The sequence below is a fragment of the Phoca vitulina genome, unplaced genomic scaffold, assembly GCF_004348235.1.
Source record: "Phoca vitulina isolate PV1807 unplaced genomic scaffold, GSC_HSeal_1.0 scaffold27, whole genome shotgun sequence".
Lineage (NCBI taxonomy): Eukaryota > Metazoa > Chordata > Mammalia > Carnivora > Phocidae > Phoca > Phoca vitulina.
The window spans coordinates 12,983,547-13,044,809 of NW_022589730.1; the positions used below are offsets into that span (position 1 = coordinate 12,983,547).

Consider the following 61,263-nt stretch of genomic DNA (forward strand, 5'->3'; position numbering starts at 1 on the left):
GTCTGACAAAAGATGCCGAATTTTCCATTTGCATTGGCATGTTCTTCAGGAAAACCAAAGATGAGACTGTCATAAAGAGTTTGTATGGGTAATTCTTGGCAAATAAGCAAACACCATCTATAGTTACATTCTTCCACTGTCTTAAAGAATACAATCTCCTAACCAATTTACTGTTTTGAGAATGGATGCAAAAGGGAAAGAACCCAACATTTATTTTGCCTTTTCTATGCAAATCTCAGATAACCAGGCAGTTGATAAAGAGTTTTTGTTTTATAGATGTATTCCAGCTAATGAATAAAGAAGTTATAGGATTACAGCACCATTTTACAACCACAAGTGAACTAGTACATGTAGGCCATGATCATCAATGGTTGATACCATCACAAAAGAAGACACAATTGGACATTGTGTACTTCTTTCTTTTTTAAAGATTTTATTTATTCATTTGAGAGAGAGAGAGCACAAGTTGGGGGAGGGAAGAGGGAGCAGGGCAAGCAGACTCCCTGCTGACATTATTGAAACATTGGGACAACTGGAAAAATTTGGATGGGATCTGTGCATTACATAACAGTATTATGTGGATAAAGAAGATATGGTGTGCACACACACACACACACACACACACAATGGAATATTACTCAGCCATCAAAAAGAACGAAATCTTATCATTTGCAACAACGTGGATGGAGCCAGGGTGTATTATGTTAACTGAAATAAATCAGTCAGAGAAAGACAAAAACTATATGATTTCACTCACATGTGAAATTTAAGTAAGAAAACAGAGGAACATATGGGAAGGGAACAAAAAAAAAAAGAGACACAGAAAGAGAGGGAAGCAAACCATAAAAGACTCTAAACAATAGAGAAACTGAGGGTTGATGGAGGGAGATGAGTGGGGAATGGGCTAAACAGGTGGTGGGTATTAAGGAGGGTGCCTGATATGATAATCACTGGGTGCTTTATGTAAGTAATGAATCACTAAATTCTACTCCTGAAACTAGTATCATATTATATGTTAACTAACTAGAATTTAAATAAAATTGGGGGGGGGAAGATAACAGTATTATGCCAATGGTTATTCCCTAATTATGATACTTGTACTATGATATGGAAGAAAATGTCCTTATTTTGAGGAAACACACGTTGAAATATTTAGAGGTAATAGGGCTACATGTCTGCAATTATTCTCAAGTGGTAGAGGCAGAGAGGGAATAATAAAGCAATCAGGTAAAATAATAATATTTGGAGAACTTAAGTGAAGAATATAAGGGAATTCCTTGTATTATTATTATAAATTTTCCATAAGTCTGAAAAGTTTAAAAAAAATCAATCTGAGCAACCTTAGAGTAAGTGGAATTTTATAACTAAAACTTGTGACTTTATTTCACTTTATACAGTAATACAAATGAATTGGGAACATCAAATCAAATGTTTTGAACCTGAGATAGAATATTCAAATAAGCAGAACCCCAGAGCAAAGAATTAGGGAGTCCCACCTAAGCAGGAAGAAACCAGGGTGGTCCACTGGTCAGGGTCTGAAGAACCAAAATAAAAGCAAGAGTAGGGTGTGGCAAACTCAAGGGGCAGTCATTTCCACCCAAAGTCTAGTTCTGAGGAAATCAAGCTGCCTTCTCCAACTTCCCATCCTCCATCCCTGTTCTCCTTACCCCATAGAAGCATCAGGACAAAGTTCTGGAACCTGGCTGGAATGGACGAGAGTAACCAAAGCAATGTAATTTGGGGTAGGTCAAAAGTACCCACTCTTTATAGAATGTTTCTGTGTTTCATTTCATTTTCTTATATTTTCAGATGTATTTCAATTAACACACATAGCTTTTATTTTAAGACTCCACAGCACTACTGACAAGAACAGAAACCAATACTTTTGCTTTTCAAGAAGATATTCTAGATAAAAACTTACATATACTAATCATGACATTGATCAAAATAATACCTAGATGTGTTATAAAAATTAAAAAATTATGTAAAACCAGAACACAAACTTATAGGAATCCTTTATCCATATGAAAATGAGTTTTCTCAGAATTCTTTGAGAAAAATACAAATTATTATATATTGGGTTGAACACATAAGAGAAACAAAATCTAGGTCTCATCTTTTATAATGCTATAATTAGAATGTTGAACAGTTATGAAAGAGCTATGGATATCATAGATCAATGGAATTGTAAGCATTGTGTAAGGAAAGGAGTAGGGAGCCACTGTGATTACTCATGGATTCTCGGTATCTCTTTTGATCTAGAACATGTTTGTTAACACCTAAAATCCCATTTGCATAAGCTGTGGTTTTTTCACCTAAGGTGTGTGGTGCTTTTGGATAAACTTACCTATAGCCAAAATATATAGCAATTCATAGTATTAGAAAAACATTCAAGTGTGAAAGAAAATTCTAGAATGATGAAGAAAAAAAATATATAAGAAATATATATATATTAGAACTTTTTGTCAAACAAAGAAGCACTTGAGTTATCCAGTTGCTATGGGCTGAATATTATGCTCCTCCCCCCAAATTCATATGTTGAAACCTAAGGCCCAATATGATGGTATTAGGAGGTGCAGCCTTTGGGAGGTGCTTATGTCATGAGTGTGGAGATTAGTATTCTTATGAGATTAGTATTCTTATAAATGGGTTTAGTATTTATAAATGGGATTAGTATTCTTATAAAAAAAAAAAAACGCACAGCGCTCCCTAGCCCCCTGACCGTGGGAGGACACAGTGAAATAACAGCTGTCTGTGAACCAGAAAGCGGGCCCTCTCATCAGACACTGAATTTGCAGGCACCTTGACCTTGGACTTCTAGCCTTTAGAACCGTGAGAAGGACGTTTCTATTGTTTATAAGCCTTAAAGTCTGATGGAATTCCCCTTGCCAGGTTTTGGACTTGCTTGAGACCCATCACCCTTTCTTGTTTCCCGTTTCTCCCTTCTGGAATGGGAATATCTATCCTATGCCTGTCCCACCATTATATATAATTTGTCTTGTTTCACAGATACACAGCTGAGAGGAGTTTTGCCTCAGGATGAGTCATACCTCAAATCTCACCCATATCTGATTTAGATGATACTTAGATGAAACTTTAGGCATTATACTTTAGAGTTGATGCTAGAATGAGTTAAGATTCTTGGAGCTATGGATGGAATGAATGCATTTGGTACACAAAAACATGAATTTGAGGGAGCCAGGGGAATAATGTTATAGACTAAATGTTTGTGATGCCCCAAAATTCATATGTTGAAGCCCTAACCTGAATATGATGGCATTTGGAGATGGGAGGAAATTAGGGTTAGATTGGTTCATGCAGATGGGTTCCTTACAAGGACATTAGTGGCCTTATAAGGGGAGGAAGAAACAGAGATCGATCTTTCTCTCTCTCCATCATATGAGGACACAGCAAGAAGGTGTCTGTCTGCAAGCCAGAAAGAGCACTCTCATCAGACACCGAATCAACCAGCACCTTGATCTTGGACTTCCCAGACTCTACAACTGTGAAATATACATTTCTGTTGTTTATATCACTCATTCTAGGGTATTTTGTTATGGCAGCCCAAGCTGACAAATGCAGGTGCTAAGACAATTAAATGGGGGAAAGAATAGTCCTTTCAAATAATGGTGCTGGGAGAGCTGGAAATCCACATGCAAAAGAATAAAGTTGGGCCCCTACCTCATACCATATACAAAAGTTAACTCAAGATGGCTCATTGACCTAAATATTAGGTCAAATGCTATAAAACTTTTAGAAGAAATCATAGGAGGAAATCTTTGTGACCTTGGGATTAAGCAGTGGTTTCTTAGATATAACATCAAAGGCACAAGTAACAAAAGAAAAAAATAAATTGGACTTCATCACAATTAAAACTTCTGTGCTACAAAGGACACCACCAAGAAAATGAAAAGACAAAAAAAAAAAAAATTACTCCACAGAATGGGAGTAAACATTTGCAAATCAGGTAAGGGATTTGAATCCAGAATATATAAAGAATTCCCATCTCTCAATAAAAAGGCAAACAGCCAAAATTTTTAAAAGTGGGCTAAGGATTTGAATAGATATTTCTCCAAAAAAAGTTATACTATTGGTCAATAAGTACAGGAAAAGATGCTCAATCTCATTAATGATTTGGAAAATGCAAATAAAATTCAAGAGACTACTTCACACCCGCTACAATAACTATAATTAAAAAGACAGAAAATAAATATTAAAATTAAAGATGTAGAGAAATTGGAACACTCAGACATTTCTGGTTAGAATGTAAATGGTATAGCTGCTTTGGAAAGCAATCTGGCACATGATCCAGCAATGTCACCCTTTGGTATATACCCCCCCGAAATGAAAACATATGTGCACAAAAACTTGAACATAAATGTCCACAGCAGCATTATTCATAACCAAAATAAAAACCCAAATATACACCAGCTAATGAGTGCATGAATAAAATATGGTCTAGTCATACAATGGAATATCATTCAGCCATAAAAAAGGAAGTATTGATTCATGCTACCGCATGGGCAAAGCTTGAAAACATGATGCTAAGTGAAATAAGTCAATCACAAAGGACCATATATTGTATGATTTTGTCCAGATGAAATGCCTACAATAAGCACATCTATAGAAGCAGAAAGTAGAGGGGATGCCTGGGTGGCTCAGTTGGTTGAATGTCTGACTCGTGATTTCAGCTCAGGTCATGATCTCAGGGTCGTGGGATGCAGCCCCATATCAGGCTCTGCGCTGAGCAGGGAGTCTGCTTGAGATTCCCTCCCTCTGCTCCTCCCCTGCTCTCTCACTCTCTCTAAAATAAATAAATAAATCTTTAAGAAGAAGAAGCAGCAGTGGCAGCAGAAAGTAGATTAGTGGTTGGCTAGGACTAGGAGAGTGGAAGTTGGAGTGAACTGGGGAGTAACCATGAATGGGTGCCGGGTGTTTTTAGGGCTAATAAAAATGTCTAAAATCAGGTAGTGGTGATGGGTGCACAACTCTGTGAATATGCTAATAAAAAAAAAACATTGTGCACTTTAAGAGAGTGAATTTTAATGTGAATTATCTCAGTAAAGCAGTTATTTAAAAAAGAATTCCATAAAGTCAGAGTAACCCATAAAGGCTAGTAGCGAACCAGCTACCCCTTGAAAGAATCAGGGGCTGTTTTAGAGGCTCTGGAAAGATAAGAAACCAGGCAAGATGAACCAGAGATTGTCAGTGGAAGGCAGAGTGGGCAGAGGGAGCGTGTGGGGGGCAGCCCTCCAGCCCTTGCTTTGAAGGTGTCCCTGCGGACCACCCAGAGGAGGAACGAGAAAGCCACATCCTGTATGATGTAAAACAAGCCACTTACCCGCATGCTCACAGACATGCGGGTAAGTGGCTTGTTTTACATCATACAGGAGCAACACTTCTTAGTAGCATTCTAGAGCACTACTGAGCAACACTTCTAAATATCATTCCAGAGCACTACTGACAAACCTACAACCTGGAATATTAGACCCTCTTTCAAACGCAAAGACTGCCTTCAAAATCAAAGTTCTTGTGTTGCGATCCTCTCAGAAAAATGCAATCCTTATGTGAATGCCCAAAATACACAACATTCCTATATTTAATTAAAAGGAGCACTATGGAGAGAGCCCCTCTCTTAAATCAGGAGTTAATGGGGCAATGGGTGGGGCAGTTAATGGCGGTGTCCAAACAGCCCCAGGCCACTGGAAGCTCTCCGTGAGTAAGTATGAATCTGCCCAAAGTCAAGGCCAAGCCCCATTCGTCTGGCAGCCAATGATGTCACAGGCCAGGAGGAAGCCAGATGACTGCTGGGGTCACACCTCTCCATAGAAGTTGTGCCAAGTCAGGTGTGAAACACCGCAAATGAGGACATGAGTGATTGAGTATTTTCTTTTCCTTTATTATACATGAATTCATGTCCACTGAGACTCAAAACAATTATTAAATGGGTAGAAACAAGAGGTAATTGTTCTGGGCAGCCCTTGCTTCGTAGGAGCTGACTGACTCATCCGGAGGGGATCTCTGGCCACAGGGAGTGCAAGTCACTGGTATGTGGTGGGGGGGTGGGGAGACTAGACCTCACCCTCCTTTCCAACACTCCTGATAAATCAGCAACACTGTCTTTATCAGTTAACAAACTTGTGTCCAACTGGTTGGTTGATCGTTCATCACAGTACATGCATGAGACCTACCTAGGTTATAAAACAATGTTTAAAAATAGGTTTTAAGGGGGGCAATTTTCCATTAAGACATTTTGATCATCGGTTCATTTGAATTTCAAAACTGAATCAAATTCTTTTTCATTCTTCCATAGCATCTCTTGGTGGAAGAAGGCAGCAAAAGTTATTAGAAGAGATCTTTGGCCCCAGAATCCAATGCTGGTTTCAATACTCATAAGATACACACCTTCAGATTAATTATACAACTTTTCTGAGCCTCAGATTTTTTTTGTCTATAAAATGGGGATAATTACACCAAACTCAGAGAGTGTTGTGAGATTTAAATAAATGCATTAAATTGTAAGTAAGCACCATTTTTTCCACGTATGCAATCGAATGCCAACTTCACCCTAGGATTCTGTTGTCTAGCTAGGATCCTCCTTGCCCAACCTACATGTTGTAATTAACCAGAGGGCAATTAACAAAGACAGGTCTCAAGCCCCGCCCCCAGAACCCTTGTGTAATTGACCGAGGGGGAGGGAGCGGGGCCCAGGCATCAATACCCCCAAAAAGCTCCTAAGCCATTCTAAATAGCAGCCAGGGTTGAGAATCACTGGATAGGAAGGAAGGAGTGTTCTCAAACTGTGATCCAACAGAATCACCAGGTTTGGTTGTAAAATGAGGATTCCACCCTATACATACTGAGTCAGAATTTCTGGGAAGAGGCCCCAAATCTCCATTTTTAACAGCTTCTCCAGCTAATTAGAATGTACTAAAATTCAAGACTAGGAAGGAGGTGTGGGGGGCAGGAGGTTGGTGTGGCCAATGTTTCCTGAATCTGGTTGAAAAGACATTTCTCTGAGCCCTACCCCCAGAAAAGATTGTCTTGTTTTTATATCTCTTCATGTGTTTCTTTTTTTTTTTTTTTAAGATTTTATTTTATTTATTTGTCAGAGAGAGAGACAGAACTCAAGCAGGGGGAGAGGCAGGCAGAGCGCCAAGCAAGGAGCCCAGTGTGGGACTCGATCCCAGGACCCTGGGATCATGACCTGAGCCGAAGGCAGCGGCTTAACCGACTGAGCCACCCAGGTGTCCCTCTTCATGTGTTTTTGAGGTTTGGGAATCACTCATCTAGATTTCCACCACTTCTATCACTCAGATACAAAGGACCAACTCTATGATACATGATCCAGAATCTGTATTTAGGATGAGGATACTCTTAAACCAATTTAACTCTCAATTTTAACATGAAAGAAGATGGTGGGAGACCCAGCCGCCTATTCATTTGGGAAGGAATGTAAGTTCATCTGTTGGGATTCCCCACGTTCCCTCTCCTTTTTGAACTTCTTCCACCTCTCCAGCTTCAAGAAGAGAAAAGGCAAAACCATAATATATTTATTCAAGAAGAACAGATTCACCAATATATCCATTAGAACTAAATATTCGTGGATATATACATATATACACATATATACATACACGAATATATATGCACACACATAGAAATGCACACATATACACACACATATATTCACTGAATTTATTTGAGACTATTCCTTCAGTGAATGGATCCTTCAATGATTGAGTTGACTTGACTTTTAGCAAGTCGATCTAGAGCCCCTATTCTGGTCAAGGGGAATGCCCTGTTCCCTGAATAAACATTTGTTTTCCTGCTTTGTGCCATTTCCATCAGTGCATCTGGAACATTCCGTTTCTCCTCCCTCCACTGGTGAGCATGTACTCACCTTTAATGTCTAGCTCAAATGAGAAGTCTTCTTCCCACAACTATCGTCCCAATGGCCTTCTTCCCTTCCGTCTCCCCGCCAGAAACAAAAGTTATTTCTCCCTCGGGTACAACCGAAGCAGGTGTTCAGCCTAGGATGACACAAAAGCAATTGTTCTCAGGATGGTCAACAATCTCTGTGTTATCTCCAGGAGATGCTGGCTCCATCCTATCAGTTACCCTCTGGGGTAAACTAGACATTTACAAGCTGTGCTTTGAGTTAACGAAATACTGTCTGCCATATCTCCCAAAATACTGAGAGTGGACCTAAGGAATTGCTAGAACCACAGAGCCAAGAGCCATAAAGATTTCAAACAATGATCCATGGAATTCATAGATCATTAGGTAATTTTGATCACTCACATCGTTATAAGAATGAAAACAGCGTGCAGATTTTAACCAGGAATTGTGATGTAACTATATTGGGAAGATGTGAGGAGGAAAAAGAGGTGAAGGTGTAAGAGATATAAAATTCTCATCCACCATCAAAGGAAGTCATTAGGTCTTGTGGGTTGAATTGTGCCCCCCAAAAGATATTCTGAAATCCTAACCCCCAATAACTAAATGTGCCCTTATTGGGAAATCGGGTCTTTGCAGATGTGATCGGGTTAAGATGGGTCCTAAGCCAGTAGGACTGGTGTCCTTATAAGACAAGGGAAATTTGGACACAAAAATGCACATGCAGGGAAGAAGACAGAAAGACCTACTTGGACAAGGGCTTTGTGATGACGGAGGCAAAGGTATTGAGCATAGTTGCTTCTGGGTAGTAAAGACTTCCTTTGGTGAGCATGCTGAAACACTGACTTTTTAAACTATGCGTACCTATGATTTCGACAAAAATGAAAATTAAAGTTCAAAAGTAAGCAATAAGATCCGCCGTGACATAGCAGAGGTCACAGCTACGATACCTATAAAACGGATGAAAAACCCTGTGAGGCTTGGGGGCCAGCTGCAATTTCAAAGTGCAATCAGACAGAGCCGGCATTTCAGACAATCCAGATGAAAGCCGTCGTGGGCTCTAGAAAAGTCTGACTCAGGAAGTGGCTCTGGCGGTAAACAAGACATTGATGCAAAGATACACAAAAGAATTTGAATAAAATTCCTTCAGAAATGTGAACGTGAAGAAATGTGATATTTCAAAATGAATGTATTGTTTTGTATAACGTGATTTTAAGTATGTGTATCAGTAATTGAATTAACTGAATATAGATAGAAAGGAAAAAAGAAATGGACTGGACCAGTCACTGCCTTCACAAAGACAAAATCCTATTTTCGTTCTTTTACAGTTGAGGGAACTGAGAGCCAAAGAGATTAAAAACCGCCTCAATTGGCTCAGGCAGGCAGTGGGCAAGGAAGCCTAGAATCTGACCTTGCTGCTTGCTAGTATTTTCAATTTCCCATTCGCATAGCACCTTTCAAGTGGGGACAAGAAAGCACCTATAAGCCCTATTACGCCTCATAACTCTTTGAGGCAAGAGAGAAACAAATTTTAGTCTGTATGTTAAGTCAATGAAAGAACAGAAAACACAATGAGATCGTTACTACTACTGAGAATGAAGCCTTCATGTATATGTGCCTCTGTTGTCAGAAGGCCAGGCTATTAATCCACAATCCTGCTTCTTCATGAAGAAAGCAGGTAGCAAGCAGCCTCCCTGTTTTACAGATGGGTATACTGAGGCCAAGAGATGCTACCCATAAATCTGATAACCTAATGAAACAGACCGATTCCTTGAAAGACATAATCTGCCAAAACTCACACAAGAAGAAATAGACTGAGTCAGTTGATATCTAATAAAGAGATTGAATCAATAATGAATAACCTTCCAAAACAGAATGCACTAAATGGGTTCACTGATTAATTCTACCAAATATTTAAGGAAAAAATTATACCAATTTTCTTTAATCTCTTCTAGAAGATAAAAGCAGAAGGAATACTTTCTGACTAGTTCTATGAGGCCATCATTACCTTAATACCCAAATCAGACAAAGACATTACAAGAAAACCACAGAGCCTTTTCTGACAAAACTGAACATACTCTTGCTGTATAATCCAGCAATCATACTGCTTGATATTTATCCAAAGGAGCTGAAAACGTATGTTCACACAAAAACCCGCACATGGATGTTTATAGCAGCTTTACTCATATTTGCCCAAACTTGGAAGCAACCAAGATGTCTTTGGTAGGTGAATGGATAAATAAATTGTGATCCATCCTGGTCATGGAATACTATCCAGCACTAAAAAGAAAGCTATCCAGCCATGAGAAGACATGGGAGACACGTAAGTGCAGATTACTGAGTGAAAAAAGCCAATCTGAAAAGGCCACATACCATGATTCCAACCATATGGAATTCTGGAAAAAGCAAAATTGTGGGGAGAGTAAGAAGACCAACAGTTGCCAGAGGGTGGGGGAGAGGAGGGATGAAGAAGCAAAGCACAGAAGATACTTAGGTCAGTGAAAATACTCCATATGATACCATAATGATTGATACACATCATTGTACATTTATCCAAACCCATAGAATGGACAACCACAGACTCTGGACTTAGGGTGATTAGGACGTGTCCCTGTAGATTTGCCAGTCGGAACAAAGGTACCACTCCGGTGAGGGATGTTGACAACGGAGGAGGCTGAGCATGTGTGGGGATAAGGGGTATGTGGGAAATCTCTGCACCTTCCTCTCATCATTGCTATGAAACTAACACCGCTCTAAAAAAAATACCTTATTATAACAAGAGGCCTAATCAAGGGGTTAAAGTTAACGTCAGCAGGAGAGGGACAAACTGAAATCACCTGCCGCCTCTCACTTCCATCAGACCCACCCCTCTCCCCCACTGTGATCATAAACCTTCCAGGAGAACTCGCTCCTTTCCTCATAAGACATCTGGCTCTTGGATGCAGATGTGAGTGGGCAGGTTCTCTGCCCAGGAGCTGGGCACAGCTCCCATGGGATCTGCTCCAGCAGAGGAATCGCCCAAACAGGCCCCTGCAAAAAAAAAAAAAAAAAAAAAAAAACCACCAGATCGTACTCAGGGATGAATGAGTGTATCTCTGTTACGCATTTGAAAAGAACGTTCCAGGAGGGCACGGGCAAGCCCTGTTGTTCTCACCCAATCTTGGCTCAACACAGTGAACTCACACTTTGAGGAAGGGCAAGGAGGGAATTTCAGGGGACGATTTTTAAAAGGATCCTATTTTGGATCCTGGTCACCCCAGGAATGAGGCTCTGGAACTGTACCTTTGAGGAATGAATGCTGACCACACTGATCCATCATGACATTCATTCTACCCTAGGGATAAATATTTATGTGGCGAGAAGTAACGCATGTATGGATGCACTTCCAGAGATGATTTACATCTCAAGGAAGGAGAGGCAGAGCAACGGGTTTCCCTGGGGAATCGTTTTTTTCTAACGTCCTGTCAGCCTCAATGATAGCCCTCCTGGGTTCACTGCCAACGAGTGACATCACCTCTGGCCCACTCAGCACATTTTAAGGAGACACTCAGCTTGACCCACTCAGCCATACTGGGCTTGGGAGGGGCGAGTCATATTTTTATAAGCTACCACATGCTTTTAATTTATTGCGCTTTCAAATGTCTCCGCGTTTACTCAAGGATAAAAGAAAGTAAGTGTTCATGCCCAAGAAATAAAGTAAGCAATCCTGTTTCAACACTTAAATCGGAAACAATGAAAAAAAAGTAATAAATAAAATTTTTAGAACCAATGCATAAACTAGAATATAGGTTAAGTTCTGTTTACTTGGAATGCCTCCACGTCTGCTAGCACAACACTGATCTTGACTCAGCTCCCCTGAGTCCCAGTACCCACTGTCGCTGGTTCCTGGTGCAGACCTCTGGCCCTGTTTCCTCCCAGGCTCCCTGCTCTGTCCCAACCAGCGGTAGCTCTCACCAGACCCACATCACCCCCGCCCACCGCCCTCCCCAGGCAAGTCCACTTTGGAATCCCCGTTCCCTTGTGAACAGAGGGGGCGCTCGTGAGCTATGATTGCAGGTGGCTCCACCCTCGATCCGAATCTCGTTTCACCTCCCAAGCTTGCCCCGCAGCCCTGGCTTGGCCAGAATTATAATACGAACAGTGCTGAAAGAAGTAAGGCAGAAAAGATGAGAAAGGAGGAATAATAGAGCTGGGCTCCCCAGGCCCCACTCCCACTCCAATAAAATAGAAGACCCTCTCATTTGGGAAGAAGGAGGAGGAAGGTTTGAAAAGGAAGCAAGAAGGTCATTTTCACTGTGGGAGCCACACAATCCGCCTATCCCTTGGCAAATCGGGTTGGGGGTGGAAGGAGAAGAAAGAGCACACGATTAAGGCCTCATTGAAGTTTCAGAATCCAAGAACAATGGACAAGACCAGGGCTTCAAAATCCTGCCAGAGACAGGACAGCAGGCTGCGCGGAGGGGTTCTGTCTGGGGTTACCAGGTGGGGCGGCCCTCCAGGGGAAATGACATTCCAAGAGTGTGTGTGTAGGCACCTGAGGGCATGTGGGCGGGCCGTGGCCACCCCTCTTCCAGGGGGCTGGGATGCAAACCCATCACATCCTAATATTCACCCTGGGGGAGGGAATAGTGCCCGGAATGGTAAGATTGAATGTGACTGAATTTGTTCGGAGAGTGGCAAAATTTTAAATCAGTGATGCCCCCTACGAATGACTGAATGTAGCTGCATTGACTTAAAAGTAGCCAGACTATTTTCTTTTCTCTATATTAGAATTAAATTCAATTATCCAGAGACTTACATTTTTATGTCTGATTTTTGAAAGTTCATCACATTAATTCACAATTTGCCTTGTATCTTTAAACATTTCCTTGTTATAGCTGCTCTATCTCCATTCCTTAAAGCACCGGAATTTGACTTTTAACCACCACACCACATCCCTACAATCTTCGCCAGTGGAAGGTGAGTTTCATCCAGTTCTCTCAAGGGACACCTTCCATGACTCCCCCCACACACACACCCCCACCATCCTCCTCATAGCATTTATTGTACTTATAATTGCCTGCGATCATCTATTTTGCTACTTATTTATTATTGTGATTACCTCATCAACTGGACTGTAAGATCCATGTCTTTTTGACTGCATCTATCCGCAAGGTCCAGCATGGTGCCTGTCTTATGCTAGGTTTTCAACAGAATCTGGTAGATACTCTACTCACACACTTACAACACACAAACCTCCACAAATATGTACAAGCTCCTCTGGAAGGCAAGAGTGCATCAAATCTAATCAACAAAATTATGGTGGAACATCCAACACAAGTAGAGTTAATTTATAGCAAAAGTAAATGGGTGGCTTTTCCTGGAACACAACCCACGCTGCTCAGTCACAGTTTCTACTTGGGACACATTTCTGCAAGAAAAAAAAAGCCCCATCTCCATCTTTGGGTATTGTCCTGAATCTTTAAACGGTCCTAATGTAGAACCGTCCTAAATTGTTTCTCTTTTTTCAGGAGAAAACACAGTTCCACTTGGGATCGTTCAGTGAGAACACTCAACTTAAATGACCTTAATGATTTACTTTTAGCTCTCCCAGTTGTAGACAAACTTGGAGACAAAGTTGACAACATAAGGATGGGGAAATAAGAGGAACCTCAATGTAAAAGCCAAGGCGGGGGAGGATGGTCAGGGGAGAGGGATGCTGATGAAGATATAGTAACAGGTGTGGAGAGATGGATGTCCCTTGCCTAATGAATTCCTTGTGGGGAAGGCTTTAATTGCCACTGGCGTTCCATACTCTTCTTGCAGCAGCAGCCCACAGACTGCCACCTGCCTTGTTTAATTTCTGTATTCCTCGAACGTTAGCTGGGATGTCTTAAACACCTGAGACACAGAGTAGAAAGGCATAGACCTTATCCTCAGAGATTCCCAGTGGAGCAATGAACCGAGTGAATGGTTGTAATCTAATGTGGGGCAGGAGATAAGAGAGAGAAGCACATGGGGTAAACTGAGAGCAGCAACCCAGCCCGAGCCTGGGGAGGAAACTCAGAGAGGAAGAAGGACTAGGAAATGGGAGAGGTAAGCATGTGTGGTGGGGACGGGAAGGGAAGGGGCTGAATCTTCACCTTCCAGAGTGGAAAGTCGAAAGATCATAACTAAAGCTGAGAAAAGCAGAAGTAGAAATACATGCCCACTCTTTGGAGAACTAGAAGTAAATTCTAAAATGGCTAGTTCAGGGACGCCTGGGGTGCACAATCAGCTAAGCCTCAGACTCATGGTTTCAGCTCAGGTCATGGTCTCGGGGTCATGAGATGAAGCCAGTGTGTGTTCCACGCTGAGCACGGAGTCTGCTAAATTTCTCTCTACCTCTCCCTCTCCCTCTGCCCCTCCACACCTCTCTCTCTCTCTCTCAAATAAATAAATAAATCTTTAAAATGGCCAGTTCAGGGGCGCCTGGGTGGCTCAGTCATTAAGCGTCTGCCTTCGGCTCAGGTCATGATCCCAGGGTCCTGGGATCGAGCCCCGCATCGGGCTCCCTGCTCAGTGGGAAGCCTGCTTCTCCCTCTCCCACTCCCCCTGCTTGTGTTCCCTCTCTCTCTGTGTGTCTCTCTGTCAAATAAATAAAATAAAAGTCTTTAAAATAAATAAATAAAAATAAAATAAAATGGCCAGTTCAGAAGAGGTAAAAGAGGGGGCCTCTAGGAAGAGGAAAGATGGAAGCAGGGGGGCTGACGCTTTCCATAACAAACCATTCAGAACTCTTGGGTATCACTGACAAAACCAAAAACCAAAAATAAAGAGGAAAAACATTCATTGAAGCCTTACTTTGAAAGCTGTGTGATACCTATCATATGGGGATACATCTAAGCAATCACCTAATGTTGAATGTTTAAGCTGCTTCTGTTTTTCCCTCATAAAATAAGGCCGTGTTGAACAGTCTCACCCATAGATCTCTCGGTCTGCATCTTTGATTACCTCCCTGGGGTAGATTCCTATTCAGAGGCATACTCTGTTAGAACAGCCACACCCTTCCACGATAACCTATGGCTCCCTCTAATTAGACCCAACAAAAATGCTCTTGAGGACAAAGACCTTCATGATCAATAGTAAATTTAATCAGTTTAATTATAGACTTATTTTAATTAGTTAAATTACATATGTTGATTCATTAGTTTAATTTTACATATGCAACTTATGTTTAACTAGACCACCCAGCCTCAGAGGCCATGGGAAGGGGAGGGAAAGCAAGTCAAGCGTGTCACCAGCAGTCTCCAGGTTGTCTGGGTTCCTGGGCCCGGACATGGGGCTTGGGTAGAGCTCTACAGCTGAGGATTACAGCCATCCCAAGAGCTGCCAGAGGAGACTCAAAGACCTACCTACCGTCTGCCAGGGGCGTGGCCCCCAAGCCCCACCCTCACGAGTGCAACTGTTGTTGGCCCAGAGGGTCTAAATGTTTGGAAAGCTCTGGATGCATAACATCAAACCACTTTCCAGCACCCCAGTACAATGTGGGCTCTACCGCAGTGGTACGTGGGACAGAAGCATGAACCTCTAGGCTCTAGGCTCCTGCGAGTCAATTTATCTCTGCTTGATGGCCCTTTTCTAAACAGATTTTGGGCAAATTGTGAGATGTGAGCTATGAATTGTAAATTATGAAATTGCTAATGCCATATCCCTCATGTTCCCGATCTTGTTTTGGAGTTTCTCTAGTCCTGTGCTAATTAACCACTAGCCCCATGGGGCTACTGAACATCTGAAATGTGGCTAGTCCAAACTGGGACGTGCTTCAAGTGCAAAGTACACCCCAGATTTCAAAGGCCAAGTGCAAGAAGAGCATAAAAAAAATCTCATTAATTTTTTATATTGATAACATGCTGAAGTGATAATATTTTGGATATATTAGGCTAAATAAAAATACATAATTGAAATTAATTTTCTTGTTTCATTTTATTTTTTTTTAATGTGTAGGAAATTTAAAATTATATATGGGGCTCACATTTATGTCTTGAATTACTTTTTTATTGGACAACATTATTCTATAGAGAGGCATTTTTCATTTCAACCCAGAGAGCTGTGGCCAAGATTTGCCTAACAGCTGGTTTCCTAAACAATGCCTTTTCTTGTTCTTGCCCTGAGGCTGCTACCCCTGCAGATTTTCAAGGAGGGGATGCAAGAAAAGGGAAATTGCTTACTTTTAAATCCGTGTCAGCTGCGTTAGTTAGAGAACTGTAGTTTCCACAAGTAGCCAGTAGAGGGACCCCTTACCACGCTGAGGACAGAAAAACAGTGTGTACTGTTTGAAATAGAAATTCTTTTTAACCAACTCCAGATTATTAACAGATAGACTGATGGAACTAAGGAAATTTATTCATTAATATTGAGTCGAAGCATTTCTTTAAAATTCTCAGATGGATCTGATATTAGGGAACTGTTCCAACAGCCCAACGATAATTAAAAGAAGCAATATTTCAACTCTTTCTCTTTTAGCTTTTCTCCTAAACCCTTTTGAATTACAACTTTTAAAATAATTTTAATTCCATTTTTCAGATCTCCAGACACTGAGGAGGAAAACTCCAAAATTTCCTGATGTAACCACTTTATTTATAAAGGAGCTCTATCCTTTGTCATTTGTATAAAATATTTACAACAAAAGGTGACTTGGTAGTCAATCAATATTTAATGTCCTGTCATAACTAATGTTCTTAATGGCAGTTACTCTTTTGAAGCTAATTGTCTCTGGGTTCTGCTTCTCCTTGGGACCTTCTGGTAACATTTGGATAATAAATTAGTTTGTTGGTACTGCTGTTACTTCGAGTCCTTGCCTGCAAAAAAGAAAAGCTGACTTTGCCTAATTTAAACAAAGGAGAGGGAATTTGTTGAGAGGAGATTAGGACGATTGTAGAACTGAAGGGAAAGCCAGAGAAATCAAGCTCAGGAATTAAGAAGGAACCTAAGGAGACCAGAAACCTCCCCACTCACCCGCCCTTGAGGCCCTGCCCCTGGCCGCTGTGGGGCACCGGGCCACCCATTCACTGCTGGGTTATGGAGTCAGAGCTCACTGCCCCTGTGGCTTGGGGCCACTCGCACGGGATTCAAAAGCTCAAACAAGAGCACCCAAGCTGAGGTGGTGAGTTCACGCCCTACCTAGCGGGGAGGCTGCCCCTGTCCACCCTCTCTACGCCAGCCTCCACATGAGAAGCAGAAGCCATCAAATCAAGGTGAGGTCACACCGAATATGGCGAGCCCTGAATCCAAGATGGCTGGTGTCCTCGTGAGAAAAGAGAAATCCGGGCACAGAGGCTCAGACACAAGGAGAACACGGTGTGACGTCCGAGGCAGAGATTAGAGTGATTTGTCTGCAAACCAAGGAACACCAAGGATTACAGGCTTCCACTAGAATGCAGGAGAGGTGAGCCTTCAGAGGCGGCAAGGCTCTGCCGCACTTGGATTTGGACTTCCTGCCCCCACAACGGTGAGAATAAACATCTGTTGCTTGAAGCCAGCAAGTTGGTGGTCCTTTGTTACAGTGGCCCTAGAAGACTCAAACGCCGGGGGTCCCCTAAACAAGAAAAGGCCATTTGGCAGCTGGGTCACCAAAAACCCCAGACACAGTCTTCTGCTTTTTGTGCTTACACATTTGACAAGATTGCCTTAAAACTATTTTTTAATCTTTTTTCAATCCATCACAGAAATATTCCAGAAATAACCAAGAGCTAGGAAATGAATAGATCTACTACATTTGGGTTTATTCGCCTAAATACGTTCATTAATTTGTGAATCAATTCTAATATAAAATGAATAAGCTATAGAGATAAATACGACCCAGTTCCACCCGTCACAGATATACTTATGTGGAGCAGGGGAAGAGGGGACATCTCACATTTACCAAGGGCCTCCTCCCTCCCAGGAAAATGGGCTCCATCTTAATTGTCACATTAGCCCTCGAGGCTAGCTGTACCTGTTGAAAAAATTGGAATTAGACACATGGTCTAGCCAGGCTCACACACACATTACATGGCACCCACTTTTCTGCGCCGTGTTAGGCTAAAAAGAATATCCACGGCAAAGATGAGCTTATGAACTGATTGGGAAGTAAGAATCTCCTATGAGACATCTCTGGGGAAGATTCTGCACAAACCACATGTTCAGCCATCCTGCCCCCACACCTGCCCGGGCCTCTCCTCTCCCACCCCTGGGAACCAGCTCCAGAGTTCTGATCCCCTTCGTAGCCAGCTTGGTCCAGCCCACAGCAATCTCCTCTCCTTCCTGCAGCTTCCGCTGCTTATAACATTCAGCTTGCGCTTATTTCTCAGGACTGTCGCGTTGCTGATCCCTCCATGCGGGATCGGACCCTAAGCCCTCTGAGGACAGGGATGGAGCCTCCTACAGGGAGTTTCCAGTGAAACCGTCAAAGCTGGAAACACTACCATCAGTGCTCACTCAGAAGCGCCAGCAAGAAGTTCAAGGTCCAAGAATGGTGAGTGACAGGTGCTCAAAAATGGGATAAGTTAATTAATTCGAAGCAGGTTCCAGAATCAGACATGCTTGTGCCAAACCTAAAGGGTTTCTCACTTTGCACCTAGGTGCAAATCAGATGAAGGGAAGGGGTCAGGGTTGGCAGAAACCTGTGTGTTGTTCTGTTTGCCGGAGAGAAGAGGAAGTATCCAACAGTATCCAGATGTGGCCAAGATGCAGAAGCACAGAGCAGTGGGGACCCCACGTGCCAGGGAAGGCGCTGGAAAGAATAATGGAAGAAAATGCCATGCTGAGAAGGAGCTTCATCTGGTCCGTATTATAGCTGCCCGTGAACTTGGGGCCTACCGGGGCTGGCCTTGCTGTGGAAACCATGGGCATTAAGTGTCAGAACTAACAGTAAGATCTGAGTAAAAGACATTACAAAGTTAACATCCAATACCTTTGCAAAGTAATAGACTCCTACTGGAGTCCATTAGTAGGTTTTTCTAAAAGTCCCTACCAGATCACCATCTGCACTACAAAAGATAGCATTATACCGCGTCAGCCCCGGTGATGCCCTAGAAACCGTGGATGGTGATACAGTCCGTTTCATTTTCCCACAGGAATAATGCTACACCTTGGCATCAGGTCATTCATAGAGGGAAAAACTAAAAGCACCACCATTTATTGAATGGTCACTACATGCTAGATATCATAGGTCATTATCTCCCATCTTTGCAGGAACCCTGGAAGGAGGAATTATTAGTCTAGTTTTAAAGATAAGAGAACTAAGTTTCAGAGCAGCTGAGTGCCTGACCTTGGGTCTCGCTTCAGAATCTCTAATAGTTTCTGGTAACCACAGCGCCTCAACAATCTGGCCTGTGAGCCAAGATGCAAGGCTAAGCATCCACTGTAATTTCAAGTAATATAATTATGCTGTGCTTTGAGGGATTGTCTTAAAGCAGCAAGGGATTTTAGAGATGATCTAGCTCAACCTCTTCACAAACAAGCAAACTAAAAACAAGAGAAGCTAATGACCTAAGGTCTAAAACCAAGGATAGAACTAGGATCTTCTGGTTCAAACCACACCACGTCCCAGCAAAACCCCTCTTTATTTGACTCTCTAAGAAAGGCCACAAAGCTGTTGACTGGGAGAGTCAGGATTAACACCCAGGACATCAGGACTCTAAGCCCAGAGAGAGCTCTTTGCACCACACTATAAAATTACAACATCACTGTTGGCACTTCTAAAATATATTTGTCTTGTAATACCCATTAGTTAGACAATCAATGCACAATGCTGGCTTTATTCATTCGAGAAACTTAGAAGGAGCCTGGAGGGTTAGATGCCCTTCACATAATAGTCAACTCGATTTAGATTTGTTGATTGACATATTGTCCCCTTGGATCAATTACATGATACTTTACACTCTGGGGTCTTTGAAGAGAGTCGACTCCTAAATGAGTTAATGTCTCCATCTCTCTCCAAGGTGTATATTTCCCCTGACCTAAATCTGCCCCTTGGAGGCTCTTATAATACCCCCTTTTCTGGAATTTCCCACTGGTACAATAAAACCACTTTATTTGGGGGTATTCCTTGCCTCAATAGGGGTAGTATACTCTCTCTTTTAAGAAAGAACTTGAGCCTTTTGCTTCTACAAAGTCAAACCATTTCAAAAACAGGCCCGAAAACATGAACCATCAAAGCTGAACATTTCCGTCTTTTCACACTTTATTTATCACCTCCCCGGGCATGACATCTCTTACTATAGTATTTTAACAACCTTTGAATACCTGATCATAACAACATATGGAAAGCACCTGTCATTGACGCTGCAATGTGCTGCTTTTCTCCTATGATTTTTATAGATCCAAGTTGCCTCTTTATAAAGTCTATCATAAAATTGCTCTTCAAACTGCTACCAGTTGTCATTGGCACGTACGTGAGTGTCTTTTTACTTAACTGTCTGGCCCAGCGCTCTGTTGTGCTAGGTTAGGTAAGTCGAGGAACTCTCCTAGAGCACCGGGGGTGGAGGATGGAATTTTCCAATGAAAAACAGCCATTTTGCAACTTCACAATATCGCTAGCCAGGAATCGCCCCTGGGAGTAGTTTGCCTGGCATAGAATCGCTTATTTTCCCAGCATGACCTTAGGATATAATTTGGTAATGAGATCATTTGGCAACCTTGAGCTTTAATACAGTGAAATTAAATAATTGAATTGGCTGTGGTTTTTAACCTATCCTTACTCTCCTAGGGTGGACTTTGGCCAAGATGATGAATAAACACTTAAGCTTTCAAGACTCCCACTTTGTAATTATAATTTGAATAATATGAAAGGACAACTCTCCTCAGGAGCACAGAGTGTCTTTATAGGAATAAATGTAAATTCCTTCATTGTATCTAAATTTGTTCTCTACGCACAATTCATGCCCAACTGTTTCTATGATCACTGCAGCCCACATTTCTCCCTACCTGCTTTTAACTCATCAGGCATATTGGTATGTATTTATCATGCATTTTGACATATGAAGACTGCTTTCTGTTTGCAACTGCTTTATTTTTCCATGCTAGTGGTTCTTGGTAGAAGGGGCTAAGTTTGACTTCTCATGTGGATTCATTTACATATCAGATTCGGGTGCTGCATACCTAATTGAAGCTCAATCAGCACCAGTTGGTTGAGTGATTAAAAAATATTGTTGGTTCAAGGCATAGGGAACATAGTCAATGATACTGTAATGGTGTGTGATGACAGGTGGCAGGGACCCTGTGGTGAGCACAGCATAAGGTACTGGAGTTGTTGGATCGCTATGGTGCGCACCTGAAACCAATGTAACATTGTGTGTCGACTAGGCTCAAATAAAAAATTTTTTTAAGGAAAATATTGTTGGTTCAAGCATAGGTATGTTACTAATTCAACTGTCTCTTCTTAGAGTCTCTGGGTTTATATCTATTTACACATTTAATAAGAATTCCATGTCACATGCTTGGATCCAAAGTCCAACACAGTTACATGTCTTATGTGAGATTGGGAGATTAAATGTCTCATGTGGTTTTTTAAAGTATAAACCTTAAGGTGCGTTGAAACAGCGGCTTCCAATAAAACATTTTTTAGGCTTGGCAATTTTTGGTTCATCATCTCGCCATTGACATTTATCAGTTTCAAATTTGTTTTTAAATACTAAACGGGGAAACTGATGAATCGCAAAGAAGAAAGTTGCCAGTTGATTTTCAATCTCGAGGTGGTCAGGCTGATCTTTTACTTAGGGGTCCAGTCCTGCCCCCCACACTCTCCTCTACCCAGAATGTTATCCTCACTTATTACTCAGAAATGTACCATACTGCTATTTACTAAATGTTTAGCTAGTAATTAAATCGTGAGGCTTCTCTATGTGTTCTACACAAAACCACAACCAACTTTTTTTTCTGACACAACGATATCTTTTTGAAAACGTTTGCAGATCTAAGTCTAAAAAGAAAGCAAATGAAGATGGAAGTAAAGCTTAAGGTCTGGACAGATTTGCTTGAAGTCAATACTAATGAGCTTCTGAAAGAGTGAAGGGAGCATTATACTATTTTCAGAAGAAAAAAAAACACTACTAAACAGACATCATGTTCAAGCCCTCTCCGGTACAACACGTAATTGCTACTCTTATGGTGTATTCATTTTATTTTTGCTTAATCTTGTTGTTGAGTTGACTTAATTTAGCAATCAAATGGGACAATGAACAACTGATTTAGACTATAATTCCAGGGAAAATGTTCATTTAGATAACAAAATGCAAATTTTCTTTGCTAATCTGGACTGTCATTAGCTTGATGATGGAATTGTTGCTATCTGGTGCTGGGGGCTGTTCTGAGATTGAACCTAAATTCTCTCAAGTCCTTCTTCTGGAACTAATCCATGAGAAGTAAATGGAGGCTGATTTTTGGACTAAAAACGATTCCACCCAACACTCTTCCCCCAGATCTCCATGTTGATTTAGTGGTAGCATCTTTGGGAAATTTTGCCTGTTCAAAAGACAACAGGAAGGGATTCTGGAGAAGGAGCTGTCAGTGAACAACAAGAGCTTCTAGGTCCAAGTCAATTTTGTTGCTAGAACATGTATTGGTCAGCATATTTCAAAGGTACAGAGAAGTGATTCCTCTTTCTAAACCAAATGCTTCTGCTGCATGCAATTTTCCAAGGCAGTGATTTATCATGAAGATTTTCTTTATAAGCATCTATCTTTAGTCACTCCAATTTTTATTATCTATTTTTATTACCCTAATGGATGTAATAATTACCACAGTGCTGTAAAAGAAATCATATATATATAGAGAGAGAGAGACTACCAATAAAAATTGTATAGTTGCCTGTGAATGTAGTATTTGTAATATGAAATCTTACATATTGCTCTAATGTTAAAAACAGAGTATTAATTTCTCCTATCTCCTTTATAGGGATGTCTTGTAAAGTATTAGTGTGGTAGACATACTCCAAAGGACCCCCAGTGAGTCATGCCCTTGAATAATCCTCTTCCGTAAGTGCAGACAGACCTGTGATTTCCTTCAAACCAATAGAATATGGCAAAAGTGATGGGATTTTACAGATGGAATAAGGTCCCTAATTAGCTAACTTGGAGTTAATCAAAAGGGAGATTATCCTGGGCGGGTATGACCTAATCAAGTAAGTACTATTACAGGAGCGTCTGAGCCTTCTCTGAGGTCAGAGACTTGAAGCAACAGAGACTGTGTGTGCGCAAGCGCATGCCTGCATGCATGCATGGGTGTGCCTGGTTTTGATGAAGCCAGTTATCACGAATTCTACAGACATAAGGAAATTAATTCTGCCAACAACCTCAGAGAGCTCAGAAGCAGATCCTTTCCTAGTTGAGTCTCCAGAACACATAGCCCAGCCTGCACCTTAATTTCAGCCTTGTGAGACCTTGAGCAGAAAACCCAGCAAGGCCAGGCAGGAACTCTGACCCACAGGAACTGGGAGATGCTAAGAGTGTATTGTTTTAAGCTGCTGACTTTGTGGTAATTTTTTATGCAGCAATAAAAAAATGTATATAATAACGTTTAAAATAATTATTTACAACACTACAAGCATTTCCTTTAAATTAGGAAGGAGGCTAGGATGAGTGCTCTTGACACTTTCAACATTATACTGGAAAGAGACAAAGGTATCACTGTCTGCAGATGTTTTCATTGTTCATCTATAAACCCCAAGAGGATATGTTGTTAATCTATTAGAAACAACGTATGTGCCAAATTAACTTACATATACTCATGGTTTCCTGCATACAAACCACAATCAGGAGAAAATGTAAAGAGAATAAATTATACTACATATGATAGCAATAATGACACAATAAAATACCTAGAAATAAGCCTAGAAGAAATGGGCTCAGAAACTATATAAAGAAAAATAATGAAACTTACTGAGAAGCATACAAGAAGACTTGAATAAAAATATGTTTTTGAAATCTGAGGGAAATTCAATATCGTAAAATGTTCACCTGCCCTAATTAATCTACCGATTCAATTCCAAAATAAATAAGCTTTTTAGGTGGAACTTGACAAAGTAATACCAAAGTTGACATGGAAGAATAAATATAAGAAAATCGTAACTATCCTGAAAATTATGGAGAGCTAACATTTGGTGGGTGTTAACCATATTCCAAGCCCAATTCTACTATATGCTAGGCTCATTTAATTCTCACACAGCCCCATTTGACAGGTAGCATTACCATCCTCATTTTACAGAAGCAAAAACAGCATCCTAGAGAAGATAAGTAATTATCTGATATGCATTCAAGCCAAGATTTGAACCAAGCATTCCAACATCAGAGCCTGAACCCTTTGTTTTCCATTCTGCTTAGAATGAATCAGGCCATTCCACAAAATACTGAAGTGTATTACAAAGCTACTGTAATGAAAAACAGTTTTCCTGGCATAAGAAAAGATAGTGAAAAGGGATCATTAAAACATAATCAAGATTTCATGGGGCGCCTAGGTGGCTCAGTCAGTTGAGCATCCAACTCTTGATTTCCGTTTGGGTCATGATCTCTGGGTAGTGGGAATGGGCCCTGCATCTGGCTGCCTGCTCAGCAGGGAGTCTGCTTGGGATTTTCTGTCTCCATCTCCCACTACTCCTTCCCCTGGCACTCTCTCTCTTTCTCTCAAATAAATAAATAAATGTTTAAAAAAACATAATTAAGATTTCAGACAAATCCTTGTGAGAAATCGTTACATGCTAAAGGTAGCCTTTCAGATGAGTGGAGGAAAAAAATGGGTGCTAAATAAATAATATTGGGACAATTAATTATCAATTTGGAATAAATAAAAGTAAAACAACAAAGCTAGATCTTGACCTCAACTGTTACACCAAAATAAATTCCAGAGAGGTCAAAGATTTAATGCAACAATAAAATGTCGAAAGTATTGTACAAAGACACAGGTATATTGTCATTGTTTTAAATAATCTAGTAGTGAGTAAGATCTTTCTAAACATAACCAAAAAAGAAAAAGGAAAAGAATGATAAATGTAACTGTGTTGAAACAAATTTTCATGCCAAAAAAAGTAATAAAAAAGAACAAAGTGGGAAAATATTTGCAACACATATAACAAAAGAACTTCCTTAATGTACAAAGGACTTTAATAAATCAATAAAAGAAAGATGAAAAGGTGAGCACCACACCAGAAAACTGGACAAAGAATTTGAACACAGTTCAGCACAAATATGGAAATACATTTAAAAAAAACCTCTTATTGTGGAGAAATTTAAACATATAGAAAAGCAGAGAGATTGGTGCATTGGACAATCCCCCCACCCTGCACCCATTCCCAGCTATAACAGTCATCAAGGCAGTAAGTCATGGCCACTCTTGTGTGTTAAACACACACACACACACACACACACACACACACACACACACCCCTCTCCCAACCTACCCATCCCTACACTGCATCATTATGAAGCAAGTCATTTTATCTGTAAATGTATCAGAGAGCATATATAAGATTAGAAAATGCTGTTTTTCCTATTATAGTGCCAAAGATCAATTATTTTTTTAAGAAGGATTTTATTTATTTGTCAGAGAGAGCACGTGTGGGCACAAGCAGGGGAAACGGCAGGCAGAGGGAGAAGCGGGCTCCCCGAAGAGCAAGGAGCCAGATGCGGGGCTCCATCCCAGATGCTTAACTGACTGAGCCACCCAGGTATCCCGAAGATCAATTAATTGGGATTAATTGAGCCAAGGGTCTTGAAAGAGGGAGAAAACTGAAAAAATGTAGCTCACGCCTGATACTCTCTGAAAGGGAAAAACGGGAGTTTTGACTGTTTTCAGCTTTCAGCCACAACCGCTTGAATACTGAATCTAGCACAAGAGCACAGGAGGTGGGGCGCCTGGGTGGCTCAGTCGGTTAAGCGTCTGCCTTCGGCTTGGGTCATGATCCCAGGGTCCTGGGACCGAGCCCCACGTCGGGTTCCCTGCTCAGTGAGGAGTCTGCTTCTCCCTCTCCCTCTGCCCCTCCACCCCGCTCATTCTCTGTCTCTCTCTCTCAAAAAAAAAAAAAAAGCACAGGAGGCATTCTTGGACAAAACTGTTCAGGAGAAGACTTGGGTTGAACAGGAGTGGGGAAAGGAGTTAGAAATCAATTCTTTCTAAGGGCATTATCCGTGTTCCAAGTATTCACATTCTGGGGGATGGTGGTGTTATCCCGTAAACTTCTTGAGGAAAGGCACCTCATCTTCTGCTCGAAAGCCTTACAGTGTATCTGCCCATAGGTAATCAACAACCATGAAGAGCTCCTTTGATGGACATACCCTCCCTCACGAGGCTGACGGACATTGACGTCATCAGTCCAAAAACTCTGTGTGACTTCATATGAATAAAACGAATAGCAGCTATTGAGGAAGGGCTGGGTCTGCCGGGTTCCCAGGCACATGCAGAAAGGTATGCAGCCTGATATGGAGAACAGGTTTCTTGCCCAGAAACTGCCTGAGTCACTTCTTTCATGTGATCAGCACTGTTCGTGCTTTGCCTTCCTTATAATTATACTGCAGGTCAGGGAGGGAGCTGGTGACTCAACAAGCTGGGACCAGCCTTCTGGGTGGACTTGAGTGGCTGTGCAGGGCATGCTGTGAGGACTTTCAGATTAGGCATTTCCTTTAAGATGGTTTGAATGAAATGGACTTGGTCCTGAATGGGCTGGACGAGAGACTCGCTGAGCCTGAAACCACAAATGTCACTTAACAGCCAACTAAATTTCTCAATCTCCAAAACCCTGGATCATGAGCAAGGTGACTTCATTTTCTTCAACAAACCTTGGCTATTTAAGCACATACTCTGTAGGTATATGCAGGGAGTAAGGGCACAGGGGGTTACAAAAAGGAATATGGTGAAGTCTTTGTCCTTGTGATTTTACAGTCTAGAAAGGATGGACACTGTGTGAGTGAGGCTAACAATTTTTGAGTCTCTGCAGTGCTACAGGCACTGAATTAGGGACTTAACGTGCATTATGTAAGGACAATTCAAGGTCAAAAGTGCTATGAGAGTTCAGAAATGTTTTGAAGCTATCTTGAGGAACTAACATTGGAACTAGCACTTGAAGAATAGGTATGATTTCAACCAGGTTGAACTGGTGAAAGCAATTGTGGGAGCGAGGATGTATTAATCGAAGTCCAAATAGGTGCTGGGCTTCTGGAATGGGACATATGCTATCTGGCTCAGTACCCTGTGTTTTCTAAAACCTAACACTGTTGCAATAGCCTCCTACTTGATCTTCCCACCTCCTCTCTCTTCCTGGTGCATTCTACAAACAACTGTGAGATCCATTTTCATAAAACCAATATTGGATTAAATCAGGACCCTACTTAATCTACTTTCTTTTAAAAGGAAGAAAGTTAGAGAGGAGGGAGAGGAGAAGGGCAGGATAAAGGGAGGGGGGAACCTTTCAATGAATACTTAATCCCCATAGAACAAAGTCCAAACTCCTTATCATCCAAAGCTTTGAGGACCTGGCAGTGCCCATCGGTGCATTTTTAGCTTCTCCTCCTGCCACTCCTTCCCCCAGAGCTCCTCCTGCTTCCTACATTCTAGCCATCTTTCACACATGCCAGATATTTACTCTCCTGTGCCTTTATTCATGCTTTGTCTTCTGGCTGAAATGGCCTAGATTCTGTCAAAATCAGTTTAAGATTTTAAGATTTAGTTTAACAGACACTTTCCCCATGAAATTCCTAGCCACTCATTCCAAATTAAGGGGTCTCTCCTCTGTGGCCTTGTGGTGCAGTCTGCCTCAGTTCTACCGTTTGTCACTGTTTATCTTCTAATATTCGATCTGGAGTCGGGTGACCTGGGATCAAACTCCAACTTTGCCACTTAAAAGCTGCATGGATTGGGGAACATCTATGTCTCTGAGGCTTAGCTTTCCTCATATGGTATACTTAAGATCGACTTCACAGAATAAGGAAATAATATATGTGAAAGTACTTTATAAATCATCACACATGTAACATTTTTAGATTTACATTTTTAAACATGTAAAAAGTAACAAGTTTCTATCCCACTAGAATGTAAGCTCCCTAAGAGCAGGATTAAAGAAAAAAAAAAACCTTCTAAAATAATAGTTACAAAAGAGTTGCAAAGATAGAGAATTCCCACATACTCTTTACCCGATATTCCCTGCTGTTAACATCTTATCTTGTATATTTATCAAAACTAAGACATTTGTATCAGTATAATACTATTAAAACTCAGTAGTCGACAGTACCTAGTAAGAAGGGGGTGGGAAGCATGTTAATCATTTAGGAGACACCAGATGATTGGAAAGAATTAGGGACTGAGTGGGAAATAGAATGAAAGGAATGATTAAATATCTATTTCACTTTCCTTTGGGAAGTTTTACTATGAAAGGAAGAAGAAGAAGGAGAGGATTTTGGCCGCAAACAATAGAAACGGCTGAGGAAAGGTCTTATTTTAGTTCTGCGACTAATCCCTGACACGTGATCTCACATAAAGCACTTAACCTCTCAAGTCATTAACCTTCTTTAGAAACGGTATTAAAAGATATCTGGTCTACCAGTTTCACAACACTTGTGTTCAGGAGCCTGCTTCCCCAGCAAGAACGTGAGCTCCTCGAGGGCAGCTGCTATACACACCTTTCATTAACATGCTCAGGGCCTCATAGAGCCATGACAATCATTCGAAAAGTGCTTGTTGAATGGAGTGTCAAGTGTTGAGTAATAAGCCCTGAAGCCTACTGAGATCGTACTGTTCACCTAACACTGTGCTATGGCACGCTACTAGCATTATTCACCATCCCGAGGTAGGTACTATAATCACCCCCCATCGGGCACAGGAACGGGCCCAAGTCCCCAACTGATGGGTCTTGGAAATGGGATGACTTTTTTCACTCAAAAGCCATCGAGCTACAGAGCGCGCTCCGTGACGTGGAGTGAAAGGAGCCAGAGCCAATAATTCATCTCAAGTATAAGACATTTGGAAAAAGAAGGGAACAGATCGCGACCCCAGGTGTCCTCTCTGTCCCTAGGCCAGAGCCTCAGTGCGCTTGTGCTCAGCTTGACCGCCACAAGGCCAGGGGGAGCTTCAGGGATGTCGCTACAGGCCTCGCGAGATCCCGGGGCTAAGGAGAGACCGGGGTGGCTGGAGACTGGGTAGCGCGCGCGCTGATGACAAAAGCGGAAGTGCCGGGGCCAGAGGCGGGGCGAGAGCCCGGAGGGGCTTAGGATTGCGGAAGTTTTGCGAGAAGGGTCGGGCGGCTTTCGAAGCGCCGTTTGGTTTTGGAAGTTCCAGAGAGGAAGCTGCTCGGGGTCCGAGAGCCACCAGCCTGCACACGTTTGGGGCAACACCGGGCGCGATTCGACGTTGCCGCTGTTGGCTTCCTCTGCCCTCGTTCCTCCCCAGAGAATCTCCTCGGATCTCCGCCATGACATCCACCTCGCCCAACCTCCAGGTATCACTGTTCTCCCGCCCCCTGGAGAGCCGGAGCCTAGGGGCGGCGCGGGGTTCGGAGTGGGGGCCGAGGAGGAGGGAGGAAGCGGCCGCGCCCGTATTGCGGGGCGGAGGAGGGCGGCGCTCGTGCCCAACCTGCAGGCGGGAGGGTCGGGCTCTTTCCTCCTGCTTCCGGGGTCTCCAGAGCCCACCGGCTACGTGGAAATCTTCACTTTGTTTGAGGTGGGGTTTTTTTTCCTCTTTTGAACCGAACTGGGCATAGCTTTGAACGAGAGGCCCAGACGCTCCCATCAATGTAAGGGAAAAGAACGTAAGGTTTGCAAAGCACAGCCCTGAGCCAGTTGAAGATAAGGTGGTCTTAGTTCTCCGTCTCTCAAGCTGGTATAGCAAAGCCCTTCTCGTTTAGCTGTCAGGTGTATAGAACTATGAGGACAGTCTTAGAATTTGAGGGATCCGTGAATTCATTGAGCTGTGCATTCATGTGCTCCCAAAATGTATTCAAAATCAGGGAGTAGTTTCAAGCTCCTTTGTGCTCCACCTTCCCACCCCTACCGCAGCGAGTACAGTGTTTTGTACATAAATCAGACTTCTAAACTTTTAGACATAATTGTTGGATCTCTATGGAACTCATTTGAGAAGAGAAATTTCTGAAATGGTGCTTCCCATCCCTAGAATGGATCTGAGGTTTCAGAGGGGTTTAGGATGTGTCTTAACCTCGAGGACTCCCAGTCCACTAGGTCAGTCTGGGGGGAAGATCGACATAAAATACCTGTGTTGAATCCTCGTCTTGGTCTTGCAGTAGTTGATGAGACATTTATGGAGTGCCTGGTGCAAGCTCAAGGATAATGGATCCTGAAGAAAGACCGCTGAAAGTAGATCCATTTAAATAGAGCTCAAAAATTCACCAAGAAAAAAAAAATTTTGGAGGGAGGAGCTTTCCTGGGACTTTTACCTTGAAAATGGACCCAAAAGATTATCAAAGTAAACGTTTTATATATCTTAAAACATAATTGCAACTGTGACTTAGAATCAAGAATAGGTCATATATTGATTTTGTATCTTTTCCAACAGGCTTGCATTTAGTAAGATATAATAAAAATATAATAATCTCCACTTAACATTGTTTTTTGATTTTTTTTTTTTTTTTTTTTTTTTTGTAGCCCCATTCAGAAAGGGTCTTTTTGGTAAATGTTCTTGGAAAAAGTATTGTCCCTTTGAATATCAAAGGCGACTTCTTTTTAAGTGCTGTCTTCATCCTTGTTGGTCAGTTAACTCGTTTTATTCCACTAACTTTTCATTTGTCAAGACCTTGCATGTAATTTGGACATTCCACAACATAATTTTCATCCATTTACTGATACCTTTTTTCTTTTGTAATAACTGCACTTTCATTCTCGACTCCGTTTGCATCATATTTGAATTGGGGCAGGTGTTCCTCAGTGAATCAGTTAGAGATTAGGACACATACTAAAGGCATGTTGCTGCTGTTAAACGGGGAGAGATGTTGAGTTATGATTGCATTGTGGTTGGGTCATAGGTGCCCTTTCTCATTCAACCTTTTTAACCTTCTAACCTAGGAAATTTGGATGAAGAATATTCAAATAACAATTTTCCCACCGAACAAGGCAAGACTCCCCATAACCAGATGCTTATAATCTAATGGAGAAATGCAGATAATTAAAAATCAAAATTATAAAATAACACAGTAGTGCTATAATAGAATTAGAGGTGAGTGCGGGAGGGCAGAAAGGAAGGGCTTATCTAACTTCAAGGATAAATAGAAATGTTTCACAGAGGAGATGATGTGAGCTTAGATAATGTGAAAGGTACTGACACTAATTGTCCACCTGGTATTTGGTGTGATCTTATGTAATCTTCAAAACAACTCTTCAAGATTACTTCAGTTTCACAGTGTAAGAAACCAAAGTGTATTAAAGTTGTGATTTTAATTAGTATTGAAGTTAGTTTTGAATCCAGGTTTATTTGCTTGTAAGTTTGTGCTTTCTTTCACTATGAAGTTAGGCCTTTTTGGACAAGAAAATGGGATGCATTTCAGGTAAAGACAAAGAATATATACCTCAGTCTAGAAGTGTAATAAACCTTGGAGAGGGTTGGGAGAAATTGCAAGTAATGCAGTATGCATAGAACTCAAGTTCACTCAACCCTAAATATGCCATTCATTTTGCTAAGTCTTAGGGAATCATAAAAGCAATATATCACCCTTGATTTCCCAGGGCTTGTATTCTGATGTGAGAAGACATGTAAAGTGGCTGATGGGGATACTGCGTGGAAATTTCGAGGAAGCATAGGCTAGGCCCCCTGGGGGTGTGGGGGAGGGCTTTGCGGCAGGAAGACCAGGACTATGCTGATGCTTAGAGAAGCTGGAGTCTGACTGGAAGATAGTCAGGTAGTGTATTTCAGGTAGAGAGTGCACCGTAAACAAAGGCCTTAGGTCTGAGTTGTCTGGGTTGTCCCTAGTTTGGTACGACTGGGACTGAGTGTGTAAGGTGGGAGGACCGGCCTAGTCAGGCCATGGAGAGGTGTGTGCCACACAGATGATTGGTCCTCATCCTGCTGTAGATGGAGAATCAGAAAGAAATCTGCCCAGGTTTTTATTGTAGAAGGAAACTACCATTTGTGTGCAGGGGACAACTTGATTGGTAGCAGGCCTGGAAACAGGGAGACCAGTTGGGAAGGCAGGGTTCTGTGTGATGGGAGATGGTGAGGGCCAAAGTAGTGTAGTACCTGTTAAAGAAGAGAGGATTGATCAGAGACAGATTGAAGAGGAAGAACAGTCAGGCTTGGCTCTGCATTTAGAAGGAGAGGGCAGGAGGAGTCTGGGTTTTCTCCCAGATCCCTGAGTTGAATGGGGAGGAATTGGTTCTGGGATTACAAAAAGAGGGGCATATTTGGGGGCAGGTGTTCTGGAACTTTTTGAGCTTGAAATGCGTTGTGGGGACAACCAAGTGGAAATGTTCAATGAGCGGTTGGATACATATGTGTAGAACTAGAGAGAGGGGGCCAGGCTGGAAACAAGGGTTTGAGAGTTAATAGCGTACAGATGGTTGCAGAGGTTATGGGCATCCTGGAGAGTTCATAGGATGAGGAAAAACAAGAAACAGGTAGAAACTCTGGAATAGTGGCATTTAAGGAGAGAGAAAAGGGAGTCTGAAAAAGAATCATTAATATAATCCAGAGTAAAACCAAGAGAGAATGGTGCCATGGAGGCTAACGGAGGAGGAGGCCATGTCCAGATGTCTGTTAGGATTAAATGCTGTGGGGAGAGAGTTAGGTAAGTGTGAGGCCTGGTCAGCAGGAAGCATTGCCATGGAGGAATCAAGGAACCGTGATGAACTTGGAGTTCTTTTTGGGATTTTGCTATGGAGGTGAAAAGATGAGTAAGGTAGTAACTAGAGAGGAACCTAGGACCTAGGGAGAGCCCGCTGTGTTTTAGTTTGTGTTTTGTGGATATGAGTTTGAAGAAGGACTTTACATACATGTTTATGCTGAGGAACTCAGACCCCAACAAAAAAGGGGGGGAGGGGAAGGTTAGGTTGGGGAGAGCAGTAGAGTGGCATATAGTTGATAGGGTGAATGTCAGAGAAGGAAGGTGGGGATGGTCTCCAGAGCATAGGGAAAAGACATAGCATTGACAGGAAAATATCCAGTGGAGAAAAATTGTTAGAGATTATAGAGGTAAAATAACCAAAAGGAAGATTTTGAGAAAGCAATTGGGGATTTTTTTCATTTGTTCAACAATTTTATTAAGTACCCAGCGTGTGCCAGGCACTGTTCCAGGCTCTGGGGACAGCGCAGTGCTGCAGTTGAAGTCCCTGTGCTCATGGAGCTCACGTTTATATATCAGGAGATAGGCAATGCGTGAGTATCCACAGATAAATGTGACGATACGCACAATGATGGGATGGGGGTGAGAGGAGAACTGAAAGCAGGGACGGAGGGAGTACAGCCTCTGAAATAGATTAGGGAGGGCCTCTCTGAGGACTTGGCATTTGCTCTGTGGCTGAAAAGGAAACTGTCATGCACCTATTGGTGGGGGGGAAGAGCAGGGAAGAGCATTCTAGGCAGAGGGATCAACAGTGCACAGGCTGCCTGCGTGAAGGTGGACTAACGGATTTGAGATGCAACCCAGAAGGAGCCAGGGCTGGGTCACGGAAGGCCTTGTAGACCGTGACCATGACCCAGCAGTGGAAATCCGTCAAAGGGGCCGGCCCTTCGCTGGTTGCCATAAGGACTTCAAGGTGTTGAGTGCGGAAGCAGGCTGACCGCTTAGGAGGCACGGTGGTAGTTTTGACACATGTGTTAGTGGATTGAGCTAAGATAGTAGCGATGGAAGTGATTAGGACTAAGAATAGTTGGCACTCCAGAACCATACAAGACACAGTTCATTTCATTTCAGATGAAAAATGCTAACAGAAACAAGGGTGAAGTGGGATATTCAGCAAGGGAAAAACCTGCATATTCTCAAATCGTCATGTTTGATTAAAGGTTTCACATGCGCTGTCTAGTACGGTAGCTACAAGTAGCTATTTAAATTTGAATTTTACTCAAAATTTAAAACTCCTCAGTCACACTAGCCACAGGTGCTCAGAAGCCGATTATAGATAGTGGCTTGCGATTTGGACAGTGCTGGATACAGTCATGACCATCAGAGAAAGGCTGGCTTAAAGTCATTAGTACCATATTTGGCGCTAGACGATTAGATACTGACTGTAAGAGTTTTCCTTTAACCATCATTATGGTGCCAAAAAGAGGACTAACTGCTAATGAGGGGAGTGTGTAGCTGGAGAGGTGAGTGGCACAGCAATTCAAAATAATAGAAGAAAATTGTAACTAGAATAAGAAAGAACTTATTTCCTCTGCATGGCGTAGCCACGGGGTCTTCTGCATCCATTTTTAAATGACCAGGTGCACCAAACCACCAGTTGACCATGTGTATGAGTGCTGTGACTCCACCCTTTATATCCTGCCTAGCTTACCAAACTTTTGAAAATTTAGCTTCAAGTTCAGGCTATCTGAGCTGTGAAATATGTACTACTACATCTTATCGATGCTAAAACACCATTTCTTTTTTTTTTCCCCTCCTGCTACAACAGATGGAAGGCCTATTCCTCCCATTTGCAGTTTTCATCCTATCTATCTGCAGTCCATAGCAGCTGCTTCAAAATGTAATATTCTCATGTGATTGGTTTGGGATTGTTTGAATGGTTTTTTTGTCTTATCTTAATTATATGCTTATTTTTACTATAGCATCACCATGATCCTTTTTTCTACTGGCTCTTATTTTTTTTTTTTAAAGATTTTATTTATTTATTTGAGAGAGAGAGAATGAGAGACAGAGAGCATGAGAGGGAGGAGGGTCAGAGGGAGAAGCAGACTCCCTGCCGAGCAGGGAGCCCGATGCGGGACTCGATCCCGGGACTCCAGGATCATGACCTGAGCCGAAGGCAGTCGCTTAACCAACTGAGCCACCCAGGCGCCCTCTTATTCTTGTTGGATACAGTTTTACTACCTGGATGAATCAGGTGGAATGTTTTAATAAACTATGCTTGTTTTTTTTTTTAAAGATTTTATTTATTTATTTGACAGAGAGAGACACAGTGAGAGAGGGAACACAAGCAGGGGGAGTGGGAGAGGGAGAAGCAGGCTCCCCATGGAGCAGGGAGCCCGATGTGGGGCTCGATCCCAGGATCCTGGGACCATGACCTGAGCCGAAGGCAGACGCTTAACGACTGAGCCACCCAGGCGCCCCTTAAAAATAGTTTTTTAATGGAAGTTTTATTTTGTAACAACCACAGGTTCACATGCAGTTGTGAGAAATAATGGAGAGAGATCCTGTTAACCCTTTGCCCATAGTGGTAGCATCTTGTAAAACTACAGTACAGTATCGTAACCTGGATGTTGACAGTGATACATTCCACCAGTCTTACTCAGATTTTCCAGTTTTATGTGTACTCATGTATATACATATTTTAAAGATTTTATTTATTTGAGAGAACGTGTGCGCACAAGCAGGGGGAACGGCAAACAGAGGGAGAGGGAGAAGCAGACTCCCCACTGAGCAGGGAGCCCGACCTGATGCGGGGCTCTATCCCAGGACCTTGAGCTGAAGGCAGCCACTTAACTGACTTAACCACCCAGGCGCCCCTGTACTCATGTATAGTTTGTGTGTGTGTTCAGAGTTCTGTCACATGGGTAAGTATCTTCCATCCCAGTCATGATACAGAATAGTTCTATCCAGGCACGCCTGGGTGGCTCAGTTGGTTAAGCAACTGCCTTGGGCTCAGGTCATGATCCTGGAGTCCCAGGATCGAGTTCTGCATCGGGCTCTCCACTCAGTGGGGAGTCTGCTTCTCCCTCTGACTCTCTCCCCTCTCATGCTCACTCTCACTCTCTCTCTCAAATAAATAAATAAAATATTTAAAAAAAAAAAGAGTTCTATCCACAGGGATCCCTCCTCTGGCCCTTTTAGAACCATAGTCACCTCTCTTTCTCTTCCCCTGCCCTGCATCCCTGTTTCCTGACAATACTAATATGCCCTCCATCTCTGGTTTTGTCATTTTGAGAAGGTTATAAAAATAGAATCATACAATATGTAACCTTTTGGAATTTGTTCTTTTCACTTAGCATAATCCTCTCAAGATTTCATTCATGTCCTGTGGATCAAGGTAGTTCCTTTTCATTACTGAGTAGTACTCTGTGCTATGGGTGTATCACAATTTGTTTAACCACTCTAAGGTTAAAGGACATCCGGAATACTCATGTATAAATTTTTGTGTGAACACAAGTCTTCATTTCTCTGGGGTAAATACCCAGGAGTGTAGTTGCTGGTTAATACGGTAGCTGCATGGTTACATTTGTAAAAAAACAAACCAGTTCCCAGAGGCTCTACCATTTTCTTCCTACCAGCAATGTATAAGTGATCAGTTCTCTGTATCCTTACTAGCATTGGGTATTATTGTCATTATTTTTTTATTTTAGCCATGCTGATAGATGTTCTGAGATATCTCATGGTGGTTTTAATTTGCCTTTCTCTAGTGGCTAATGATTTTAAATATCTTTTTGTGTGCTAATTTGCCATCAGTATTACCTCTTTGGTGAAATGTCTGTTCTTGTCTTCAGCTGATTTTCTACTTGAATTCTTTTTAAACTGTTCAGTTTTGGGAGTTCTTCTATATTCTAAATACTAGTCCTTTCCTAAATATGTAGTTTGCAAATATTTCTCCCAATCTGTAGCGTGTCTTTTCATCCTTTTAACAGGATTTTTTACAGACCAAAAGTTTTTTAATTTGTTGAGGTCCAATTTTATCATTTTTCTTTTCTTTCTTTTTTTGAAGTATAATTGACATTAAACACATTTGCTTCAGGTGTACAATATGATTCATTATTTGTATATATTGTGAGTTATCACTACAGTAAGTCTGTTTAACGTCTGTCACCTTTCATTGTTAGAAAAATGGTTTTCTTGTGATGAGAACTTTTAAGACTTACTCCCTTGGGAACTTTCAAGTATGCGATACAGTATTATTAACTGTAGTCACCATACTGTACATTACATTCTTATGACTTACTTATTTTGTAATGAGAACTTTGTATCTTTGGACTCCCTTCACCTATTTCACCTTTCCCCACTTCTTGTGACTACCAATCTGTTCTCTGTATCTATGAGGTTGGGGTTTTTTGTTTGTGGATTTTTTGTTGTTCAGATTTCACACATAAGTGAGATCATATAATATTTGTCTTTCTCTGACTTACTTCATTTAGCAAAATGCCCTCAATCTATTCGTGTTGTCACAAATGCCAAGATTTCGCCTTTTTTATGGCTGAATAATATTCCATTGTATACGTATACCACATTCTCTTTATCCATTCATCTGTCTGTGGACAAGTAGGTTGTTTCCATATCTTGGCTATTTTAAATAATGCTGCAGTAAACACTGGGGTGCATATATCTTTTTGAGTTCATGTTTTCATTTTCTCTGGGTAAATACTCAGGAGTGAAATTGCGGAATCATATGGTAGTTCTATTTGTAGTTTTTTGAGGAACCTCCATAGTGTTTTCCGTAGTGACTGCACCAGTTACTGTCCCATCAACAGTGCACAAGGGTTCCCTTTTCTCCACATCCTCACCAAACTTGTTATTTCTTGTTTTATTGATAATAGCCATTCTTACAAGTGTGAGGTAATAATAGCTCATTATAGTTTTGATTTGCATTTCCCTGATGATTAGTCTTGTTGAGTGCTGTTTCAGATACCTTTTGGGCATCTGTTACATCTTTGGAAAAATGTCTGTTCAGATCCTCTACCCATTTTTTAATTGGATTGCTTGGTTCTTTTGCTCTTGAGTTGTATGAGTTCTTTATATATTTTGGATATTAACCCCTTAGCAGATGTACGATTTGCAAATATTTTCTCCCATTCAGTAAGTCGCCTTTTCATTTTGTTGATGGTTTCCTTTGCTGTGCAGAAGCTTTTTGGTTTGATGTGGTCCCACCTGTTTATTTTTGCTTTTATTGCCTTTGCTTTTGGTTATCAAATCCAAAAAATCATCACCAAGACCAGAGTCCAAACTTACTTGCCTATATTTTCTTTAAGGAGTTTTATGGTTTTAGGTCTTATGTTCAAATCTTTAATCCATTTTGAGTTAATTTTCATGGATGGTGTAATACAGTAGGACAGTTTCATTCTTTTGCATGTTGGTGTCCAGTTTTCCCAACACCATTTCATTTTTAAAATTTACTTATTTACTTTAGAGAGCATGAGCAGGAGGGGCAGAGGGAGAGAGAGAGAGAGAATCCCAAGCAGACTCTCCGCTGAGCGCGGGGCACGACGCAGGGCCCAGTCCCATGACCCTGAGATCATGACCTGAGCCAAAAGCAAGAGTCGGATGCCCGACTGACTGCACCACCCTGTCACCTCACCACTTACTGAAGAGGCTGTCCTTTTCTCTTTGGATATCCTTGGCTCCTGTGTGGTAAATTAATTGACCATATATGTGTGTGGGTTTATTTCTGGGCTTTCTGTTCTGTTCTTTTGATCTATGTGTCTGTTTTTATGCCAATACCATATTGTTCTCATTTTATATATTGTGCTTTTTGGTATGTAATTTCAGAACCCTTTGCCTAGCCCTAGATGCTAAAGATTTTCTGTTTTTTTCCGTAAAGATTTTATAGTTTCACATTTTATATTTAAGTCTATAATCCATTGTGAGTTCATTTTTTTTTTTTTTTTCAAATTAAATAGGCTAGAAGTCCAGGTACAGCATATATCAGGTGGGTTCTAGCTCAGAGTTTTACCAGGCTGACATTAAGATGTCTGCAGGGCTGCATTTTTGTTTGTTTGTTTTTGAAGGCTCTAGGGATGGATGTACCTGCTTCTAAACACATTCAGGTTGTTGGCAGATTTCAGTTTCATGTGGTTGTCAGACTGAGGTTCTCTTTCTTGGTTGTCAGCTGAGGGTGATTCTCCCCCTGTAGAAGCCACCTGCGTACTCTGACTCGTTGCCACTTTCTTCTTCCATCCAGTGTGGTTGGTTGAGTTTTCATCCTGCTTCTGTTCTTTCTGACCTTTCCTTCTGCCATTATCCTACTTTGAACCAGAGAAAATTCTCTGCTTTTAAGAGCATATGTGATTTTTTAAAAAGTTTTTATTTAAATTCTGTTAGTTAACATACAATGTAACATTAGGTTTGGGTGAACAATATAGTGAGTTAATTTTTGTACAGAGTGGTTTAGGTCAAGATTCTCTGTCTCTGGGCACCTGGGTGGCTTAGTCAGGTGAGGGTCTGACTTTTTTTTTTTTTTAATTAACATATAATGTATATAATGTATTACTTGTTTCAGGGGTACAGGTCTGTGATTCATCAGTCTTACACAATTCACAGCACTCACCATAGTACATACCCTCCCCAGTGTCACCCAGCCACACCATCTCTCCCACCCCCCTCCCTTCCAGCAACCCTGTTTGTTTCCCGAGATTAAGAGTCTCTTATGGTTTGTCTCCCTCTCTGGTTTCGTCTTGTTTCATTTTTCCCTCACTTTCCCTATGATCCTCTGTCTTGTTTCTCAAATTCCTCATATCATTGAGATCATATGATACTTGTCTTTCTCTGATTAACTTATTTCGCTTAGCATAATACCCTCTAGTTCCATCCACGTCGTGGCAAGATTTCATTTTTTTTTTGATGGCTGCATAATATTCCATTGTATATATAGACCACATCTTCTTTATCCATTCCTCTGTTGATGGACATCTAGGCTCTTTCCATAGTTTGGCTATTGTGGACATTGCTGCTATAAACATTGGGGTGCACGTGCCCCTTCGGATCACTACATTTGTATCTTTGGGGTAAATACCCAGTAGAGCAGTTGCTGGGTCGTAGGGTAGCTCTATTTTCAACTTTTTGAGGAGCCTCCGTACTGTTTTCCAGAGTGGCTGCACCAGCTTGCATTCCCACCAACAGTGTAGGAGGGTTCCCCTTTCTCCGCATCCTCGCCAACATCTGTCATTTCCTGACTTGTTAATTTTAGCCATTCTTACTGGTGTGAGGTGGTATCTCATTGAGGTTTTGATATCTATTTCCCTGATGCCGAGGATGTTGAGCACTTTTTCATGGGTCTGTTGGTCATTTGGATGTCTTTGCAGAAATGTCTGTTCATGTCTTCTGCCCAGGGTCTGACTCTTGATCTCAGCTCAGGTCTTGATCTCAGGGTTGTGAGTTCAAGCCCCATGTTGGGCTCCATGCTGGGCATGGAGCCTGCTTTAAAAAACAAACAAAAAAAAAGATTCTCAGTCTCTGTCTTTTTTTTTTTTTCTTACAGACGTCTAATTGCTCCAGCACTGGTTCTTCCACCATTAACTTGGTTTTGCATATTTGTATGGATCTATTTCAGGAGTTTTTGTTTGTTTGTTTGTTTTTAATACTACACAAAAACCTATGTTCATTATAGGCACCTTTAAAAGATGTGGAAAAGTAGAAAAAGAAAAAGTTGAGTCTTATCAAAGACAACCTCTGTTAAATTTTCTTTTCATCCTTTTCCTGTGGTATTTTTGTTTGTTTTTGCTCTTTCGAATAGGAATAGGATTATTTTAATGATCCTATAATAATTTATTGTGTAGCATCTTTTTGCTGCTTAAAATTCAAGTTTTCAGGTTTTATTTTGTCTTGTTTTAAAAGACCCCTCTGGTTACTATCTTTGTTCAGTTAACCTTTTAGATAATTACTGGATTAAAAGATTTGGGTATTTTCAGATTCTTGATATTTCATTGCCCCATTGCTTCTGAGGGGGTTTTATACCGTTTATATTTTACTATTGTTATGTACTTTATCTATAACAGCACTGGATTTTTGAGAATTTCCCTGAATGATTTTAACATGAATTTTCATATTATTCAGTTACTCCTTACTAGCTCTAAGCTTGACTTTTGTTGAAAGAAAATTGTATGAGAATCTTAGTGATTGGTACTGGATAAAGTAGAAATCAGATAGCATTTACCCATATAACAAATGTAGTTTACATTTTATAAATCATTACAATTTATAATAACATGCAATTGAGATTTAGAGAAAACAGATCGGTTTGTTTTAAGGTTGCTTTTATTAAAAAAAAACTTTCGGTATGATCATTTACTTCAAAGTAATGCTTATGTGATTTTGATGGTATGATTTTGCCTCCCTTCAAACAGAAAGCAATAGATCTTGCTGGCAAAGCAGCCCAGGAAGACAAAGCTGGGAACTATGAGGAAGCTCTTCAACTCTACCAACACGCTGTTCAGTATTTTCTTCATGTAGTTAAATGTAAGGTCATAGTTTGCTTTTTATTTTAAAACGTTAAAGGAAAAGATTATTCTATTTCATTTATAAAAATTGAAGTACAATGCCAGAAAATTCTAAACCATCCATTTGCAAAAAATTCCCCCTAGCTTGTTAGTAATTTTTGAGTATTCAGCAAACAAATGTGCACAGTTACCATAGTTAATTATTACTTTGTGTACCTAAGCATATTAAACTACCACATAGTCAATGGAAATAGTTTTCTATTGGTAATGTACTCAGATTATGTATGAACCTCACATTTTCTAAGCATCTCTGAAAATACTCTTTTAAGTACATTAAAAAAAAAAATAGGTTGGGAAACATCTTACTCATATATTTTCCAAATACGTATTGCATGTTTCCCATGTGCCAGGTATTGTTGTAGACACTAGAATACAGCAGTGAGGGGAAAATGAGTAAAAAACACTGCCTTTCTTGATCTTAAACCTAATGCTGAACATTTGAAAACAGTGTCTTTCTTAAAGATTTTTTTTTTTTTTTAAGATTTTATTTATTTATTTGGCAGAGACACAGCTAGAGAGGGAACACAAGCAGGAGAGTGGGAGAGGGAGAAGCACGCTTACCGCCGAGCAGGGAGCCTGATGCGGGGCTGGATCCCAGGACCCTGGGATCATGACCTGAGCCGAAGGCAGACGCTGAACGACTGAGCCACCCAGGCGCCCCTTTTAAAGTTATTTTTAAATAACAGTTTTAGCATTTGAATAATTCAGGATTTTCTTTTGAGCTCCTCCATTTCATTTTGAGGTTTTTCTGTCAAAAGTGAAACTAAGAATGAATCATAACATATGTGGGGTAGTCCCATGTGCTGCACATCCTGCCGAAGTCTGCTTTTGAAATTGCTCTCACAGAGACCTTTATGTAGTAAAATTACAATATTAGTGGTACATATAATATATGGGATTTCTGTCATTTTTTTTACTATGAAATAAAGTTTATGTAGACATTAATGGAAATGGTTAATGTTACTTCTGTTTGTCTTGTAATTGGTTTTGTATGAGACAAGTAGCTTTCAACTATCTGCACAAAACGTTATGGGAAGAATATAAAACCCAAAGAATATTAAACAATTTCTTATTATTTAACATTAACTTAAAATATCCTAGTGTCTTGCTCAGATCTCTTTTCTGACTCAGACCCACTCTTGGCCTCCAACCATGCTGGAGGCAGCAGAGGAGAGTTGATGATCATTGGTTACGATGAGCTAGAGATGCTCTTCCTCCCTCCCCCAAAATAGATTGTCCTTGTCTCAGAATTGTGTCTAGGATTAAACCTGTCTGTTTAAACCTAGAATACTAATGGAAAAATCTCTCTCATTTCCCTTTAATAGATGAAGCGCAGGGTGATAAAGCCAAGCAAAGTATCAGGGCAAAGTGTACAGAATATCTTGATAGAGCAGAAAAACTAAAGGAGTACCTGAAAAAGAAAGAGAAAAATCCACAGAAGCCAGTGAAAGTGGGACAGCCAAGTCCAGCTGACGAGAAGGGGTATGTATTTTAGAGTGTTAGATTTTACTATATCTAATGAAAAGATAAAATTACATTTAATTTGTGAAATCAGTTTCTTTTGTTTAAACAAGGTGTTGGCAATCCATGACTCATAGGCAAATCTGACCTGCTGCATGTTTTTGTGAATAGTTTTATTGGAACATAGTCTCTCATGTCTAAAAAATGAAACTCTGGGATGGGGTTATCGGGCCTGGTTGGGTTTGAAGGCAGGAGGTTCTGGTTCGCGTTAGTGGAAGTGATACAGTTCATGGGATGCAGTGGCACAAGGCACTTAGGTAACCTCCTGTGGTCGCTAGGAATGGAGTATCTTTTGAAGGCAGTGCTTCAGGGCCTCTGTGGCTATTACCAAAGGCCATTTTGAAGGACATAGGAATGTAAGAACTAGAGGCCACAATAGCCAAACTATGGAAAGAGCCAAGATGTCCATCAACAGATGAATAGATAAAGAAGATGTGGTATATATACACAATGGAATATTATGCAGCCATCCAAAGGAATGAAATCTTGCCATTTGCAACGACGTGGATAGAACTGGAGGGTATTAATGCTGAGCAAAATAAGTCAATCAGAGAAAGACATGTATCATATGACCTCACTGATATGAGGAATTCTTAATCTCAGGAAACAAACTGAGGGTTGCTGGAGTGGTGGGGGGTGGGAGGGATGGGGTGGCTGGGTGATAGACATTGAGAGGGTATGTGCTATGGTGAGCGCTGTGAATTGTGTAAGACTGTTGAATCACAGACCTGTACCTCTGAAACAAGTAATGCATCATATGTTAAAAAAAAAAAAAAAAAGAAGATAGCAGGAAGGGAAAAATGAAGGGGGGGAAATCAGAGGGGGAGACGAACCATGAGAGACTATGGACTCTGAGAAACAAACTGAGGGTTCTAGAGGGGAGGGGGGTAGGGGATGGGTTAGCCTGGTGATGGGTACGTACTGCATGGAGCACTGGGTGTTATATGCAAACAGTGAATCATGGAACACTACATCAAAAACTAACGATGTAATGTATGGTGATTAACATACCATAATAAAATAAAAAATTAAAAAAAAAAAAAAAAAACTAGAGTTGACCACACGGGAGAGTTTGAAGAGAATTACAAGCTCAAGATTTTATATTCTCTATTCAAGACATGGTCAGGAAACCAGGGAGTTCCTGTGACACCTAAGAATATTTTTATCTTCTGCACCTACAGCATTGACATAACAAAAATCAGACCCCACCTGATCTTACAGATTGTTGAATTTCAACATAGGGTCAACTTTAGGGTTTCTTATGTGAAGGTTGGGCCATTTGGAAGACTGGGTCTGCAAAATTAAAATGAAACTCTTGTGAAAAATTTCATTAACCTCAAGTGCCTGGACCCCCTACTCTTCCTGAGACTCCCTTGCCAGCAGAAATGTCCTCTCCTCCCTGTGAGTTGAGGCTTCTCTGGTCTCTGGTCTTGCTTGAAGACCCTGTGTTCTCCCTTCCTGAGATGGCTGCCTAGTGGGGGGGGGGGGGGGTGGCTGCCAATTCTGTATTGAATAGCAGGACCCACCTTGGCTAATTTAACAAAAAGGGGCTTACTATAGAGTATTGACCTTATAGATTTTGGGGTGGGGGCAGGGAATCAAGCTTGGATTCCATATCGTTAGGAGAAATGGCCGCCTCCACCAGGGTGGTTCTGGTAGGGATCCCGCTGCTGCCAACACCGTGTCAAGGCCTTCTGATGCCAGGCAGGGGCCAGTAGGACGTCTGCCACAGGTCCCACAGCACACCAGGGCTTTCGCTCAAAGGGATGGTCTCCTCGCATGCAGCTGCCACCTCAGTTCCTGCCTCCACCTTCTTGGAGGAACTTTGGTCTGGTGTGGGGCCCTAGCTGCAGGGAAGTCCGGAAAGGGCAACTTTTTGTAAGTACAATCTTCATGGTAGAAGAAAGCCTGGTAGAAGAAGGTCGGAGTGAATATCAAGTGAATCAGTTGGCAGTCTCTGCCCAACCCATAACCCCACTCTCCTATGATGAACAAGCCAATCCCATTTTGGGGGAAAATCTGTCAAGCTTTTAAATCTCCCTTTATATGTTCTGTGTAAAAAATGATGTAATGCCATATTTTTTACTTATCACTTTTTCATTCAACGTTGTATTATAAACATCTCAGTAAACTATTTCTACAACATCATTTTTAAAGATGGTAGCGTAGTCTATCATATGCAACGTAGTCTATCCCCATAACTGAACATACTTTATTTCTAATTTTTCCCTTTTGGGAACTGTGGGCATGATTTTCCTTGTCGTCAAATATTTGAACGCCTTTTAAATTATTTTTTCAGAATAAGTTCTCAGATATGAGATATCTGGGTTGATTTACTTGTCTTTTGGTCTCAGTTCATTTCAATTCATTTCATCAATAGCTTCATCTATTCTCTGGAACCCCCAGAGTAAGGATTATAGACCTTTATACCTTAAATAATTAATATTCTGGGTTTTTCTCTCCTGGTTATGGCTTCTCGTTCTGATACATAGTTTGCCTGGTTTGGTGTTTTTATGTTATTCACAACACTCCTGTAACTCATCTTAAGTCTTTTGTGGAATGAGGTGTGTGGGCATACGTTTATGAATTTGTACATACATAGGTATGTCGTGGGAATTTGGAGCTGGTTCCTGACTTCATTCTGGTCTTTTTGCTCCTTTCCTGTTCATGATTCCATATTGATGGGTAATATGCCTGCTTACTATTTTATTTAATATACTCTTAAAAGTAATAAAATAAGCATAACTTTTAATGTGAATGTCTTATTTTGCCACTTAAGTTACAGATTTCAGATGAATTATTCCTTCATTTTTGCCTTATTTTGATAGCAATGAGTGATCATTTGAATATATTAAATTCTTTTTATTAGGAATGACAGTGATGGGGAAGGAGAATCTGATGATCCTGAAAAAAAGAAACTACAGAATCAACTTCAAGGTTGCTTTAGATTTCATTTTTAAATTTACTATCTTATTTTTTTAAAAACCTTATAGTGAATTGTCTATTTGAATTGTTTTTTCCCCTCTGTATTCAAATGAGGTTCAAGAACTGGCTTTGGTTCCCAGTGGTCACATGCTGACTTTGTCAGTTTTCATAGGACTTGCTGTATAGGGTCTCTACTAGGTTGGTTTTTCCCATGTAGTAAAAATATTGTTTGGTTTTATATGTGCCTTAAAAAACCTGTCAGTCAACTTACTCTTTTTCATTTTGTCTTATTTGCCCCCTTTTAGAGAAGGTAGCATTTACACTACTAGCCACATTATAAAATCTGACAGTATTAAAATTTCCAAATTGTCAGAGGAACAGAATGAATTGGGACTCACACTTGACTTTTATTGCTATTGCTGTAGCTGATTCATTGATGGTTTATTTCATGTTTCCAGACCTTTCTCGTCTGTGTTTTATAATATTTCAGTGTCGCCATTTACATTTATCTCTTCCAGCTTTCTGTTTTTACCTTCCAGAACTCAAAGTCTTTCATTCTCCTGTGCGTGTAGTATAGTGACATGATGAGAGGCATGGATTTTGGTTCCATTCAGATCTGGAGTCCCTTCCAGGGCCCGCTGCAGAAAAGTGGTCTGATCTTGGGCAGGTTTCCGAACCTCTCAGAGTAGAAGACCCCAGCTCTAAAATGGAAGTTACTAATACCTTCTTTTCTGGGCAGTTAGAAGGTTCTGACCGTGTAAAAACTGCCAGTGTTACATCCAGCAAATTTTAGGGCCCAGTAAACAGTAGTAGCTGTATGTGTCTATGTTTGGCACCTGTTTAATTGCTGGCTTTGTACTGAGATTTGATTGTTTTTTGATGTTAGTTGATGACTTTTTGAGTTGATTTTATGTATTTTGTTCATTTGAATTTTGCCAAATAGAATGCATAACTGGGAAGGATTTCCATTGTAGAGGCACAGCCTGGGTTAGTGAATGGTGAATATATCTAGCTTGGCTAGTCCTTTAATCTTGCTGTACCAACTAGTCTCTTCATTTTTATTCTATTTTTTGTTTTACCAGTCCCACTGGGATATATAGGAGAATACTATAAGGTTAATATCTGGAAAGCACTACAGTTAGTGAGGATAATTTATAAATGAGAACTTCAAAGGTGGATAAAGTCCAAAAGGAAAAGCTGAGTTTCTGCTGCCACCCCACCACTGCCTGGAGCGTGTGGGCACACGCTTCGTACTCAGTTTTGCTGGACAACCCAGCGGTCTGTGCCAAGTGGCCTTAATTCGGTTGTAAGGCAAAAGGTGTTTTTTTCCTGTCCTTTTGGTTTTGTTTCCCTCTCTCCCCCACAAAGTAAAAACTGGAGTGTATCTTTAGTTTTGGAAAAGATACAAGCCCGTTTTTAATAGGGAATTTTTCTTTAAAATCAGTAATGATAAGAACCAGAGATGTATAAAAATACAAATGCTGAAAATACTTAAATGAGGAAATTTATTTGGAATTTCAGGATGAAGTGGAATATGAAAGGAGTCCTAGCCTTTCATATGTCAGAGTCCTTTTTTCCATCTTTTATTTAATAGTTTGCTCATTGATTTCACTGTATAATATCCTTTTTTGAACCTTTCTTCTTTTTTTCTGAAAGAGTATTTTAAATCTTTTACTTCTGTTTTAAGGTATGACTTTAAGTGTAGTATTTGATTGTTAAAATTGAAGAATTTATGATTTGAGTTTTTTGTTAGCTGTTTTGATGCTCAGTGACTTTTGAGGTTTAATAACATGAGTGTAATCAAAGACTGGATAAATTTATATAATTGGAAACATATCATTTGGCTTTTATTCCCAATAATCCCTCTCCCCTTTTTAATTACTACTTTTATTAATATTGCTTTTATGTGAATAATCTTGTGTCACTAAACATTCCAAAGTGACTTTTAAACTTTGAAAAGTATTAGTTATATGTGAAGATAAGCTTTGGCATAATTAGAAAATTCATACTTAGAAAAAACTTTAGTTTACCAGATGCTGCTGATATAGAAAGTAAATTTACTTTTTTTTTTTTAACTATCACAAAATCCTATCAGATAATGTAAATATTTCCTCACGTAGGGTTACTAAGCTGAATGGAACATAGAAAAGAAGTGAATCGGCTTTAGTTTATACTTACTGTGAACTTTTAGAATGCAGGAAGTATTTATGGTTTCATTTAATTTTAATCTATAGCTAAAGATTTTCATAAGTAGGTTGTGTAATATAACTACTCTTATAATAATAAATGATGTTTTGTAAAAAGCAAGAAGAAATACCCATAAAACTAACTTCATTGGTAATCAGTGAATTGTGTAAGTGGTGATGTTTTGCTCTACTTAAAACAACTCCATATCACCTTAGAACCAGCTTTTGGAAAAGGTTTTGATAAAAGAGAATTCAAAACTTTTGCCAGTAAGCTATATTAGAAGAAACCTTTATAGACTCACTACAACAATTGCTGGGGCTTCTGAATATATTGTATTGAAAAACTAAATCATTTAGATAACTAAATCATTTCAATAACTTTTTAATGTGCAAAAATTGTAAGTAGGTCTATTTAGAGGCCCCAAAGAAAATTTGGCAAATCTCAGGAAAGTATTGCAGATCTCCAGGAGCACATTGTCTCTCTCTCCTCCATCATCCCCTCCCTCCCATTCTCCCTACTATTTATCTATCCATCTGTCTGTCTGTCTGTGTGTCTAAGTTCTTAAGTATCTTTTCCTTTTGGTGCTTAAGGAGAGCATTAGATCACTGGGTATTTTTGTTAAGAAAAAAGTAGTAGATCAGCCCCCATTGAACAGGTATTTTTAATACTTCAGAATCAGTGCATTCAAACATTGTAACCATTTGATGTAATGCTTGGTGCTTTTCCAGACACTCTAATATTCATTATGTCATTTGATCCCTCCACTAACCCATCTTAAGTAGTTTGGGCAGACAGTATTCTTTTCATTTCATGGTGAGGAAGCGGAAATCGGAAAGTTAAGTGACCTACCCTAGGTTAGCCAGTCACCCAGCCCAGCTTTCTGACAGCTTCTGACTCTGCCCCAACAGCTACTTCCTAATCGCACAGTTTCAAGAGGGTTTTTAATAGATAAAACTTTTTCAGACAATTTTATAATGTATTTCTTGAATGTCATTATTTCATGTTGTCTTCTACGTTTGATGGAATAGTACTTAATTTAAAGATGATGTACTTCTCTTGTAGGTGCCATTGTTATAGAGCGACCAAATGTGAAATGGAGTGATGTTGCTGGTCTCGAAGGAGCCAAAGAGGCACTTAAAGAGGCTGTGATATTGCCTATTAAATTCCCTCATCTTTTTACAGGTGAGATGACTGTTATATAGATTTTCTGATGATTGTTTTAAAATTAACATTGACGAATGAGGTAGAGCATTGTGAATTTTTGTCACCATATTATAAGTTAGCACCTTAAATAAATTCTGTTATAAGGCAGTGATATACCTCTACACAAAGGTCTTTATTTCATACACATATTTGCAGTATACACATATTGCAAAAAACCTAAATGTCAACCAGTAGGGTAAAGGGTAAATCACTAGCACGCAGCAGAATACTGTGCACTCGTTCAATTAGAGGGTACGTCTACATTAAGAAATTTAGATCTATGTTATAATTGACATGAAAGAATGTCCACATATATATATAAAGATCAAAACACGAGCTATAAACGTGTAGTATGACTCTACATTTGTGAAATAAATGTGTGTGTTGAGAAGTAAATGTAGACAGATTGACAAAAATTCCAATGTTATGCCTAGAAGATAAGACGATGGGTTTGAACTTTCATCTGAAGTTTTTACAGTGGCCATGTACTAGTTGTATCAGTTTTTCCCGTTTCTTAAAAAGCAGAGCAAGAATTATTTAACATTTTCAGACGAAGTACCCATCCTCTAGGGACAGCTCATTCTCACCATGAGGAGAATATTGCTCACACAGCCATCCGGGTATAGTTGAAGTTCCAGCTCTAGCAGCAGCTGATTTGTCTGTGCTGAGCCATTCCTTCACATTGTCCTTTTTGGGACTGCTAGCCTGCCTGTGTGGTGATGTGGCCATACCCACGGTGTAACCGTGAACCAGGCTGTGCTGGTTTATGGAGAGAGCAAATCTGTGCTGTTGGCCTCAGACTGAACAGGTCCAGAAAGTGATGTCATGTGGAGGAGTGATGAGCAAAGACCCTGTGAGCCACTCGGGGTCCGCCAAGCAAGGTATGACTTAAAACCTAACTTCAGAAAGATGAAATTAACAGTGTAAAGGTTGATATCATGATCCTATAAAGGCACAAAAGTATGGGTGAGCTCATTTTCTATTACTTATACCAGTGTTTTCCAAACACAAGTCATGGATGTATCTTCCTTATGATTATTTCCATATACGTGTACCATTATTATTTTTTCAATATTTTTCTTTAGATCACTCACTTTTAGAGCATATTTTTCTTAATGTACAGCATAAATATACAGAGACCAGCAGGAACCTAAAAGTGTTCAGCTTCACAAATTATCAGAAAGTCGGTACATCTATGTAATCCTCATCACACAGATCAAGAAATGATACCAGTAACCCACAGGTCCCTCTGCCAGATCTTTCCTCTGCAAAGGTGATCACTCTTGACTCCCCCTAACACCATAGATCGTTTTGCCTATATTTGAACTTATAAATCATCTTTCTTGTTTTTCTGTAGTAGCATCATTTTAAAAGATTGCTTTGTGTCTACTCTAAGTAGAAAAATGTGTATTTTTCTAATACACATTTTAAAAATGATTTAAATAAAAAGTATTTGTATACTACCTGAAAAGCACTTCCTATACCACCAGTCATATATACCGCACTTAAGGGAACACTGACTTACAATTGCAGACGTTTAAAATAGGAAGATAGAACTCAAGTCAAAGTTGAGGCTTTCATAACAATAAATACAACAGTATTTAGTTCTGCCATTAGTAATCTACATGTCATTCTTATGTAGATACCATGTACCCATCCACAGTTTGAACCTAGAAATTTTTTAAATGTATATTTGATATTTTTTTGCCAGATGTAACTCAGTCTGTTTTATTTTAGGCAGCGTTGTGATTTCTTATTAGGAAAATTGAAATACAAACAGTTGATTTGTTCACTTGTTATATTTTGGCAAAACTAGGATTTCAGGGAGTCTCCTCATCATTACCCAACCACCTGAATAAGAATATGCTCTCCGTAATAGTAACCTGCGCTTCCTTGTGGATCAGGAATTGAATAGAACTTTGTGAGGGATCAACCAGACTGTGTTAGTTTCATTCCTCCAAAATATTTAAAAGACTATTTAATAATTTTAATATTAAAGAATCACAAATATTTATAAGAAATATAAATATTTAAAAGAAAATGTTTCCAGCTGCCCTTGCCCTGTGGATCTCATTTATCCTACAATATTCTGATATTGATTATTGCACACAGCAGACAATCAGGAAGTACCTTTAACTGAACGATTCTGCCCTTACTAGACTATAAGCCCATGGAGGGCAGAGATCCTTTTGTGTTCAAGGTTCTCAGTCTATACATTGTGCTTTTAGTACATAGTAGTTGAATGAATGAGTGAAGTAAATGAACTTCCTGTTAGAAGGATTATATCTATGTAAACACATTTGACAAAGTGTTCCCTAGAAAAAGCAAATAAGAGGGGCGCTTGGGTGACTCATTCGGTTAAGCGTCTGCCTACGGCTCAGGTCATGATCCCAGGGTCCTGGGATTGAGTCCCACATCAGGCTCCTTGCTCAGTGGGAAGCCTGCTTCTCCCTCTCCCACTCCCCCTGCTTGTGTTCTCTCGTTCTCTCTCTCTCTGTCAAATAAATAAATAAAATCTTTAAAAAAAAAAAAAAAAGAAAAAGAAAAAGTTAAATGAGCTACTTCTAAGACATACTTACCTTAGTTTATTTAAAAAAAATTTTTTTTATTCTGATAGCTGTAGAGTGAAAACCTCTTCACAGTATTCTTCAGTATGGATGATGTCTCCGGTAACAGAAATTAACAGTCTTAAGATTCTCATGTTATTTTTCTAATGCAAATTTTAGGCAAGAGAACGCCTTGGAGGGGAATTCTGTTATTTGGGCCACCTGGAACAGGAAAGTCCTATTTAGCCAAAGCTGTAGCAACAGAAGCAAACAACTCCACGTTTTTTTCAGTATCTTCCTCTGACCTTGTCTCAAAGTGGCTAGGTGAAAGTGAAAAGTAAGTAGTAAGTTGACTTTTTTTTTTTAGTTTCTCTCTGCCTGGTAATCATTATATCAGTCTATAAAGTAATAGGCTTATATCATTCATAGACATTCAGAGAAGTGACCTGGTATAAGTATTCATTTCTGTGTCCGATCAGTCCCTAGTTTGAAATTCATTTCATAGGGAAAAGATAGCATATGTGCCGTTACATATAGTATAGGTTAGTAAATCATAAACTGAATCATCTAATTGTAGGATTCTTATTTTCTGGACCAAAACGTGATTGGACTTTAGAGTTCTTACAATGCTGTATATATTCTATTTTAGTTTTTTTCATTAAGTCATGTGTCATTTACTATTTTTTTAAGAAACTGAAAGCTTTTACTTATTTTTAGGCTAGTTAAGAACTTATTCCAACTTGCTAGAGAGAGTAAACCTTCCATTATCTTCATTGATGAAATTGATTCTCTGTGCGGCTCAAGAAGTGAAAATGAAAGCGAAGCTGCCCGTAGAATTAAGACGGAGTTCCTAGTTCAAATGCAAGGTAGGGGTACTGACTTCTAAAATAGTTTCTATTTATTTTATAACTGCTATTATCATAATAATGGAAAAAATTCAAGTGGAATTTCTCCATTTTAGCAGACTCAGTGTTCTCACTGTGCCATGTTTCATTCTGATTGTCCTGCACACGCACACAAAGTCTGCACCCCGTTGTAGTCATCTGTAGGATTCTGGCATAAACAGTAAGGGGATGCGCATATTCACTTATAACCTACCAGGAACACTATCGGTAAAAGAACGTGTAGACCTCAAATGGAATCTTTTGAGAAGAATATGAATAGTATTTGTCCGTAGTCTAGCAAATTTGATTCTTGGAAATATTTGCATCATATTTGAATAATGTGATATTTGATTAAATACAGTTTTTTCAGAGAGAGACTCTCAGTATGAGGCACTCTAACATTAAAACACCCCGTTCTTAACAGAACATATAGACGAGGTTGAAAAGAGCACTAGAATGACAAATGACTTAAAATCTCACGTATTTTGATGCAGGTGTTGGTATAGACAATGATGGCATTTTGGTTCTGGGAGCGACAAATATACCCTGGGTTCTGGATTCTGCCATTAGAAGAAGGTATGATGCTGCAATGAAGATCTTATTCTCGCTGCAGATGTAACAAGTCAGTGACAGTGCCCTTTCTGTTCGTTGGAGAGGCATTCTGACAGCTTTTCAGAACTTTTTTGCTGTACTCCAACCCTGTTGCCCCTGCGCTGGGGGAGGAGAGGCAGGCATTTGCTTGCTTGCTTGCTCGCTGTATTGAAGATACGAGATTTTCGTATATGGAATCTTTCACATTGGAAAATATATTACCTAATGCTTACTTTTAGTTCTAATTAAGCTTAGTGTAAGGCACTGATGCTTCATGTACAAATGTAGCTTGGTATTTCAGTGGGAAACTTTCACATAAAATTTTAGCAAAATGACAATCATATAAGTTAAAGTATGATAGATAACCAAGATATATTTTCATTAAAAGTTTATGTCTATAATTTTTAAATTACATATTGAACCTGAGCTACAGGAAAGGTATATGGACTCGTTACTTTTCATGCACACCATTCCCTATTTCATTCATTGAATTTTGCATGGTAAAAATTAGCACCAGTTCTTGCCACTTTTATCCCATTCACTTGATGGTTTGCCAGGATGCTAGGTTACCATCCAGTATTAAGAAAGGAGATCTGCTGGTTATTTTTGGAAAATGGCCTAATTCTAAACCCGTCTCTAGAAATAATGGAAATTTAAGATTCTCATAGCCACAGAGAGTTACCTAAAGAACGAAGTCTTCACAGCCACTTAAATTTTCCCTCGTTGCTTCCTCCCTACCCAAATGCTTAAATTCTGAGAAGGCAAGCAAAGTTACTGTTAATAAAACAGTGTTTACTTATGAACTATTAGAATTATTTATTCTGAATGTACCCATTATAATAAAGCGGACATTTTGTGTATTATTAGATAATAATAAACATATAAACATATGTTTATTAGATAAGATTTTGAGTAGCTTTACCGTTTTAAATTTAGAGAATTATTTTGCCCTCTCTTATTTCATATGATTAACCATATTAATCCCTGGATCAGGAGTTCAGAGTATGATTCTATGAGAAGCTAATCTTATGGGACATACCATGTTGTGAATTCTAGACATTATAAACACTATGGCCAAAATAACCCAAAAATCATGTGAGAAAGATTAAATCACTCCAAACTGGTTCTCTGGCTATTTTGGTTTTACTTGTTAGTTGCTAATGTGTTCTGGATATTTTCCCATTATTTAATGTAAATATACATGTTTAACTCTGACACAATGGCCCATTTAACTTAGTCAGCTTAGCTTTATGTAAATGAGAATATCTGAGCATCTTGTTTCTTCTTGAGAAATCTGAATTTTCAATTGAAATTAAATATATGTAGTAATATTTTTGATGTAAATTTCTTTCATTTTAAGATTTGAGAAACGAATTTATATTCCTTTGCCTGAGGCCCAGGCCCGAGCAGCGATGTTTAAACTGCACTTGGGGACCACTCAGAACAGTCTCACAAAAACAGACTTCCAAGAACTCGGGAAGAAAACAGACGGCTATTCGGGGGCAGACATAAGTGTCATTGTGCGCGATGCGCTGATGCAGCCTGTTAGAAAAGTGCAGTCAGCTACTCATTTTAAAAAGGTAAGGAGCTTTGTTCCATCCTTTCAGATACTTTAAAAGTCAAGTTTTGAGACCATCATTGATTTGTCTTCGAAGAATTTCAGGAAGGTTTCTGTTTTATATAATAAATAATGGGTTTATAGAATAAACATTTCCATTTCTTTGAAAATACATTCTCCCACAAAGTTTATTAATAGCTATTATTAATAGTCTTAATGTATCTTAAAATTTTTTATGCAGTGATTTTTGAAGTACTTATTATTTTGATATAAGTATAGAAACTTTAAATATGTAGTTACCGCTGATGTAACTAGAATATCCTCAAGCCGAAGCTGGTGCATTTACACCTCATTAACAAAATAAAAATACCAATAGCTAATATTTAAATTTTCACTGTGTTCTATTCTATATCTCACTATTTCATTTGTTCCTCACAAAAATTCTACAAGAGGTGCCTGTTGCCACCTGTTGATCATTAATCTGAGACTCAGATGTTAACAGGATTAAACTGGGATTTGGCTGCTAACGCGGTTTGCCAAGGTACAACCGGAGAGGTACAGACGTGTGATTTTTCTCTAGGTCACATGTACTTCAGAATCTGAGTCCCCGCTTCCCATGCACTGTTTTGTCTGCATGAATGGGTTGAGCATATAGCATTTTGTAAAAAGACTGTGGTCTTGGGATGTCCAAGATATTTAAGTAACAGTGGGGTAGGTAATTTGTACCAACGCTGTTGCTAAGGACAGCAGTACGCAATATTACCATAAACATCGATGTGAAAATCCTGAAAAACGATTAGCAAACTTAATCTAGCAATATGACAAGACTGATATATCATGACTAAGTTACATACGTATGTCTTGTCCCACAATGAAATAAGTTTTTAAAAAAATGATGAGCTTGAATTAAAACCCGAATTTAAAGCCTGACTCCACAATTTACTTGTTATATCTCCTTGAGCAAATTATATTACCCATTTAAGTCTTGTTTGTATCATCTCTACAGGAGACAATAGCACTGCCTCAAAGTACAATTGTGAAAACGAAATGAAGTAGTTCTCGTAAAGCACTTGAGTAGCCCCGGGAAATAGCCCTTTCCTTCTGCAGCCACTTCATTACTGGGAGAAATATAGGAGGCTCAGGGTCAAGTTTATGTCCCAGCCATTGTATTTTCTTTTAAATTCTCTTTGCATTTGGAAACTATTGATTGTTAGGAACTCAGTCCTTTCCTACCCAGAACTTTTCATTCGGTTCTCCACGTGACTGCCAGGGACAGCTTCTGTGACCGTGAAGCTGGGTCCTTCTTAGGAGGATAAAGGTGAAGCAGCCAAACGAATGTTAACATCTGGCCAACTGCATCACCAGCTAGTAGATATTTCAGTGGCTTCATCTTTCACTCCCATTCTTAAGGCTGATTATTTCAATTAGCAAGAACAAGATTGCCTGTTTGTTTATTTATCAAATGTCTAAAGTACTACTCTGAGCCTAGAGATAAGTCAGAAAGTACTACAATCAAACACAAAAATCCCTGCAGCTGAAATTTTTGTGGGGAAAGACAGACAATAAAATACACATAATAAGTAAAGCTAGAATGTTTATTTTTCTGTACCTGCCCTAATCCTGACGTAATATTTAAGATTGATCATTGTCAAATAAATATTAAATGTGAAAGCAGCCCCCAATTTAGCATCGATCTGTTGCCACCTATCAAATACTTGCATGTGCTCAGGCTCCCCGCCCACAGACCCCCGAAGGCCGGGGGCACGCGTGACTCTCGTCCCCTGTGTGAGGGGTGTGCCTCCCACAGCCCAGGGCTCGGAAGGGGGAGGCCCCGGGCTCGGGGCCACTGCTCTCGCTTTCTCGTTGTCACAGACACCCTCCCAGGGGGCATCCCACAACCGGCGCAATGAGTGCCAATGAGGACCAAGAGATGGAACTGGAAGCTCTACGTTCTGTTTATGAAGGAGATGAAAGCTTCCGGGAATTAAGTCCAGTGTCATTTCAATACAGGATAGGTGAAAATGGTGATCCCAAAGCCTTCTTAATAGAGATTTCCTGGACAGAAACATACCCCAAACACTTCCAATTATATCTATGAACGCTTTTTTGAACAACACCATATCATCTGCTGTAAAGCAGAGCATATTAGCCAAGTTACAGGAAGAAGTGGAGGTCAATCTCGGGACTGCCATGACCTACACATTGTTTGAAAATGCCAAGGACAGTAAGGAGCAGTTCATGAGAATCACCAGCCCGTGAATTCTATGATACCCATAAGCAGTTATCATCTCCGTTGAAACCCCTAATACAGCCCTACCGAGTAAGAAAAAAGAAAAAAAAGAACAGCTTTCAAAAACCCAGAAACGTAAGCTGGCAGATAAAACAGATCACAAAGGAGAACTGCCTCGAGGATGGAACTGGGTTGATGTGGTGAAGCATTTAAGCAAAACTGGCTCTAAAGATGATGAATAGTACTTGGAATTGAAGACAAGGGAAGAACATCCTTTAAGAAGTAAACTGGGTTCAAAATCCTTCATTACTCTTTTCTGGTATTGAGGTGGCTTTTTATAAAACAGAATTCTTTTGTATGTTTCTTACGTAAAAAACGTTTTAAGCTGGAAGTTCATGAAGAGATCTGGTTGTATTAAATTATTTTCACAAACTTGCCTTAATAAAAGGTGAAATGTTAAAAAAAAATACTTGCATGTGACTCTAAGTCACAAAGTTTTGTCTCTGGGTGTTATTAAAATTTTATTTTAAATCAGTTATGAATCTCAAAATAAGCACTGAAATTACACTTAGCATTTAATTTTGTACTTATTTTTAAAGAGGGAATTTTTGTTGAGAAAGAAAGATTCAGTGATTTCACACTTATAAATCTTCCAAATATCACAGAACTTTCTTAGTTTTGGAAAATAGAGAAAACTTAAGAGACTTATTGAGGATGCCTTTTTTGTGGACTCTAAGACCATTTAATAGGCATTAGAGAAAAGAGAACTCTTAACCACAGATGTTTCTTTTTTTTTCTTTTAATTTTAACTCCTTTTCTCCTTTGATCATGTAAGTAATATAGGAAATTTCAAAATACAGGAAAGCAACAGGAAAAAAATCAAAACCAAACAAAATCTATCCCGTCACCCAAAGATAACTACATTTTGTTGTATATTCATGTTTATTTTTAGAAGTAAACATTTTAACAAAATACAGAGTAGTACATTTTCAAATGTCTTGATAATGGCCTAAATCTTAATTTGTTCACGTAAATATTTCAGATTACTTTTTATTCCAGGTGCGCGGACCTTCACGAGATGATCCCAACAAAATAATAGATGACCTGCTAACACCCTGTTCTCCTGGTGACCCTGGTGCCATTGAAATGACATGGATGGACGTTCCTGGGGATAAACTTTTGGAGCCAATTGTTTGCATGGTTTGACATTTTAAAAATTTGAAACATTACAGTTTGTCATTTGTGAGACAAAGATAAACATTTTCAGTTATATAAGATGAGCTAGAAAATATCAGTATGATCAAGCATGTTTATGTAATACTACTCAAAAAGTTGTAAAGTTAATTGAACTTAAAATATAAAAAATAATTATCTTTAAAATAGTTTCTTGGGCTTTAAGAAAAATTAAATTTTAAGTGAAAAAGCTTTTTTTTCAAAAAACAGGTTTCTAAGCTTTTATAGGTCTTATGGCTGGGATACTATCAACAGAATACTTATTTATATGGCATAAATTATTGTCAAGACTTGACCAAAAAGTAGAATTGGTGAAATTTCTTTTCTGAATCTAAGATTTTGTAAAATATCCAGAAACCTTAATGCATCTATCATAGTAATCATAATGGTGTTTTTCTGTTTTACTTCTTCAAGTTTTGTAGAAAATTTAATGTAGTGCTTGAAAAAAAAAAGTCCTGAAACCAAATTTTTATGATAAAAAAAATTACATTTCTATAGTTTATATTGGAGGGATTTATAATTCTTAAGACTCATTTTGTAAGGTATAGGAAGGTTACTATGAAGAGCTACATTTATTATTTTTATGTTTTCTTATTGGTGCACGCTCAGTTTTTTAAAAATCTTCTGCTTCAGTTACAGATTTTCAAAGAGCTTTATGTCAGAATTAACAGTAACTTCCAGAGGAGAAACTTACTTATGTGATATGTACACGTAGACCTATAGACATACACGTACCTCTATAAGTACATAGTATGTATATAGATATATTTACGTGTTAATTATGCTTCTCCGAGAAGTTATTCAGAAACCCTTTCTTGTTTCAGTCCTTGCTATGTTATTTTTTTTTTAAGATTTACTTATTTATTTTAAAGAGAAGCGTGAGTGCGGGTGGGGATTGGGGGAAAGGGAGAGAGAGAATCTCAAGCAGACTCCCTGCTGAGTGTGGAACCCATCATGGGGATCCCTGAGATCATGACCTGAGCCGAAATCAAGAGTCGGACGCTCAACCAACTGAGCCACTCAGGTGCCCCACTATGTTATTTTTTATAAAGATTTTGTTCTTTGACCATTTTTCATACTGTTTTATAAGAGACATAGCCCAGAAGTTAATCTTTTAATGAATCCCTGATGTTAGCCTATTTTCTTCCCATTTTGATCATAATTTTAATTAATAGTTAAAAATTCTGGGGGCGCCTGGGTGTCTTGGTCAGTTAAGTGTCTGCCTTTGGCTCAGGTCACGATCTTGGGCTCCCTGCTTTGCGGGGAGTCTGCTTCTCCCTCTCCCTCTACCCTCCCTCCCACTGGTACTCTCTTGTCCCTCTCTTTCTCTCTTAAATAAATAAATAAAATATTTTAAAAAAAATTTTGATTAGTTGGTTTTAATTAAATGGTGTTGTGTTTCACATAAGTATAAGTGAGTAACTTCTGTAAGTGAATGACTAAATTCATTTTGAACTGCACTTGGTGAACTCTCTTGTTTTAAGAAAAAAACAGGTAAGACCAGAAAAGAGATCAGGGACATATTTTGGAAGGCCTTGATCTGCAAGCTAAAAGGATTATTATACTCCTGACAGGTAATAGGAGCCATCAGAAGTTGTGGTCAGGACTAGGCAAGCAGCTTGAAGTTACTGTGCAAAGGAAGAGCAGGATCAAAGCTGTCCTTCAGAAGGAATAAGAGAGTTTATTGTTGGTAACTTAGGGCACACTGCAAATACTTAGATTTAACCTCAGGTGGGAAGCTAGTTAATAATAATACAGTGATTTTTACTTGATTAAATCTGTTACTAATACTCCTCCCTTCTTTTTCCCTGACAGTCGGACATGTTACGGTCGCTGTCTAACACAAAACCCACAGTCAATGAACATGACTTGTTGAAATTAAAGAAGTTTACAGAAGATTTTGGCCAAGAAGGCTAAACCAAAGACAACGAGGAAGACATTGACCATGTGTGTTCTTTATTTCGTAGGTACTTTTGCCTTTCTTGGATGGCATTCAGATTATTTCCAGTAAAACTCTTTTACCACAGGGAAATACAGATCTCACTCCAGAGTTCCTTTAATTTTATATGTATTTTTGCTCCATTACCAGTTAAATGCTCCTGTTAACAAAAATTATAAAATAATGGATAATAAGGAAACGAGTGATACATGAATGGCAAAAAATAGGAATTACCCAGTTAAGAAGAGGACTAACATTGATTGAGATACCAGTATTTAGAATTGATGGTATTTGCAAAGAGCATTTCTTTTTTTCTTTTTCTTTTTTTTTTCTTTTTTACCAAAATGAAATAGGGCTTATTTTATATTTTGAAAAACAATTCTTAAGCATAATTCTCATCAATGTAAAATTTATTTACTTAATTAAAAAATTTTAAATAATAGAATATTCTCAGGAATGGGCAATAAAACAGCAAAGAGCACTGTGATTGGGCTTGAAAGATTCTGAATTGTGTTCTAGCCAAGTCTCATTGATTTTTGATAGGCTAACATTTTTCTTTGTGTAGATTTCAATAATTTCTTTAAAAGCAACAAGCTTCTATAATTAAATAATACCTTTCACTGTGCAGTCTCAAAAGAAAGACTTTCTAAATTGGTATTGTCTTCGTCTTGAAGAAGAAAATTGTCTATTTCAGTATCTTTTTGTAGGAAGATTGACCAAAACAGATGGCAAATAAATACATACTTTTTAAATAATTCTGTCATGAAATACTATAAGGGAACTTTTGCTAAAAGGAATGGCCTCCCTTTGAATTATGGGAAGTTTGTGGGTGTGTGTGTACATATATATATATAGATATAATTTTTTTTTTTTTTTTTTTAATATAGGCTACCAAGGGTCTTGTCTTTTACCTTTTAAGTCCAGGGAACAGTTTGTCCTTGCCACATATATGTTACCAAGTGTAATGCTTGTGAAGCTTTAGAAATGAGCTAATGTCTCATTAAATAATAAAATACAAACATGATTATGTTATTTTAATATCTCCAAATAAATCTGAAGGTGTATGTTACACACTTTAGCATCAACACTAAGTTGTGCCTTGTGCATTTGCATTGGCTATATATGCAAAAGGATGATTAAATTAGCTGGAATGAGGTTGGTTCCTTAATTACTATAAAGTTCTACCTTGCAAATACTATAGAATAACTTGCATTTTAAAGTATATTTGCACATTTTATGTATAATGCTCTATCGTTGCCTTTGGGTTTTCTGTA

At 39.6% G+C, this 61,263-nt stretch overlaps 1 protein-coding gene and 1 pseudogene across 2 annotated transcripts; both read left to right on the top strand.

Annotated features, from left to right (window-relative positions):
• The first annotated feature begins 29,056 nt into the window (after window positions 1-29,056).
• On the top strand, window positions 29,057-60,213 carry VPS4B (vacuolar protein sorting 4 homolog B). The gene is made up of 11 exons (XM_032422729.1): window positions 29,057-29,317; window positions 41,020-41,131; window positions 42,498-42,654; window positions 45,563-45,630; window positions 48,868-48,987; window positions 51,735-51,891; window positions 52,272-52,420; window positions 52,933-53,014; window positions 54,390-54,609; window positions 57,877-58,017; window positions 59,866-60,213. Exons 1-11 carry the CDS (start codon window positions 29,291-29,293, stop codon window positions 59,965-59,967), a joined length of 1,335 nt encoding a protein of 444 aa, XP_032278620.1. The 5' UTR covers window positions 29,057-29,290; the 3' UTR covers window positions 59,968-60,213.
• Window positions 54,616-57,628, top strand: LOC116643745 (annotated as a pseudogene). The gene has a single exon (XR_004301611.1). The product of XR_004301611.1 is annotated as an RWD domain-containing protein 4-like (transcript).
• Window positions 60,214-61,263: the final 1,050 nt, after the last annotated feature.

Bases quoted from the DNA above. Each gene is read 5' to 3' on its own strand.
- VPS4B (XM_032422729.1), top strand. From the start codon at position 29,291: ATGACATCCACCTCGCCCAACCTCCAG. The intron at 29,318-41,019 runs GTATCACTGTTC...CCCTTCAAACAG, and splicing joins CCACCTCGCCCAACCTCCAG to AAAGCAATAGATCTTGCTGG. The intron at 51,892-52,271 runs GTAAGTAGTAAG...ACTTATTTTTAG, and splicing joins TGGCTAGGTGAAAGTGAAAA to GCTAGTTAAGAACTTATTCC.